Source organism: Acomys russatus, chromosome 16, assembly GCF_903995435.1.
Source record: "Acomys russatus chromosome 16, mAcoRus1.1, whole genome shotgun sequence".
In the NCBI taxonomy this organism is placed as follows: Eukaryota; Metazoa; Chordata; class Mammalia; order Rodentia; family Muridae; genus Acomys; species Acomys russatus.
The window spans coordinates 13289550-13350497 of NC_067152.1; the positions used below are offsets into that span (position 1 = coordinate 13289550).

General features: G+C 43.1%; 3 protein-coding genes across 12 annotated transcripts in view; 2 read left to right on the forward strand and 1 right to left on the reverse strand.

The window, feature by feature from the left end:
• Positions 1 to 699, forward strand: part of Rnft1 (ring finger protein, transmembrane 1) — a 13043-nt gene extending 12344 nt beyond the window's left edge. Inside the window, exon 9 of the mRNA XM_051158212.1 lies at positions 1 to 699. This exon is cut by the window's left edge and continues 46 nt beyond it. Coding sequence (XP_051014169.1) covers positions 1 to 89 — 89 coding nt within the window. The 3' untranslated portion in view covers positions 90 to 699.
• Positions 700 to 6354: 5655 nt separating this feature from the next.
• On the reverse strand, positions 6355 to 39384 carry Rps6kb1 (ribosomal protein S6 kinase B1). Of its 9 annotated transcripts, none has more exons than XM_051158204.1 (17): positions 39024 to 39376; positions 31057 to 31106; positions 29706 to 29826; positions 28314 to 28382; positions 24100 to 24247; positions 21362 to 21419; positions 21131 to 21173; positions 21014 to 21030; positions 19864 to 19964; positions 16132 to 16222; positions 15885 to 15975; positions 14724 to 14831; positions 13963 to 14025; positions 13719 to 13796; positions 10197 to 10304; positions 8197 to 8309; positions 6355 to 6751 (listed from the first exon to the last, which is right to left on the reverse strand). In XM_051158204.1, the coding sequence occupies exons 1-17, from the start codon at positions 39162 to 39164 to the stop codon at positions 6514 to 6516; spliced, it is 1638 nt and encodes a 545-aa protein (XP_051014161.1). In that variant the 5' UTR covers positions 39165 to 39376; the 3' UTR covers positions 6355 to 6513. The 9 variants fall into 9 exon arrangements, 7 of the variants coding, with proteins under 7 accessions (XP_051014161.1, XP_051014163.1, XP_051014162.1 ...); XM_051158206.1 differs by lacking the exon at positions 39024 to 39376 and adding an exon at positions 38394 to 38506; XM_051158207.1 differs by having other exon boundaries at positions 6622 to 6769; positions 39024 to 39380.
• A 3088-nt stretch (positions 39385 to 42472) lies between these two features.
• On the forward strand, positions 42473 to 60337 carry Tubd1 (tubulin delta 1). Of its 2 annotated transcripts, XM_051158213.1 has the most exons (10): positions 42473 to 42644; positions 43935 to 44082; positions 45476 to 45692; positions 48134 to 48380; positions 48413 to 48420; positions 49668 to 49737; positions 50646 to 50810; positions 55308 to 55448; positions 58712 to 58895; positions 59991 to 60337. In XM_051158213.1, the coding sequence occupies exons 1-10, from the start codon at positions 42473 to 42475 to the stop codon at positions 60091 to 60093; spliced, it is 1455 nt and encodes a 484-aa protein (XP_051014170.1). In that variant the 3' UTR covers positions 60094 to 60337. The 2 variants fall into 2 exon arrangements, with proteins under 2 accessions (XP_051014170.1, XP_051014171.1); XM_051158214.1 differs by lacking the exons at positions 48413 to 48420; positions 49668 to 49737 and having other exon boundaries at positions 48134 to 48365.
• The last annotated feature ends 611 nt before the right edge of the window (positions 60338 to 60948 follow it).

A 60948-nucleotide genomic window follows, 5' to 3' on the forward strand; every position in this document is an offset into this window, starting at 1 on the left:
AAACTTGTCCACTGTGCAGAACTGTGATCTCAGAACGTATAAACAAATGGAAAGATGGAGCCACTTCATCTCACCTTCAGATGTACTAAGTTGTACAAACTATCAAGGCCTCAAGACACTAGTTTTATCTGGTTTGGTAACTATTGATACAGGCATCACAAATGGTTCCCAGGAGTAGGATAATTTTTTTCAAGGTGATTTTAGGGTATCACAAGACATATATTTGTAGTTCAGTTTCTCAAAAGATTAAGTGCAAGGGCCCTGCACTTTTAACTATATGTTCAATTTAATAAATATGCAACTTTTATTCCACTTATTTGACAGATAATTGCAGTGTTAAATTGGAAATGTGTTTTCTTGTCAATAATACCCAAACAGCAATTAGAAACTAGAATTAGCCATTTAAAGGGGTGCAGGTACTGCTTCCTGACATGGTTTTCAGAATAAAGATTTTGCATAGTATTTTAAGATACATAGTATCTGAGATGAGACAATTTTCATCAGACTTTTATAATTCCCATTCTAAAAAGGCTTAAAATTTTCATAAAATTGTATTTTTAAATGAAAGTTCTAAATGCTATATTTTACCGATAACAATCACATTTTCTAAGTGAAGATTTACTGAGGATATATTTTAATACTGTATTATGCTCTATAATTAATGACTAGTAATCAGTGAGAATAAATGATTGAGATTCATTCACTTGTGGACCTCTTCTCTGCTCCTTGCATTACCTGTAGTGTGCAGTCCTGTGTTTTGTGCAGTGTCATGTAATAACCTTAAGTAACTATTTATTAAGAAGAATCGGGAATCCAACATGTCTAGAGGGCTGCTATTGCTAACTGACATAAATCAAAGAAGTGTCCTCCGATCTCCACATACCCAGAGGTGTTGGCACACCCCTCTAATCCCAGGACTTGGGAGGTAAAGGCAAGCAGATCTCTGAGTTTAAAGCTAGACTGGTCTACACAGTAAGTTCCAGACCATATACTAAGGCTACATAAAGAGATCTTATCTCAAAACAAAACCCAGAAAAATGTAATAAAGTTACAACACTCATTATCAGTAATGAACTGAGGCATTTCTCTTGCTTCTGTCTTCTCTGCTTTCATCTCAAGGTAGAAGATTAATTAATTCTGTGAATTCAATTCATACCCTCTAAACGATTACTGTACCAGCCTTAAGAAATGCTGCTAGGGGCTAGAGCAATGATGCAACAGTTAAGAGCACAAACTGTTCTTCCAGAGACCTGGGATTGAATTCCAGCATTCACAGGGCAACTCCCAACCATCTGAAACACAGTTCCAGGGGCTCTGAGAGCCTCTTTGAGCATTGCACACATGATACAGACATACACACAGGCAAAACACCTATACACATAAAAATAAATACCAAAGGAGAGGGGGGGGGGAATGCCACCCAGGGATTGAGACTGTGGCTCTGTGCTAGAGGCTTGTTTTGTTTTGGAGATGGGGTTTCTCTGTGTAGCCCTAGTTGTCCTGGAACTTGCTGTGTAGACCAGGCTGGCCTCAAACTCAAGAGTTCTGCCTGCCCCTGCCTCCCAAGTACAAGGACTAAGAGCATGTGCCACCACACCGGGCAAGATGAATGTTTTGTTTGTTTTGCTTTTTGAGACAAGGTTCCTTTGTACAGACTTAGCTGTCCTGGACTCACTTTGTAGACCAGGCTGACCTGTCTTTGCCTCCTGGGTGCTGGGATTACAGGTGTGTGCCACAACGCCTGGCAAGACAGATTTGTGTTTTAGATTTATTTTGCTATGGTTGTGAGGAACAGCTACCATGTCAATACTAGAAACTAAACCCATGTACTCTGCAAGGCACAGAAAGTACTCTTAACTGTGGGGCCACCTGTCCATTCCAACACTAGAGCTCACACCTACCACGCATGAAGCCCTGGTTTAGTCCCCAGCCGCCCAAGAGATAACACTATATTTTATAAAATGGTAACTTCTGGCCAGGAGGTGGTACTGCACACCTTTAATCCCAGCACTCAGGAGATAGGGGCAGGTGGATCTCTGTGAATTCCAGGATAACCAGGGCTACACAGAGAAACTCTGTCTCAACCAAAAACAAAAAAACAAAACAAAATCTCTGAGCTGGAGAGGTGGCTCAGCAGAAAGAGGTGATCACTACCAAGCCTGATAAACTGATTTCTATTTCTGGGACCCATACGGTAGGCAAGAACCTGCTGTCCTCTGACCTCTGCAAGATGCAGTGGCCTGTGGGAATCCATAAGCCTATGTGCAGTAATTTTTTTTTTAAAGGTAACTTCAGCTTGAGAATTTCTGTACACACGAACAAGTGTGGTATAAAGGCCTCAAGAGGTGGTAGTTACCATCCAAAATGGCCATCATACACTAGGTTTCTTTCTTTCTGTTTTTTGTTTTTGTTTTTTCGAGACAGGATCTCTGGTATCCTTGGCTGTCCTGGACTCACTTTGTAGACCAGGCTGGCCTCGAACTCACAGTGATCCACCTGCCTCTGCCTCACAAGTGCTGGGATTAAAGGCGTGCACCACCACGCCCAGCTCTGCATGGATATTTTTAAAAACAAACAATTCAAGTATATTAAAAATAACAACAACATGTAACATTTGTTATATATTTAAATAGCTCTAATTTCTCAGGAGAAAGTTTTATAACTGTCATTCATTCATACAAAAGTAGTTTATTAAACATGAGAACATGGACATATCTAATGCTAATGAAAAAACTGTACATCTGTTATGTATATTATGATAAATATGTATACTAAATTTTTTTCTCTCAGGTAATAAAAAAAATCACTTCTATTTTATGTTCATTCAAATTTGCATTTAATTTCTATTTACATTCATTCAATCTGAAATCAGATATCTTAATACAGTAAACTAAAATACAAGATGAAAAGCAGAAAAAGTGTTGCCCTCATGGAGCTCCTAATAAGGCAGCTGAAGAACTTATTTTATAGATGCAAAGCCAACGTGGGGTAGAAGAAACTGTAGTTTAAGGAGCAAGCACTGTCAGGACCCTGTCTTTTAGATGCTCCTCCAGAGATCCAGGGGATAATACTTGTGCTGCAGCGCTGAGTCACGTGAGAAAAGCACTGTGTTGATCAGCAACGGACCGCAGGCCCTGTGTGACACATGTTCTTTTGTCCAGCTATCTAATGTCTGCTCCTATGACAAAACCGCAGATGTTTGGATATTGACATCTTTTGAGATACTAACCATTTTCAATGCTTCAAAATCCTTTCTTCATAAATTCAACATTTCTCATGAGAATAACCTTAGATCTAGCCCTTGTAAGCTAGGAAATATACAACTAACTGAATATTTTTAGAACAGTCCTGTATTAAATGTGATAGCCAAGGCTCAGGGTATTAACGCTAAGATATGTTTTGTTTGTAGTTGTTACCTATAGTACAGAGTTGAATTTATGGAGTCTGACACATGCATCCTTCTCCCCTCAAATCTCAAACCATCTATCTCAAAAACAGTATGGGAAAAAAATCCTTGAAGTTAAGATCATAAAAGGTGAACAAATAACATAATTTTCCTAAAGGTCTGTTTAAGTTCAATAATTAATACATTGTTAATCACAGCTGGTTTATAAATCCCAGTTTAGTAATTCTGTAACACTACAAACTTTATAAAACAAATTTAGTAAACTTCAGTTCAGTGAGTACATATTAATTAAAAAACAGCATGTAGAAGATAAAAAAATATCCTATAATAGCTGATTTTAAAGAAAATAATCAAGTAATGAAAGAAAAAGCACTTAAACTTTTTTATACACTTACCTGGTACAAGCATGAACACCTCTTTTAGAAACTCAAACTAGTATTGAAATATACTTTAAATTATGCTTCAGTTTTTACAAATAAATACAGAGTAGGCCATATTGCATAGGCATGTGCTTTCTGTCTGTGACACTCACGTGACACTTGACATGTTTTCACAGTCAGAGTAGGGATATCCATTTATGAGACAGTTTTTCAATAAACTTGCCACAGCATGATAAATCAATTTCACTTAATAAATGTTGCGATAGAAAAGCTATATATTTGTGTAGATGGAAGATGTACAATTAATGCTTTCTATGCAAAAAAGTTGCAGTATTTGCCACTACTACTGGCAGTACTGATATGAAACAGCTTAGCTACAGGGTGGTCACAGTGCACACATTACTAGCAATAGGGCTGAAGAGGAATCATTTGGCGTAAAGTGTTACTGGAATTCGGCCAGGCAGTCAACGCTACAGTTAGTAAACACATTGGAAACAGATATCAGAGTAGCACAAGCCATCTGCAGTCTGAGTGATTCCTATATGCATTACCATAGTTTTTTTTTGGGGGGGGGGTTCTATTTTTAAAAGATACCACACACTGTCAAAGAACAAAGAACGTTACAATTTCTGCCCTTAATCATTACTGCAGCGCTTAATTTACTGCTGCAGTTATCAAGTTCTCAAAAGGCTGCTATAATCAGAGAATCAGGAGTGATCATTTAAATGATAAATTTCTCTGCCCCAAAATGGACTTTTATCAATTCTTTATTTACTGCCACAATTGAAAGGCAGTGTTTCCAATTCTGTCATGGCTTAAAAAAAAATTTTTTTTAAAGGATTTGTACACATGTGGATGTTTTGTCCTCTTGTATGTACACCAGAAGAGGGCATCTGATCCCATGGGACTGCAATTAGAGATGTGAGCCACCATAAGGGTGCTGGGAATTGAACTCGGGACATCTAGTAGAGCAGCCAGTGTTCTTAACCACTCCTCAAGGCTCTACTTTTGCTCACTGTTAAAATTTCCTCCTATCTCACTTCAACTGCAATTTAAATAAGCAAGGCCTGGCTCTCTCCTGACTAGTTCTGACATGCGTAAGGAATTGTATGGCTTGGATCCTATGAGGAACAGAGCAAGAGCATCTGTGTAAAGAAAGCTGAGGGCTGCAACTGTTACCAAGTGAGTTGCTTAGACTGAAGACATAAAAGACCAACAGGATGGAGTGACAAGACTCGCTGTGTGACCATCTACCTAGACCAGTATGTGCTGAAGAGTATAAAGCTCTGCAGACATTAAACCCTTTCACCAGCTAGTCATGGGAACGCTCCTTAAGGCAGGAAGTATTTAAGAAAGGTAACTTTACCTTTATTTTTATTCTTTGTACCTGTAAATCACTTGTGTAGATTTTGTTACAATTTCAAAAACAGGTTTTGTTAACATGTTTCCTAAATTAAGCCACTAAGTTTTCTTATTCACTATGGAAGACATTCATCAAAAGGCCATCAAATATTTTCACAATTAAAAAATGTAGCCCCAGTATAGGGGGGGGGGAACATTTTTCTTTTTTAAACGCTCAAGGGAAAAAATGTTAAGGTAAACAGTAAAAACAGTATGAAGTAAAACTGAAAACCTTACCAACATGCTGTGAAGAGATAGACAGCATAGCGGCCCCCTCTTCCCTGCAGGTCTCTCTGCCCTGTGACTGCCCTCATTAGCTCTTTAACCTGACTCTTCTGCCCTTCCAATCATGGGCTTGACTCGAATACTGGTGTAAGAACAGGTGGCACTACTTGTTCCAGGGTAGTACAGGCCCAGGACAGGATGCAATGCAGAACATACAACTTCTGCCTGTCCCAAGGCTCGTGATTAAGCCTAACACACAGCAGTACTGCAAGTAGAAATGATTAAACAGACTTTTTTTTTTCTCCTAGTATTATTGCAGCTAGGTTACTAAAACAAAAAACAAAAAAAAAACACCCCAGGTCCAACCCACTCCCTCAAACGAGCCACAGCTGTGGTTAACAATGATTCGTTTGCATTTTATTTCATCAAGAGAAGAAACAGAAGCTGGCTTTCTTCACACCAACCAATAATTTTGCATTTTAAAGTTTGGGATGTTTTTCATAATGAGCTGAATCAAAAATCTATTTGAAAAATATATATTTATATAAAAAAAAGACTCAGGTTGTTTGCACATAAAACATCAATCGATAAGTTTCTTTTGTCTTTGATTCCGTGTTGCTGGAAAAAGTTTGACAAAGCTTGCATGCTAATTGTCCTTAGTTGCAAGAATGACAGGCAATCTCAGACTTTGCCTATGACAATAACCCTTCTTTGACATCATCAGACTTCAACGATGATTCAGAAGCAGCATCCTACCCTTAATACTGTCAGTTTGGAGCCATCAGCATCAAAACCCCTGCTGATGCTGAGATGTCACTAGGATAGGAACCAGTCAATTGATGTGTCTGTGGGTTCCACAATACTATTTTGCTTGAGTTTTCTTTTTTTGTGTGTGTGGGTTTATTTTTTGCACCATTGATTGATTTTTTTAAAAAAAATCCATGTTTATTTTTTTCTTCCATCCAAAGCATTCTAGGCCGTGTTCGCCGACTCTCTGAGACTGCCATTTTGATTCTCACCTTTGATCTTGCAGGATGCTCCCACATGCCCTCCCCCAATTTGTTTCCTTTTTGCATTTGCATTAGTAAGAGCATTGTTTTGTCATAGGTTCATACGCAGGTGTTCTGGCCGTTTGGAGATCATAGGAAATGCTTGTTTTTTGTACGGCCCGGAGTTCGGCTGTCGGATGGGAAGTGGTGCTGATGCTTCCCCGCTCACTGTCACATCCATCTGCTCTACTCCACTTGTCTCCATTGGGTACTCCACAGGTGTCTGAGAATTGGCCGTGCCGGCTGAAGCACCTCGTCCCCAGAAATCCCCAGGAGAGAATTTGACTGGGCTTTAAGACAAGGAAGAGCTATCATTCATTTGTCTCCAGGATCATCTTAACAAGAAAAATTCCTCTCATGTTTAAAAGGAGAGGCTATGTGGGCAATGTGACCTTATTTTTCTAATTTTATTTTCCTGTGGACTGTCACAAAAGCAAAGGTTGAGCCATCTTTCCCCAGATCTCTGCACTTGACCCCTAACGCCCCTAGTGACATACTGTTAAGTCATTTTACTCTCCAATTTAAAAACAACTTCCTATGTACTTATAATAAATACTTCCCCAAACCGCTGGCCATTTTCCTCTTTACTACCAGGAACTCTGACCTCTTATTTCCAAGGAAAGGCATGTTTCCCTCCCCAGGGGGTTTTGTTCCAGCTGCTGTTCGGCCTGCAATGCTTTTGTAACTTCCTTTCTTTGCACAGCTAGCTTTCTCCTTATTCTTAGAAGTTACTTCACCAGAGACACCATGTGGACCATAGTTAATAGAAGCCTCCTCATTTTTCTCTGCTTTCTATTACCACCTTTTAAAAAATGTGTGTATTTGTATGCAGGTGCACTTGGTAGGTACAAAGACTTGTGTATATTTCTATCAGGAAGGAGCAATTCTGTATGATATATATTAAGCATATAATACGCAACATATATAAAATGTTGATAAATGCATAAAGAGGACAGTTGTTATGGGCAAACTATACAGAGAAAATGTTTCAGAAGATACAGATGTTGTGCTATAGTAGACAAAATGTGATAGACCTTTTATTTGTATAATGTACATGCATTGCTTAATCTATACTCTTCTACGCTTAAAAAAATGTTTTCCAGCCAGGCAGTGGTGGCAGACACCTGTAGTCCCAGCACTGGGGAGGCAGAAGCAGACAGATCTCTGTGAGTTTGAGGCCAGCATGGTCTACAAAGAGAGTCCAAGACAGCCAGTACCACAGAGAGGAACCCTGTATCAAAACAAAAACAAAAACAAAAGTTTTCCTGGACTGGAGAGATGGCTCAGAGGTTAAGAGCACTGACTGCTCTTCAGAGGTCATGAGTTCAATTCCCAGCAACAACATGGTGGCTCACAATCATCTGTGATGTGATCAGGTACCCTCTTCTGGCCTGCAGGTGTATATGCAGGCAGAACACTGTATACATAATAAATAAATCTTTAAAAAAATTTTTTTCCTGGCAAGCACAAAGACTTGAGTTAAATACCCAGAACCCATGTTAAAAAAAAAAAAAAGTGGGTATTGTTGCACATGGGTCTAAGTGCAGCACTGACAAACAAGTTTCTTGGCCGTCCCTAGCCAGCCAGTCTAGCATAATAGCCAAATCCCAGGCCAGTGAGAGAGGTGAAGAGTGCTAGAGGAGCAATACCCAGGCTGTCCTCAGTGTACACCTGCATCTGCATGCACATGAACAAGCACATGGACGCACACACAAAAGTACAAGAGCTGAAATACCTGACAGGCGTTCGTGGACTACCAATAAATCTTCGAGGTGATCGGATTTTTGGTTCAAAGGAAAACTTTTCTTTCACACTTTCAAGTACAGATGGAGCCACATATGTAAAACCCTGGAAAACAGCGACCCTTACTACAGGATGACATTTTGTCATACACATCAAGAAAATGGCTTTTTAGTTCTGACACACCAACACAATGATGTACAAGTTACCAATGTACATATTCTTTCATATTCCTGATCTCACTTTTGTACCCTTTGTTTTTTTTTTAATATTTATTTTTATTTTACATGCATTAGTATTTAGCCTGTATCTATGTCTGTGTGAGGGTGTCAGGTCTTGGAGTTACAGAGAGTTGTGACCTGCCATGTGGTTGCTGGGACTCGAACTCAGGTCCTTAGGAAGAGCAGACAGTACGCTTAACCACTGAGCCATCTCTCTATCCCGTACCTTCTGTTGTTTTTTGTTTTGTTTTTGTAAAACAGGGTCCCTTTATGTATCACTGGTTGGCCAGGAACTCACTCTGCAGACCAGGCTGGCCTCAAACTCAGATCCACCTGCCTCTGCCTCCCTAGTGCGGGAATTACAGTCATGCACCACCACTTCTGGCATTTTTATGCTTTTTAAAGCCTCATACGCTAGCTAACAAAATTTTATCCCAATGTTAGGATGAGGGGCAAAATACCCAACAGGAAAAACATAGCTTACACATTAAAATGTTGACTATAAACATAAATTGGTGATTGTCAGCCACACATTTATACAGACACGTGTATGTCTATGCATATCTATCTATATATAGACATATATGTATTTATAAATGAGCTAGGATTAACACTTACAAAGTAGTTGCTCATAACTAAGCCAAAATTAAAATTCTCTGACTTAGCATGTATGCCCTTTTCACATTCACACCAGTAATTGTATAGAATTACTATTACTGTTTCTGTTTTTTTCAAGACAAGGTTTCTCTGTGTAGCCCTGCTGTCCTGAAACTCACTCTGTAGACCAGGCTGGACTCAAACTCACATAGATCCACATGCCTCTGCCTCCCCAGTACTGGCATTAAAGGTATGTGCCATCATTGCCTGACTTTTTAAAAAAATTATTTTAATACTTTAATTTTGATATGCATACATGTCTGTATGTAGGTATGTGCATGTGAGTGCAGATGTCTAAAAGACATGAGGAATCAGATTCTTTTAAGTTGTATTCCATGCGTTTTGTCAACTGTCCAATACAGGTGCTGGAGCTAAATTCAGGTTCCTCTGCAAGAGGGCAGCACACTTATTAATCACTGAATCATATAATTTTGTGTGTGTGTATGAGATCAAGTGCCAAATTGATGAAAACTCCATTCTGCAGGCCACAAACACTGTTGTATTAATTGCAGTTGTGTCTTGAACCTTGCTACGAGGCTCCAGGCTCTGGGTTTCTCGCTGCATGTTTGTTCATTCATTCATTGGTTCAGCATCAGTCCAATTGCTTACACACTCTCACCAGGCACTATTAGCTGAGTGAGCATTGTGCATCACAGTAAGTAAGACTCTGGGTGGAGCCCCAAGAGGAAGGAGTAGTTCTGCATTGCATATTTGCGATTTCAGAAGCCATTTCTCTATGTTATAGGGAGCTAAAGACAAAGTTGAATTTTATTCATTTTTTTAAAAATGTCCAGCCGGGTGTGGCAGTGCATTCTTGTAATCCCAGCACTCAGGAGGCAGAGGCAGGTGGATCTCTGTGAGTTCGAGGCCAGCCTGGTCTACAAAGAGAGTCCAGGACAGTCAAGGCTACACAGAGAAACCCTGTCTTGAAAAACCAAAAAAGAAAAAAAAAGAAAGAAAGAAAGAAAGAAAGAAAGAAAATCAGGTTGTAGGTACCAGTAAATTATCAAGTAAATGGCTGGCTGAAAAGCAAAGTTATCCAGGTTTCCCACACACATAAGCTTCTCACTACATCTTATTTTATTTGCTGTGGCTACAAGGAAATCCCTTCACTTACCAGAAAGACCTGGTTGGCACTTTCACTGAGAGTTGAGTCATCGGGGCTGTCAACAGGTGTCTGACGTGTAAACTTTGAATCAAACTGACTCACATCCTCTTCAGATTGCTTCATAAGAACAAAATTATTAGAAAATGGTCAACAGTCTACATTATTCCTATCAATCAAAGGCACCACAAGCCTTATACTTTTTGCATAGGGTTTGACTGTAATAAAAATATCAAAATAATCTTAGAAGCCACAGACAAGAAAAAAAAAAAACACACAGAAAGAGTGTCATGGTCCATTTACATCACTGTCTTCTTTGTTTTGGTCTGGTTCTTGTTTTTTGCAGACAGGGTTTCAATGTGTAGCCCTGGCTGTACTGGAATCCCTTTGTAGACCAGGCTGGCCTCGAACTCACAGAGATCCGCTTGCCTCTGCCTCCTCAGTGCTGGAATTAAAGACGTGTGCCACCATGCCAGCTTTGTTTTGCTTTTTGAGACAGGGTTCTCTGTCACACAGAGCCCTGGCTGTCCTGGACTCTCTTTGTAGACCAGCCTGGCATCGAACTCACCGAGATCCACCTGTCTCTGCCTCTTGAGTACTGAGATTAAAGGTGCACACCTCCATGCTGGCTTCTTTTTTTAAATACTTATTTTATGTGTGTAGGTATTTTTATTGCCTGTATGTCTATGTACCATGTGTGTACACAGAGGCCAAAAGAGGACACTAGATTCCCCTTGAATTGCCGTTTCAGATGGCTGTGAACTACCATGTGGGTGCTAGGAATCTCTCCAGCCCCACAGCACCATCCTTTTGTGTATGTGTGGTGCTTGAGTTCAAACCCAGGGCTTCAAACTTGGTAGGCAGATGTTCTACCAGCTGCCCAAAACCTCCATCTTCAAGTTTTATATATGAATTAACGTAGATTTCAGTATATAATTGCCATCCTTATTAACACTCTAAATATCAATTCCCCCTTATAACTCTTTAGTAGATCTAGTCACTCAATAATTCCAGCAGTAATGTGCCCAGGGGCCACTGTATGTCTACTTTTAAGTCTGGTAAGTACAGAAGCAGAGCTCAAACAAGGCAGAGGTGAGGTGATGTAGCTCAGCCATGAAGCACCGCCTGGGCACGTGCGCTCTCCTTGTGCCAACAGCAGGCAGCAGACCAGACAGCACGCTGAGGCTCTTCTTGTACATTACTTCACCCCTACGGTTTTAAAGCAGCGCTGACGCTGAGTACATTTTGTCGTTAAAGAACAGTATCAGATATAAGTTCTACCCACCAAATTTCTTCTCTTTCATGATGTGTCTGGTCTGACTCATGGGCCAAATATAGGATATAAATATCAACTTAAACAAATGACTTATGCTAAACATGGTGGTATATGCCTGTAATCCCAGCACTTGGAGAAAGAGGCAGGAGAACTAACGCTATTCTTGACTAAAGAGTGAGCTTAAGACTAGACTGTGCTATGTGAGATCCTGGTCAAAAAAAAAAAAAGGCTGAGACTACACGCCTGTAATTCTAGTACTCAAGAGGCAAAGGAAAGAGGATCACTATAAGGCCCAGGCCAGCGAAAGCTACACAGTGAGACCTTGTAAGTAAGAAAGAGGAAAAGGAAGACGACAAAGAAAGGAAGGAGAAGGAGGAGGGAGGAGGTGGGAGGAGGAGGAAGAAGAGGAGGAAGAAGAGGAAGGAGGAGGAGGGAGGAGGAGGAAAAGGAGAAAAGAAAGAAAGAAAGAAGAAAGCCAGGGCTGGTGGATCTCTGTGAGTCCAACCTGATCTACAAAGCAAGTCCAAGATAGTCAGGGCTGTTAAACAGAGAAATCCTGTCTCAAAAATCCTTAAAAAAGAAAGAAAGAAAGAAAGAAAAATATCGGAAAATATTGCTAGAATTGAAATATTAATGTTAAACATCTGAATTCATAATGACACTAAAAATCATAATTTATTATTTACTTTTGGAGGATACTAAGGAACTACTTCCTTATTTTGAAGAATGGTAAAGATAAACACTCAGCCTATCATCCTGGTACCAACTAGGCCTTGGGTAACCAAACAACTGGTAAATTTGCTTTGTGGAAAAATTCTGGCTAACAAGGAATATAGACTGAGGCCATTGTGTAAGGCTTGAATGAGAACACAGATATGCACTAGAGTCTCTCACCTCAGTACTACTAACATTTTGGACTTGATAGTTCTGGGTTTTTTTTTTTTCTTTTAATTTTTTATTTTATGTGTCCATGTGTTTGCCTGCACATGTGTCTGTGCACCACATGCATGCCTGGTGCCTGTGAGGCCAGGTGTAGGATCCCCCAGAACTGGAGTACAGACAGCTGTGAACCACCACATTTGTGCTTGGAACTGAACGTAGGTCCTCTGAAAGAGCAACAAGTGCTAGTGTTAACTGGAGCCGTGTCTCTAGCGCCTCAATTTGATGACTGTTTAATGTAGAGTGTGTTGGTCCTGATGCTGTAGGTACTAGTAGCAGGCCCTCTTGCAATATAACCAAAATGCTTCTAGACTTTGATCCCAGGTAAGAGCGGCTGACTTTCAGGCATTCGTTAATGACTACTAACAGCGCTAAAAGAAATAAAGCTATACGGTAAGCAGGCCTCCTTGTCAAAGCTTAAAGCATCAAGAGTTCCATCTGTATCACAGGTTTCTTTAATTTGGAAATAAATGAACACAGAAAATGACACAATGGAGATAAAATTAGCAAATTAAAATGTAAGGAATTCGGGGATGGAAAAATGGGTCAGTCGTTAGGAGTACTTGCTGCTCTTCCAAAAGACCTGGGTTAGGTTCCTAGCATCCACGTGTGGCTCACCATAACTCCAGTCCCAGGGATGCGAGCCCCTCCTCTGACTTCACAAGTGTCAGGCACATACACATCTACTTCACATCACATACATGCAGCAAGACACTCATAAAGTATAATCTAAAAACAAACAAACAAAAACCTCACTTTTTTTAATCTGAGAAATTATACAGAACAGATGGACCAGTTTTTTCAATAAATCTCCAGAAGATATGAGAGGGGATATTTACATGTAATAAGAAAGAGAAGCTGGGGCGGTGGTGGTGCACACCTTTAATCCCAGCACTCGGGAGGCAGAGGCAGGCGGATCTCTGCAAGTTCAAGCCCAGACTACAAAGTGAGTCCAGGACAGCCAGGGCTATCAGAGAGAAACCCTGTCTTGAAAAACCAAACCAACCAAACAAAAAAGAAAAGACAGTACCCAAGCTATGAGTAAACTGCAATGGGACCCAGCGTGGTGGTGCACACCTGTAATCCTAGCACCCGGGGAGGCAGAGGCAGGCAGATCTCTGAGTCTGAGGTCAGCCTGGTCTACAAAGCGAGTCCAAGACAGCCCAAGGCTACACAGAGAAGAAACCTATCTGAAAAGCAGGAATGAGATGTCAAACAAAGAGCATTTGCCTGGCGTGTGTGAGGTCCCAGGTTCAATCCCCAGTACCAAAAAACAAGAGTTACGGACCCGCACATTACATGCTTCCACATCCACATACCAACAGAGGCTTAAAGGGAGGCTCCACCTTCCGAGCCAGCAGTTCTTCCCAGTTAATGTGTCTGAAAAAGGGATGAGCCTAGAAAAAGCCAAGGGGGAAAGGACTGAAATGATAAACCACCTTTCTGACGTTACAAATCACATAACAAGCTAAGCAGATAGGAATGCCCACATATAACTACCACAAATAAGCAAAATGAGCGTCATGGTCCCCCCAAACACCGAACGAACGTGTCACTTCCTACTTGGACTTCTGCAGCATCCCCAGGGCCAGCTCCAAGCCGAGAAGCAGCATTTCTTTTCAGCAGCTTCAGGGAAGAAAAGAAGCACTGATGAAAATCCATAATTAATCAATGACATTTCTTTTATAGGATGTCTCTATTTGTGCTCAAGAAATATAATTTATTATTATCAAATAGTGTTTCAGAACAAAAAAAAACCTTTTAAATATGAACTTTCCTTTAAAAAGTGTCTTTCCTGTTTAGTATCTATGTATGACTTTAATCAAAATCTATGATAAATTCTTGGATGAGGGCTTTAGTGAAGGCGCTATTGGGAGCTGACAGCTGCTGGGAAGGACAGTCCTGTTTCTCTGGGGTATGGCCACTGGTGTATTGCCATATAGATAACCCACACCCAGTCACACAGACTACACTAACTGGACTGCGCAGGCTATGAGAAAGGAAAGCACGGAGCTGGGAGAGGTAGGTGCTGTGAACATGAGAGGAAGTTGAAGCAGAAGGGTGGGGTAAAACTAGATACACACATAACTAACTCTGTGAATTGGTTGTAGGACTCAGGAGGAAGAAACACACAGATCTCTGTGAGTTTGAGTCCAGTCTGGTCTACAGAGTGAGACAGTGAGTCTCAACAAAACAAAACAAAAACCTCACACAAACAACAGGTGTGTGTGTGTATGTGTGCTTGCATGTGCATGCATGTGTACGTGTGTACCCAGTGCTATCTTGTTCAGCCTTATTGATGAGGCTGTTAGTTAAGAGCCCACCTTTTTAAGCAGATCTCGAGCTTCTTGTGTGAGGTAGGGAGGCAGATTAAGTTTACATTTGAGGATTTTGTCAATTGTTTTCTTTCTATTCTCCCCAGTGAATGGAGGCTAAGAGAAGAAAAGAACAAAATATTAGCATATAAAAACAAATTTTAAGAAACAAAATTATCTAGTTACTGAATGGATGGTTATACACTGAGTAAAGAAAGCGTGTTTGAGGCCGGGCGTGGTGGCGCACGCCTTTAATCCCAGCACTTGGGAGGCAGAGGCAGGCGGATCGCTGTGAGTTCGAAGCCAGCCTGGTCTACAAAGCGAGTCCAGGACAGCCAAGGCTACACAGAGAAACCCTGTCCCCCCCCACCCCACCCCAAAAAAAGAAAGAAAGCGTGTTTGGGGGGCTGGAAAGATGGCTAAGCAGTTAAGAGCACCGACTGCTCTTCCAGAGGTTCTGAGTTCAATTCCCAGCAACCACATGGTGGCTCACAACCATCTATAATGCAATCTGAAGCCGTCTTTTGGTGTGCAGGTGTAAAGTACTCTCATATACAAGACAAAAATAAATAATAAACTTTAAAAAAAAAATAAAGAAAAAATCATGTTTGGAAATAATTAACTCAGAGACCTGTGGCTTTGAGCAATGACACCTAAAGAGCAACAACACCCTGAAGGACTTGTGTGGTCAGTGAGGAGTCTCATTCGGTGCTTCCAGTTCTCCACTGCATTAGATTGCCACGACAAAGGTCAGTTTAAATTGTCTTTTAAAGTTTTAAATTATGTGCACACATGGTATGTAGGTTTGTGCACATGTATGTAGGTGCCCATTAAGACCAGAGCCATCAGATCCCCAAGAACTACAGGTACAGGAGGCTGTGAGCCACCTGATGTGATGCTGGGAACTGAAGTAGGGCAGACTTCATTCTTGAACCAGTGAGCCATCTCTCCAGCCCCTAAAAGGGTCATTTAAATAAAAATATCTTTAAAAGTATAGAACCCCATAAAATCATAAGCTACCACAAATGGTAAACTACTAATACAAAGTTTAAGCTTTGAAAATAACTCCAATAGGAACATGTTCTGAGAGCACCATAAAGTTCTCTTACTAAACGGCTTCCTAACTATTCAGCCCAGACTATAACACATGCAGCTGTAACGTGCACCTACTGCTCCAGTCAGCATGTCATACATTAATGCTCCCAAACTCCACCAATCCACAGCACGATTATGGCCACTTCTCATCAAGATTTCGGGGGCCCTACGACAAGAAAAACAGCACGCCTTAAAATGTACCCACTTTCATATAATCTGAATAAAATTATTAAAACTAAGAAAACTAAGACTATTTTAAACCAGGTAAAAGTTAGATATTACCCCCAAACCAGTTATATTTCTTTTAACATGCAGCTCTCACATGTATTCTATTGTTCCACAAAATGTGTGTGTGACTGTTCCATCATGAATAGATTCTTTGCATAGTCCAAAGTCTGTTAGTTTCACATGACCTACAAATGAAAGATTACAGTATGACTGCTCTGAGAATTCAGGTGTATGCAGCACTTGAACATAGCACACAGATAATTCTTTCTCCCATTTAACTTTCCCTTTTAAAAACTTTTCTTGAAGATGCCAAGAACTAGATGCCACATCTTCTGTGGGGTAATAACTACGTAAAGGCCGGGCAGTGTCGGTAACACCGTCAGTGCAGTAAGGAGAGAGCACAGAGAGTAATGAAGCTGGTTAAAGCTCCAGCTTTACCTACATACAGAATTCTGTTCCATTCTGAAAGAGCCTCTGAAAAATCCAGATTAAGTAATATATGTCCCTAATAAATATCATGTACTTAAACAAAAACCACAGCACATTTCAACTGTATTGTTTCTTCACAGTGTACTTAAGAGTTCTTACAATAGTCTCTGAAAGTCACCATATAGCATACTATGCCAAATGCTATCAGTTAGCAGAAACAAATTAAATTATTTACTGCTGAAAGCTGCCAGTGAAGGGAAAAAAACTAAAATTTGCATAGGATAATCATTTCCTTTCCAGAAGGTAGAATTCCACCTCGCACAAAGATCATTTCAGATAAGTCACTCTTGGTTGTCATTAATTAATCAGTGGCACAACAGCAAGGGCCTATTATTCAAGGTTCCTCTCAGACAAAAGGCAATGGCTCATTTATTCACATTTATTCAACTGTGAACATTTACTACATTTTGATACAAAAGAAGAAATGGGGCTATATTTGTCTTTTATTTTCTTAATTTTTGTTTTGTTTTGTTTTCGAGACAGGGTTTCTCTGTGTAGCCTTGGCCATCCTGGACTCACTTTGTAGACCAGGCTGTCCTCGAACTCACAGCGATCCACCTGCCTCTGCCTCCCGAGTGCTGGGATTAAAGGCGTGCGCCACCACGCCCGGCTATTTTCTTAATTTTAAGAAATCTATTTTACATGTATAAGTAATTTTGCCTGTGTGTACATAAAATGCAACATATGTGCTTGGTGCCGAAGTAAGCTGTGAGAGGGTTCGAGAACCCTGAAACTAGGGTTATTGGTGGTTGTGAGGCAGTAGGCAGCGCTGAGCACTGGGCCAGCTCTCCAGCCCCTCGGGAGCCCTGGAGACGGGACCTGGGGTTATCAGTGGCTGTGAGGCAGTATGCAGCGCTAAGCAGTGCATGCTCTTAAGCACTGGGCCAGCTCTCCAGCTCCTCGGGAGCCCTGGAGACGGGACCTGGCCGGAACTCCGCTACTACTCAGGTTCCTGTGACTCTGAGTCTCCTCATTGAGACTCTGCAGTACTAGAATGATACATGTGTGCTACTATACCTGTCATAGCTTTTATTCTTTCTTTCTTTCTTTCTTTTTTAAAAGATTTACTTATTTACTATGCAGTGTCTCTTGCCTGCATGTAACTCCTGCATGCCAGAAAGGGACACCAGATCTCATTACAGATGGTTGTGAGCCACCATGTGGTTGCTGGGAATCAAACTCAGGACCTTTTGGAAGAACATGCAGTGTTCTTAACCTCTGAGCCATCTCTCCAGCCCATAGCTTTTATTCTTATAGAACTATACAATATATCCAAGTTTATGGATTTAAAAAGTTATTTTACTAGACAGAAGCAGAAGGATCTCTGTGAGTTCAAGGCCAGCCTGGTCTACAAAGTGAGTCCAGGACAGCCAAGGCTAACACAGAGACCCTGTCACAAAAAGCAAAAACAAAAACAAAGTTATTTTACAGCACATGCCTTTACAGGTACTAGTGGCACATGCCTTTAATCCCAGCACTTGGGAGATAGAGGCAGGTGGCTCTCTGTGACTTAAAGGCCAGCCTGGTCTGCAATGCGCGTCCAGACAGCCAGGGCTATTAAACAGAGAAATGTTGTCTTGGAAAGGGGAAAAAAAAAAAAAAAAATCAAAAAACAAAGTTATTTTATTATTCCACCTTCTCTTGTTCTATCCTTTGCCTTAGAACTCAGAATCAGAAGGGATAGGGCCATAGCTTGTAGCTTGTAGCTTGTACAAAGAACAGGGTTTAGTTCTCAAAACAAAGAAAATAAACAATAACAAAACCAAAAAAACAAAATAGCTTTAAAGGAATACCTCAAAGTCAGAATTCAGAATCAAACCAGGTGCGGTGGCGCACGCCTTTAATCCCAGCACTCGGGAACAGAGGCAGGCGGATCACTGTGAGTTCGAGGCCAGCCTGGTCTGTAAATCCAGTGCAGGACAGCCAAGGCTACACAGAGAAACCCTGTCTTGGAAAAAAAACAAAAAAAACAAAAAAACGAAAGAAAAAGAAATCCAAGTTGGGATGGGAAATGAGGAATACAGATATGGTTCCACACAATGCACTTTTTCAATCCTATCATTTTTTCTACTAAAAAACAAGTTTTATAGGCCAGATGGTGGTGGTGCACGCCTTTAATCCCAGCACTTGGGAGGCAGAGGCAGGATCTCTATGATTTTGAGGCCAGCCTGGTCTACAAACTGAGTCCAAGACAGTCAAGGCTACACAGAGAAATCCTGTCTCGGGGAAAAAAACAAAAAACAAGTTTTTTAAATTTAATTTCATATGTATGAGGGTTTTCCTTCATGTATGTATGTACACTACATGTGTGCCTGGTGCCAGCAAAAATACCAGTTCTAGATTCTCTGGAACTAAAGTTACAGATGTTCTAAGCCATCATGTGGGTACTGGGAACTAAACCCAGGTCCTCTGCATAAGTAGCAAATGTTTTTAAGCACTGAGCCCCTCACAATTTTTTAAAAAGAACCTTTTTTATACAGGCCTCACCATTTTCTGTCCAAGAGTTTACATTGGTTAGCTATCTCATAAATCATCCTATGGAAACCTAAGGATCAGCTACGGCTCACAGCCTTGTGGATGCCTTGGTCTGTTAGTTTGTTCCTTGAGTAAACTACACAGTCTTCCAAGTTCAGACTACATCAGCAGAAATAGAGCTGTAGGAGCTGCAGCCAGCACTGGCACTGCTATACCCATAGCTGTACAGAACGTTTATCTCTCTAATTATCTATGCCTAGTATTTTATTACTGGGGCTATACAAAATATTTGGCACAATTTCAGTCTTTTTTTTTTTCTTCAAACATTAGTTAAAATTTATTATAAAAAGGTTTGCTCTTTTTAGCTGGGTGGTGGTGGTGCATACATGTAATCCTACACTAGGGAAACTGAGGCAGGAAGACTCTAAGTTCAATGACAGCTGGCTATACAGAAAAACCACGTCTAAGAAAACAAAAACAAAACAAGTTTTGCTTCTACTATTTATAAGAAAACAAAAAACAAACAAGTTTTGCTTCTACTATTTATGCATTTTTGTCATTAAAACTCAATGGCATAAATCAAAATAACATTTGAATTGTCTTTGGAGCCACAATATTTTATATAAGAATTTTTTTATAAGTTGTAAAGAATGGCTAATATCTTCAACTCTATTTAAGTTCAATCAAAAATAATAAATACTTCAAGTACCAGAAAGTATCATGAATGCTATATATTCTGCAGGGGTGCGGGGGAATATGTAACAAGAGAGAGATAAACACGGAAGCCTTGGGAACGGCCTGATCTGAGTGGCAGAGCTGCGCGCTGACTGTTACTACAGAACTGTGCATGACATATCTCCACCTTGGTGATTAAGCATGATGTTCTCCGGCTTCAGGTCTCTGTAGATGATCCCCTTTTGATGTAAATGCCCCAAAGCCATGGAGATTTCAGCCAAGTAAAAGCTGGAAACAAAAGTGATTTAATAAAAATTTAAAAAGAAATCTACCCAAAGCAGTTATGTATGGAACAAAATTCCTTGAAAGAAACAGACATGCACCAAAGACCAAATTAGTGGGAGTGGAAGAACGTACTAGGAAAAAGAGGTGGCATAGGATGATGCCACACTGCAGGGGGACATTTGTCACTCATTTTAGTCAAACTATACCATGTCTTATTTTTCCTTTAGCAAATAGTGCTAAAAATGCAAAGATGTACAGCCTATTCTAACTATTACTGATTAGATTCTATTCTCTCTATGTAGGAATTAGGTCAACAGTCATTCAGATCAAACAAATTCCTCCCCCCCTCCCCCAACTTTTAAGTTTCCACAGGAAACAGGGACTTTTGTTATCCTCAGAGATCAAGTCTTGGTCCTTACAGCCTGACCTGTGGAAGCCCACTCACCCTTTACATAATACAGCTGTGCAGTAACAACAGACAGCCATGCCCACAGTCTGTGCCCGCCCTCTTGTCAGCCAGCCCACAACTATAAACTGTGTGACACTCAAATTTATCTACCTCAAAAGAATAAAGGGCTGCATCAACCCTGTCTGGATTCGAAAAGCACAAAGCACTGCAATACTGGCTGCATAACAATGTTGCAATCCTGCAGATTACTCCAGGATGGAGAGGGTGTGTCCTGGAGGACTGAGGCAGTTTCACAGCCAGCAGGACCACAGCCTCCAACAGGGCTCAGAGAGCCTCCTCCAAAAAGGGGCACTTCATCCCTAAGGCTCTTAAATGCAGCTTCTGTGTTAGAAAAGGCCTGAAATTAAACAATGGAATGCAGTTTGGTAATTAAGATAGAAAAAACATTTAAGTGTTTTCTATTCAATTAATGTGTAGGTCAAACTGATTTACTGTTACCCAATACAGTCACTTCACAAAAGGTTGTTTGTATTTTTTAATTTGAAGCAGATGCCGTCTTACGAATAGGAGGGCAGATCCCATCCTGGCTATAAAATCAATCCACAGATGTATGTTCAGGCTTATCACCTCCCTAAGACTGCACCTTGGGAACTGGAAAGTCTAAAAAAAAGAGGAGATGATTTCTGATACTTTCCATTGCTCCACATACAAAATTTCACTGGAAAACCACACTCACCCACAACCAAGGCAGGCAGCTTACCAATTCAAGGAAATTCTGCAGTGAAGAGCGGTCCACCCAAGGCCTGGGGGCAAAGGAATCATGTGACCTCCAATAGCTGCCCAGTCCCGAAGTTCCCCCTTGACTTCTGAGTGACTGGCTGGCTCCAGATCAATTTACTGATCGTGTGGCTGCCCACAGTGGGAATGTTCTTTTGTTCTTAATTAAGTGAATCATTACCTGAATCCACACAACCACAAAAACTTCACTTACCAAGCTGTGTCTTCCATGAATATTCCCTCTCTTTCTAACTGCATAAACAGTTCTCCTCCTACAAAGAAAAAATGTATTAGGAATAAGTATCTTGACTTCCAACCCTCTTCTAATGAGTTTGTACTTTCTTGTGTCTATAATATTGAGTCCTTAAAAGTAAGAAAAAAACTCCTAAAAACTGAGGTTTTAAAGTCTCTAGGAAGCTATTTTGGCAGCACTCTTATTCTCTAAGAACTAAAATTGGCTTGGAATTACAGCTTTACACCTGCAAACTTCTAAATATATACAGAGTTCAGGCCTGAATTTTTAAAAAGTCTTGATTACAGCCTCTCCCAAACTCTTCCCATATGTAAAAAATGTTAGCACACAATTAATTTTAGTTAATATGACATTCTTCTTTTTCAGAACCCTTATATAAACTTGACAGTGGCATAATTTGAGTATCAAAGTAAATAGTAATAAATGGTTATACTGTTCTGAGTAATCTGAAAAACCAGGAACCCATAACGATGTAAATCAATGAACAGATAAAGTTTTCAATGGAGAAAGGAAAGCTCTGTATTGCAGCAGAATGCCAAGTAATAAATGAAAGTGACATGATGGAGTAAGAAGAGTCACTTGGCAAACACCAAGGTTAACTGCTACAGTCAAGAATCAATGGATGGGCTGGGCATTGGTGGCACACGCCTTTAATCCCAGCACTCAGAGGCAGAGACAGGTGGACTGCTATGAGTTCGAGGCCAGCCTGGTCTACAAATCGAGTCTAGAACAGCCAAGGCTACACAGGGAAAACCCTGTCTTGAAAAACAAAAAAAATAAAATAAAATCAAGGGATGCCAAAACTGGACCTGAAAGCCTGATGACATGAGGTTCTGAGTGGTCCCAAAGTATCCCCACAAGAGACACTTATTAACTCCAAAGGGGGAAACCGGCAGATACCATGTGACCAAAATGACATCAATAGCAGTGGGACAAAGATCTAAATACCATACACCTCCTGTCCTGAACTGCTGAGAAGAACACAATGTCACTTGGACAGTTCTGTTAAAAATGTGTAAGTTAAATCTATTCATAAAGAAATATCAGATAAACCGGGCGGTGGTGGCGCACGCCTTTAATCCCAGCACTTGGGAGGCAGAGGCAGGCGGATCGCTCTGAGTTCGAGGCCAAAGTGAGTCCAGGATAGTCCAGGCTTCACAGAGAAATCCTGTCTCGAAAAACCAACCAACCAACCAAACAAACAAAAGAAACATCAGATAAACCCAAACTGATGGCATTCTATAGAAACTATAATCTTTTTTAAAAATGTCAACATTATAAATGAAAAGACTAAGGAATTGTTCCAAATTAAAGAAAACAAAAAATATTATTATGTTAATGCTAATTTCCTAAGTATTTTATAACTGTAGTTACATAAGAAAATGTCCTCGACTTTAGAGAATGCTGGAGTTCTAGTTATAAAATCCTTAAATAACACAAAAAAAATGTTGACTGTATATGCTTGCATGTACACATCACGCGCATGCATAAAGGGGAGGCAAGCAAATGCACTGGCCTAAAGGACTGGGAAGGTCAAGGTGAGGGGCACAGGAATGCCGGGCTACCTGCAGGACCTAGATGAGGAATCTCTGTACTACTCATAAAATCTATATACATTTGAAATTACAAAGTAAAGTAACAAAATAAATAGCATTAAGAAAAAAGGTGGGGGGGGGGGGCTAGAGAGATGGCTGAGAGGTTAAGAGCACTGGCTGTTCTTCCAAAGGTCCTGAGTTCAATTCCCAGCAACTACATGGTGGCTCACAACCATCTATAACGAGATCCTGTGCCCTCTTCTGGTGTGCTGGTATACATGCATACAGAGCACTGTATACATAATAAAAATAAATAAAATCTAAAAAAAAATTTTTAAATAAATAAATAAATCTTTAAAAAAAAAAAGAAAGGGCTGAAGAGATGGCTCAGAGGTTAAGAAAAGCACTGACTGCTTTTCCAGAGGACCTGGGTTCAATTCCCAGCACCCACGTGGCAGCTCAGAACTGTCTGTGACTGAAAGATCTGATACTCAGAGACATACATGCAAACAAAATAGTAATGCACATAAAAATAAATAAATAAATAAATAAGTAAAAGAAATAAATAAAAGAAAAGAAAAGAAAAAGAAAAAAGGTATGAAGCCAGGCACGGTGGTATAAGCCTTTAATCCCATCACTCGGAAGGCAGAGACAGGCAGATCAATGTGAGTTCGAGGTCAGCCTGGTCTACAAAGTCAGTCCAGGACAGCCAAGGCTACACACAGAAATCCAGTCTCCAAAAACCATAAAAAGAAAGAAAGAAAGAAGGACGGTGTGAAATTCTGCAACTGTTTCTTAGAAATTGCAGGTGCGCTGGCCTGGTGGCACATGTCAGCCTGGTCTACACAGTACTCTCAGGAGGCTCCTACATCTTGATTTAGAAAGGACTATTTAGTAGACTATGGGAATTATAGCTACTACTCCAGCTTATTATTGTGTAAATACTTGATTACAAAGAGATTTAAATAAAATTTTACAGACAGGAAAACCTTTCAAGTTTCTTTCATATTTGTCAGTAAATATTAGAACCATTTGTTCACATGTGAATTTCTTTCTTCAACTGTCTTCATCAATTTTAAGGCTTGTTCACAATGAGAAAAACCATTTTTCACTGTTTGAACCCCGTCTGTGGAGCAAAGGGCACAGCTGCATGCGTGTACTAACCACTGAGATACTCGAGGATGAGGTAGAGCTTTCCACCGGTCTGAAAGGCATAAATTAAATCCACAATGAAGGGATGCTTTACTTCCTCCAGAATATTCCGCTCTGCTTTTGTATGAGCTGTATCTTTAGCATTTCTCACTATCATTGCCTAAAGGAAAAGAGATGATCTATAAGAACAAAATAGTGAACATTTTTATCCTATGGTAACTGGGAAAACGTATTTCATGCTTTTCTAGCCAATACAGAAACTGATATGGGGTAATGGAAGCTACTCACTGCTTCTCAATATCTCAACTTGCTGGGGCATTACAGTACACACGTACGTGAAAACAGATCAAGTTTATGCACACATGCACTGTCAGTTGAGGCCTTAGTGAGCTCCCAACTTTAGACAAAGAGGGCAGAACTAACCTAAGGAACCCCATCCCTGGGGCCCAGAGTAGCAGGAGAAAAGAAGCCATGGAGGCAGGAACAGAACACTGTGGGTACGCAGGGGAACTACACTCAACCTGGCAAGAAGTCTTCCTGGAGATGATGAGAGCAAAACTGTAAAGTTAATGTGAAATGTGGAAGGTTAGAAAGCACTCCCATGAAAAAGAGGTATAACAAAATGGATGTGTCCAGGAACCCACAAGGTCGGTATGCTACTGAGCGACTAGAGACTGGACAGAGGCAGGGGATGAAGGCTGGAAATCCAGGCAACGGCACTGAAAGCTCAGAGGCAAAGAAGAAATGCTGAGGTGAGTGTTATGAGTAACCTAGGCATTAGTGGAACTGTGGGGTTTAGGGAAGAAGTGAGACAAAGCAAGTGGTCAGTACAAGACCCTACGGAAAGTGCCTCACAACCAAGAGGATAAAGATAAGAAATAAAATTAGAAAGGCTAAAGTTTTGTCATTTGTGCTTGTAGCCTTATTAGTTTTAAGAAACAATGAAAGATGGGTGTGAAGGCATATTCCTGTAATTTCAGCACTTGGGAGAGACAGAGGCAGGAAGACCAGGAGTTGAGGACCAGTTACGGTTATTAGTAAGTTTGAGGACTAAACTACGTAAGATCTTGTCTCTACTACTACTACTGATAATAATAAATAATATTAATAACTACAACAACAGTAAAAGCATTTTGGAAAAATTATGTAGTTTTGGACACACTAAGCATAAGTTCTAGGAAATTATTCCAATGATAAACCCCAGTATTATGACACTCAAACATACATATTAGTTGTAACAGTATCTACAAACTGAATGCCCATATGTATGATATTGGCTGAAAGCCTAAAGAAGCTACATACGCAGAGTCATAAAAAGAGTAAGGAGCATTTCTATGAAGGTGAGGTGAAAAGAACATATAAAGCACGATAAAAATAAATTAATTCATTTTAAAAAAGCACGATATTGTTTACAATACACAGTGTATGCTACGTTTTGTGAAAGAAGGAGGAAAGAGGAAACATAAGCTGGGCATGACGGCAAAGGCCTAGAACTCCAGTGCGTGAAGGCAGAGGTAGGAGAGCGTAAGTTTGAGGTCAGCCTACATGGAGCCAGCCAGAACACCACCAGAAGACCTGACTCAGGAAGTCTCAGAAAACATACATCTGTTTCTAGCTATCAAATTAAACACAACTAAGAAAGCCTCAAAGCTAACAGTAAAAAAAAAAAAAGAATGGTAAGAGAATAAGACTTGAGCTGGGCAGTTGTGGCGCACACCTTTAATCCCAGCACTGAGGAGGCAGAGGCAGGCGGATCGCTCTGAGTTCAAGGCCAGCCTGGTCTAGAGTGACTCTAGGACAGCCAAGACTACACAGAGAAAGCCTGTCTCAAAAAACAAAACAAAATAAAACAAAAAGTAGCAGGATTCTATGTGCTTATTTCTACCCTTTATCTTAGTGTTGTGTCAGATTCTGACAACAAATCAACATCACTAAAATGGCAAGTTATTAAAAGGGATAGACACAATGGATGACAATATTCTTTGATAAAAATTATGGCGTTTCAGGACTGGTAGGGCTACATAGGGAGACCATGTTTCAAAAAAATAAAGGACCCTATTGGAGAGAAATACTGAACTCTAGCTTTGGACCTTGACAGGACATGATAAACTTTATGGGGAAGGGGGTAAGCAGCTGGAGAGACGGCTCAGCAGTTTAGATCACTGCTCTTTCAGAGAACCCAAGTTCAACTCCAGCACCCACATGGTAGCTCACAGCTGTCTGTAACTCCAGTTACAGGGGTCTAACTTTACCCAGACATACATGAAGGTAAAACACCAAGGCACATAAAAGAGAGAGAGAGAGAGAGAGAGAGAGAGAGAGAGAGAGCGAGAGAGAGCGCAAACAAAAAACAAAACTCTTCAGAAAATTTGCTGTGCATGGGAAGAAACTATACTAGCATGGAGGTTTAGGATGGAGTAATTACTGCGCAGCATTGTGCTATAGGCTAATTAAATAGAAAAACTTTGTTTGCTGGGGCTGGAGACGGGTCTCAGTGGCTCAGTGGCTAACAGCACTTGCTGTTGCTGCAGAGGAGCTCACATCCATCTCTGGACCCAGTGCCAGGGGACCCAGTGCCTTCTTCTGACCCCCACAGACCACGGTTCATGTATGTATATGCAGCAAAACGCTCATACACATAAAATAGACATATCTTGAAAACGGTTTTAAAGCCGGGCGTGGTGGCGCACACTCGCCTTTAATCCCAGCACTCAGGAGGCAGAGGCAGGCAGATCTCTGTGAGTTCAAGGCCAGCCTGGTCTACAAAGGGAGTCCAAGACAGGCAAGGCTACACAAAGAAACCTTGTCTCAAAAACCAAATAAATAAATAAATAAATAAAAACTGTTTTAAATTATCGACTTTTAAAACAAAAATTAAAACTATGGTGCAAGCCTTTAATTCCATCACTCAGGAGGCAGAGGCAGATGGATCTCTGTTCTAGGCTAGCCAGGGCTACATAGAGAGACCTGTCTCAAACAAACAAAGTAATTAAAAATAGTAATAAAAGTCAAAGCAAGACACACCACTATACAAATTTGAAACAAAAACATTAGAAGTAAGAGAAAAGAGCTAGAGAGGTGGCAGTTAAGAGACTCTTCCAGAGCACCCAGGCTTGATTCCTCGCACCCCCACGGTGGTTCACAAAGTGCTGCTCCAGTGCCAGGGGAACCAGACGCCCTCTTCTGGACCTACAGCACACAGGAGGCTCAGACAGGAAGACTGGAAATTTGAGGCCTGGCTAAGTTACACAGCAAGACTGCCTCAAAAATACAATTTCAAAAATAAGAATCTAAAAGGCATAGTGGTACAAGCTTTTAATTCCGGAACTTGGGAAGCTGAGGCAGGCACATCTCTATGAGTTAGAAGCCAGCCTGGTCTACAGAGTGAGTTCAGGACAGTCAAGGCGTCAACAAGAAACCTGTCTTTGGGGGGGTGGGGTGTAAATTGAGAGTGAAAGAAATTAAAATTCTTTTATTTTTATTGTATGTGCATTGGTGTTTTGACTGCATATGCCTGTGTAAGGATGTCAGATACTCGGGGGCTGGAGTTATAGACACTTGTGAACTGCCATGTGGGTGCTGGGAATTGAACCTGGGTCTTCTGAAAGAACAACCAGTGCTCTTAACTGCTGAGCCATTCTCCAAGCCTGATTCTTAACTATCTTAATAGGAAATTAACACATAATCTAGAATTGCTGTGTTAAGAGCAGTAATAATATGCTTACTACTTAGAAATATGGAGACCAGAAGCTGAAAGTTCGGAGAACAATGGAAAGTGCTCTCCTTTATACCTTTACCAGAAATAAACAAAATACACCTCACAATACACTTCCCATTCTACAAGGAGAATTTTTATAATATTATAATATACTTTTTCCTTTGTGCGGGGAGGGGTGCTGCAGACTAAACCCAGGGCCTTACATGTACTGAACATGCACTCTACCACTGAGTTAAAAGCACTATTGCCTGGAGCCGGGTGTGGTGGCGCATGCCTTTAAACCCAGCACTCAGGGAGGCAGAGGCAGGAGGATCTCTGAGTTCGAGGCCAGCCTGGTCTACAAAGTGAGTCCAGGACAGTCAAGGCTACACAGAGAAACCCTGTCTCAAAAAACAAACAAACAAACAAACAAACAAAAAGCACTATGCCTACAGACACATTTATCTGATTGAAAACTTTATAGAAATTAAGATAGAGTGTAGGCAGTGAAAAGGGGAAAAGGAGTCACCTTTTTAAGCACTTTCATGGCAAATATTTTCCCAGTATTGGCTCCTGTTACTTTTCGAACTTGGAAAACCTGGACAAGAAATGAATATGAGCACTTTATCCAAAGCAAACCACGCAAGCCATCTTCTCTAATAAGAAACAAGTGACGCTGTTGTTTATGCTATAAAAGTGCGTCACAAACGGCTGTGCACAAAAATGATCTATTAGAAGAGGCCACGTTTTAGGATTTACTATGGACCTCGGTGACGCGCGGGACTCTGCTTTGCTGCCACCTGATGGCAGTGTTGGCAAATACCCAACTAAACAGCACTAACAAAATCCTAGCTCACTCTGCACAAACTATCAGTGTTCCCAAACCTGAAAAGCAAGTTTGTTTCCTACATCAACTTATCCCAGGGATACAACTGCTATTATTTCATATAACACTGACAACAACTGACGGACTTTTCACTCACTCCATTAAAATAGCTTCTTACCCAGCACTTTTAATTAATGACAAACACGTGTAAGATTAAAAGTGCTACATATTCAGGATGATTAGAACATGTTTGAGTGTGCCTTTAACCTTAAGCATAAGCTCCAAATGTCACACTTCTGAGCACTGACATTAGAACAGTATAGGCAGTTCTTGGTCTACTTAAGTTGTTAAACTGTCTCTTAGCGTTGTCTTGAGCAGAACACATAAAACTGAGATCTTAAATTAGAAAGCCCAGCTGGAGAGATGGCTCAGAGGTTAAGAGCACTGACTGCTCTTCCAGAGGTCCTGGGTTCCATTCCCAGCAACCACATGGTGGCTCACAACCATCTATAATGTGATCTGATGCCCTTTTCTGGCCTGCAGGTGTACATGCAGGCAGGGCAACCAAACTAGTGACGAGGATATCTCTGATGCCCTCTTCTGGCCTGTGGGTGTATATGCAGGCAGAGCACTGTATACATAATAATAAATAAATAAATCTTTTTTAAAAAATTAGAAAGCCTAGGGGAAAACTGTAAAACCCCTTTCTTACAGTCTTTCAACTTCTGTTTCTTATATACTACAAGTCAAAGAAAATCCATTCAGGTTCAATTCTCAGTAACACGTAATTTAAAATGCCTCAAGAGAGGCGTGCTCTGCCCATGTTTAAAGGGGAATCCTACATAAGGTATCATTGGGGCAAAGAAAAGAAGCACTCCTCGAATACCAGGGCTGACCTGGCACATTGCCTGTTTACTTATTCAACAAATACTGAGGCCTATGTTATGCTTATGTGTAGGGTAGAAGGGAAGGAACCTGAACTTATACCCCCCTCAAATCATAGGAGTCGTTGTCAGATCCTATGCTTATGACTGGAACCAGTGTGAGAAGCCAAATGACCCAGGTCAAAGACAGCTATTTCAGAACATTTCCTACCTTTCCATAGCCCCCTTTACCAAGTACCCGAAGTAGCTCAAAACATTCTGGTCTGATTTTTTCTGGCCCTCTGTTCACACTAGTTTCTGAAATTTCAAATTTCTCACAATGTTCCATGCCACTGGGAAGAAAAGCAAAACCAGAAATAAATTTGCAAAAAGTTCAGTTATATCCAGCACATTGTTAGAAAGACGATAATTAGTTAAAAGAAAACAAGTACATGACAGTAAATTTAGTATCTGTGATTTAAGTTAACTGATGATCCATTCAACAACACGGTGTGGGCCTGGGTGTGGGTCTGGGTGTGGGTGTGGGTGTGAATATGGGCCTGGGTGTGGGTGTGGGTCTGGGTGTGGGTGTGGGCCTGGGTGTGGGTGTGGGCCTGGGTGTGGGTGTGGGCCTGGGTGTGGGTGTGGGCCTGGGCAGACCGATGACTGTTTATCTGCTCACAGAACATGCTATGACTATTACTTTCTTAAATATTAAGCACCCCAAACTAGAAAATTGTTTACTAAGCAGACAAAGTAAATAAGCCTTCTAGTTACTGAAACTGAGTTCATTTAAAATGTTCATGATTTTAAAAAATCTGTTGGCTCTATTAAAATATACATTTAATAATAAAAAAAGAAACGCTCACGAGACCACTCATTACCCAACATCACTTTAGCAGGAAGGCTAAGTCTCTCAGCAGTGACGCCCTTAGTTGTTAAACAGCCGAGGCCTGCCTCAAACGACTTAGGAAGCCCATGCTGGCCTCAAAGTCATCCTCCTGCCTCAGCCTCATGAGCGCAAGAACTCCAGGCACTCACTACCACACCCAGGAGTATAATAAAATACGTCTGTATTTCTTCCTGTGTCTGACTTTTCCCAGCACTAGCGTGCAGACTATGAAGCAGGAGTGGCAGCTGTGTCAGGCATGTGCTTCCCATGTGGGCAGTCTGGCTTCTTCATCTTGTCATGCTCTTGACGGCAGGGTGGGGTAAGGAGCAGATTAATCACATGCTCACCTAACAGAACCTGCTCAATGTGATTTAGAAGTGCATTAATCTTTCTGTCTGAATGGTGTACTAAAGTATTTGGGGGGAACTGCCACAAATTTTTCAATAAGAAAAAGTTACAAATACAGTTTTCTGTATCAAGTGAATAAACATTCCTAACAGTTTGAACTCATATTCAGAGTATTTGGAATTTTCATCTTTTCTACACACAGAATATTAAAACTCTCATGTTATATTCAGCAACACAATAAACAACTTTGTAAATATTAGTGCTGTTTAAAAACAGATTATTAGATAGAACCCTTTGGGGCTTGAAAGAAACAGCATAGTGGAAGGTCTTCATATACACTTACAGTTCATATGGTCCAACTCCCCCATGGTCCATGCTTTCATTTAACTGACCCTGAAAAATATTTAAGTTTTAGAAATAAGTAACATCAGAAACTCAAAGTTTAAGAAGTTCAAGGCTTTATTTCATAATTCAGAGAGAATGAATGAAATAAATCAGTTTAAAATTTCTACTTCATTACCAAGCAAACATGGTGGAAGTGAACAAAATACAGCACAGGGACACACTATATTGAGACTGCACAGGGACAGCACTATATTGAGACTGCACAGGGACAGCACTATATTGAGACTGCACTCTCAAAGCTTCTCATTTACACAGCTACAGCAGCTAGCCGTCCATCACCTAAAACAAAGCCAAGTGGGTTTTCCTTCAGCAAGTATACTTATTACTTATTAAACATATAATTCTTTATTATGAAGCTAAAGGCGCCAGGCATGGTGGCGCACACTTGTAAATACCAGCACTCTGGGAGGCAGAAGCGAGCCTCTGTGAGTTCAAGGCCAGCCTGGTCTACAAAGCAAGTCCGGGACAGCCAAGGCTACACAGAGAAACCCTGTCTCAAAAACAACAGCAACAACAATGAAGCTAAAGGCATACATTCTGATACTAAATTAAACCATGCTTCTGTTGAGTAGACTAACCTTATAAACTAAGCCTAAAATAACCACAACTATTCCAAGATATACAATGTACAATGTGTCTGCCTCCCTAATTGCTGGGATTAGCTTGCCCACTGCTTCCCAGTAACTTCTATGAGGGGCTGGGATAGGATAATATACTGCTCCCGTAAGGGCCCAAAACCAGTCCCCAGGCCCTACAAGACAGCTCACACAGTTTGTAGCTGAAGCATGGGCAGGGCTGGGGGAGAATTTGGAACCCTTTGTCTTCCTCAGGTACCTCCAGTTTTGTGCACAGACATGTTTTTAAACAGCACTCATATTTACAAAGTTGTTTAAAAGAAAATAAAATTTACCTTTTTTTTTTTTTTTTTTTAAGTATGGCTTAGATGTTGGATGTGGTACTGCGTGCCTGTAGTACCAGATCACGGCAGAAAACATGGAAGGTTTGAGGCTAGCCTAGCTTAAACAGTGAGTTCCAGGCCAACTAGGGCAAAACAGTAAGAATCTATCTAAGAATGAATGAATAATTTTTTTTTTAAAGAAAATAGGGGGTGATGGAAAGCCAAGCCTGGTGTAGTAGGGCTATAATCAATTCTAACTACTTGATTAAGAGACTGAGTTCATAAATTCAAGACCTGTCACAGTAGATTCACAGTCATCCTGAACTGGACAAGACCTCATAGAGAAAACAAAAAGTCTTGAGATACATCTCAAGGTTAGCGCACTGGGCTGACATGTGTGAAGTCCTGGGCCTGATCGCCAGCATGTCTAGTCCTTCCACTCCCCCATAGAAAAGGTGGAAAGAAAACCCACAGATAAAGAATAAAAAGATAACATGTTTGAAAAGCAACTTAGCATCTAAATAGGTGTTTTCCAAAGACATAAAGTGTACACAGAAAAATATTCAGCATTAATACTAGGCAGGAATGTAGAACGTATAAAGACATCAGAAAATAGTTTGGCAATGTCTTAAAAAGTTCACATAGCCTGATTGGACAGATAGCTAGGCAGTTAAGAGCACTGGGTGCTTGTCCAGAAGACCTAGGTTAAATTTCTGGCATCCACATAGTGGTTCAGGAAATCTGATATCTTCTGGCCTCTGAGGTCCACATACAACATGCAAGTGGCACACAGACATACATGCAGACAAAGCATACCTACACATAAAATATCTTTTAGGGCCGAGCATGGTGGTGCCTGCCTTTTATCCCAGCACTCAAGAGCAGAGGCACGCGGATTGCTGTGAGTTTCAGGCCAGCCTGGTCTACAAAGCAAGTCCAGGACAGCCAAGGCTAGCACAGAGAGACCTTGTCTCCAAGAACAAAAACAAACAAACAAAAAATCTTTTAAAAGTTAAACACAGGCTGGGCATCTTTAATCCCAGCATTCTGGAAGCAGAGGCAGGAGGATATCTGTAAGTTCAAGGCCAGCTTGGTCTACATAGGGAGTACTGGGACAGCCAGTACTAAATAGGGAAACCCTATCTCAAACAAACAAACAAACAAACAAAAAGGCTAAACACAGCTGGGCAGGGCTGGAGGGATGGCTCAGTGACTGAGAGCACTGGCTGCTCTTCCAAAGGACTAGGGTTCAATTCCCAGCACCCACATGGTGGGTGTATAAGGATCAATAATTCCAGTCCCAGAGAACACAACACTCTTTTCTAGCCTCCACTATATACTTGTTGTGTGCAGGCAAAACACAAAAATGCATAAAATAAATATTTTTTAAAAGTTGGGCACAGTATAAAAACACCTTTAATCCCAACACTTGGAAGGCAGAGACGGCAGATCTCTGTGATTTCCAGGCTAGCCTGTTCTACATAAAAAGTTCCAGGCCAGGCTAGCCAGGGCTACATAGTAAGACCCTGTATTCAAAAGCATACAAACCAACCAATGAACCAGGTTCTTTAGTTTCTGTCCTCCACTAACTCAGGGCTGCACTTTAAAGACAAAAGATGAACTTCCCTCAGACGTGATAAAACTGGTGTTGCATAATTGTTTTGTTTTTTTTTCTTTAATGTAGGTTTTACTTAATTCTAAATTAAAGAGCACATCATAGTTAACAGGGAGGCTCCTTTGAAGCCACCTCAGCAGCCATGCCCTCAGGCTGTGCTCATTTCCGGAGCCTGCCCTACCAACTGCACCTGCAACGCTGACTCCTCCCGTTACTTTACAGGACAGGGACATCTGAGGCACAGGCCCTGTTGCCACTCACTGCACCTTTACAAAACCTCCACGCGTCACCTGCGTGAAGCAGGACCCTGCTAAGGCAAACATTACACAAGGCAGACAGTGTCAAGCAAGCCTATCACAGTCGTTACTTGCAAAGTATGTAAAGAAACGTATATGTGTATCCAAACATACATGCAATAACAAGTAATGAAAAAGGTCATGAATTGGAAGGAGAGCAGGGAGGAACATATGAGAGAGTTAGAGGGAGAAAAAGAAAGAAATGTTGTAGTTATATTCTCAAAAAAAACTTTTTAAAAAATCTGTCTAAACTCTTATAAGCATGAAATCTTTTTGTTGTTGTTGTTTGGGGTTTTTTGTTGTTGTTGTTTTTGTTTTTCAGACAGGGTATCTCTGTGTAGCCTTGGCTGCCCTGGACTCACTTTGTACACCAGGCTGGCCTCGAACTCACAGCGATCCACCTACCTCTGCCTCCCAAGTGCTGGGATTAAAGGAGTGCACCACCACACCTGGCTTAAGCATGAAATCTTAATGAAAGTTGAGCACTTTATAAAAATTAAAGTGAATTATTCCCCAATAGAAAAAATATCCTTAATCCATACATGAACTAAAGCAAATATTCAAGTCATATTGGTGGCACCTGCAACTCCTAGGGCAACCTGGACGGCACACACAGCAGGGAGGAGGGGCATACTGTGAGCATGGGAGGGCACATCTATATTCCTAGCACTTGAGGTGAAGGGAGGGCAGGCTTACTACCCTATATCAAAAATAATAAATAGGCTAAGTGTGCTGGTTCACAGCTTGGGAGACAGAAGCAGATGGATCTTTTGTGAGTTCCAACCAGCTAGGGCTATATAATGAGACCTTGTCTTTAAAATAAATAAATAGGAGCTGGAGAGATGGCTCAGAGGTTAAGAGCACTGACTGCTCTTTTAGAGGTCCTGAGTTCAATTCCCAGCAACCACATGGTGGCTCACAACCATCTATAATGAGATCTAATGCCCTCTTCTGTCATTCATGCTGGCAGAGCACTGTATACATAATAAATAAATAAATCTTAATTTTTTTGAAAAAATAAAGAAACAAACAAACAAACAAATATTATTATTATTATTGGGGGGGTTGGAGACAGGGTTTCTCTGTGTAGCCTTGGCTGCCTTGGACTTGCTTTGTAGACCAGGCTGCCCTCGAACTCACAGCTATCAGCTTGCCTCTGCCTCCCGAGTGCTGGGACTAAAGGTGTGCGCCACCACACCCAGCTAAAAAAAATTGTTTTTAATCAAAAGAATTATGAGAGAGAGACAGAGAAGAGTGATCTAAAGCTCATGTCTTGGTATACTCGTGGGAGTCAGAGGACGACAACTCAACTGTGAAAATCAGTTTTCTCTTTCCATGTGGGTTCCAGGAATCAAACATCAAACTCAGGTACTCAGACTTGGCAGCAAGCTCCTTTACCCACCAAACCATCTAGCTGAGCCCTTTTATATATATATATATATATATTTGAGACAGGGTCATTCTATGTAGCCTTGGCTATAACCTGCTATAAGACCAGGCTGGCCTTGAACTCTGAGCTCCACCTGACTACTGAGATATGCATGCGCTACCACATCTGGCAATATGCCCTAACATTTTGTCAAACTAAAATTTACTATCGCACTCTAAAAGTTGTATAATATGTCTCTCAAATTATTTCAAATTTTTAACTGGCAGAAAAAGTAAAGGAAGATCCAACATTTTCATAATCTAACAAAATTCTCCAAAGGAAAACTTTGCCTTAGTTTCAACTTATAACCAGAGGAATATAGACAAACATTATTCCCTATTTTTCTTTTTACTGTGTTTAATTTGACATACAAATAGGCACACTGTGAACGAGACTAATAAACGCAATCAAGAGCCTATGCAGGACAGTGAGATGGTTGTGCTGACAAAGGACCTCGTCACCAACTCTGATAGCCTCAGTTTGTGCTTCCAGACCTCCAATGTTATACTATGGCATGCTGCAAGCACATATGTATGCACACCCATGTAGTGTGTGTACACACACACATGCTCACAAATAAAGAAATGAAGTAGTAATTTCAAAAAAGATTGTATGCAGGAGCAAACAAAGTGGCTCGGCTGGTAAAGGCTCCTGTGATCCTCAGACTCCTCACATGACCTTCCCAGGGTGTCCTCGGACCCACACACATTGCTACTACACAGGTTTTCCATCAAAATAAATGTACGTGAAAGAAAATCTGTGTGCAAGCTGCCTTCAGAGATGCAAACCCACATCCCAGCACTCAGGAGACAGAGGTAGGAGGATAAGGGAAACGCAAGCTGAAGGCCAATATGAGCAACACAGCAGGCCCATGTCAATCAAATGACCAAACTCAAGTCTCCAGGCTCTCAACTTCCAGGAGCAAGTGTCCTTGCGCCATCTCTCTGGTTTAAGATCTATACAATATGATCCGCTGAATTAATTCAGAAGACACTAACTGTGCTCAATCATTCCTCTGCCTCATGCCTCAGTTTCCTTACAAGAAAAAAGTGGAGCTACTCTCACATAAACCAATGGCAAAGAAAGGTTTACATAACAAACTAAAAATTGTACATTCACCATAAGTAAATATAAGATTTTCTAAGAACCTAACCTGTTCCCATGCTTCAAGTTAAAAAAACCAATCCCCCCAGAGTGATCTAGACTGATTTTCTTTAGGCAGCAGACCCAATCCCATCCCAACTCTTTCCCTTTATCCGCCAGAGACATGAAGACAGCTCAAGCCAGGCATGGTGGCGCACGCCGTTAATCCCAGAACTTGGGAGGCAGAGGCAGGTGGATCTCTGTGCATTTGAGGCCAGCCTGGTCTACTAAGAGAATTCAGGACAGCCAGGACTGTTAAACTGAGAAACCCTGTCTCAAAAAACCGATGGGGGGGGGGGGCCGTGGGGAGACATCTCTTAGTAACCCAATCAAAGCCTGGCGGTGCACACTACCTATATTCTTGGCACTCAGGAACCTGCTACAGGAAAATCTGCAAACTCAAAATCACATTCAAGTTTGAAGCCACCTGGCTGCACAGAGACACAACGTTTTTTTTTTTTGGTTTGTTTTTCCTCCAAAACAGGGTTGGGCAGGTGGATCTCTCTGAGTTCTAGGCCAGCCTGTACTACAAAGAGTGTACAGGACAGTCAATGCTATGCAGAGAAACCTTGTCTCAAAAAACCAAAAGAGAAAAAGAATGCGTTCAAGAGAAACATTTCAACTCAGAAAGCATCTTCTTCAAAATCCTCTTTAACTACTTCTGCTTCTTCTCCTAAAGTCCTTTCCCTAAGGATGTGGTCACATGTCACTCTCTGATCCACTTTTCCTGTCTCCTCCTCTGCACCCTTTCAGAATCCTTCCTGCAAAACAAGAGCCCAAGAGCAGGCCAAAGCGCCAGCACCTACTGTTCCCGAAGCGCATTAAGGAGAAAAAAAAAAAACAAACAAGAAAAAAAAAAAAAAAAAACAAGACCCTAGTACATACTAAGAATCATAATACTGTACTCTCAAAAGATCATGAACCCAGAGACTGAAAATTCCACCAGGAACTAACGTCAGTATTCACGTACGGCAACCCCTTACCAGTACACTCTCTGGCCCTACTCCAAAACCACTGCCATATGGAACCAATATAACTCAACAGTGTATCATATTTATAATTAAAGAAATCCTGTATGTGTTTCAAATTTAGAACTCAGCACGTTTGATTAAAAGGCTAAGTGGAATTCCACATGAAAACATGATCTAAAAAAGGGCGTGTAATAGCCACATTTGGAACTGTGTAATTCTGACTGAGAGTCGCTTGATTAGGAAAAGAACAGTACTATGTCCGCCCACTTAAGTTCATAAAGTGTTCAAAGTCCTTTATACACAACATTTCAATCTTTGCCAGAAGGGCACAATTTATTCACTGAAGAAGGGAAAACTGGGATATAAAAACAGAAGGGAGGGGCCCTAGGCAAACACGGCAAATATCTAACGTCAGCCATAAATATATATGACATTTAAGATCTAAACCACCTTGAGGTTATTACTGATGACATTTGATCAGAAGCGGTTCTTTAGTTTGAAATATCATTTAAAAAAAAAAACAACCTTCAGTGTAATATATTTATGTTTCAACGAATATCACTGTAGAAAAAGTGATATTCCACAAATAATAAACTACTAGGACAGCAAAGGTAAAACCAAGATGTGCATTAGAAAAGCGATTCTAAATTTAAGCTTCAGCTAGGAAAAGCCCTCACCACTATTCACAAGTCTCTGTTCAAGCAATTTATTTTTGGCGAGACAAATCACAGCTGTCAACACTGGGTTTTCCCCCACCCTACAATTACATAAATTATTCTGGGGAAAAAAAAAATACAGACAACTTCAACTTGAGGGAAATTAACTTACAAATGCCGTGTGTCGTTATGAATGTATTTTTCTTTTTCCTTTAAAAAAAGGCACACGGAAGGAGGGGGTTAAAAATAAAAGGCGAACAAACAAACCCTGGAAGATGCAGCAGAGCCCCCTTGCTCCCGAAATAAAACTCCTGGTGGCTGTAACAGCAGCGGCAGCGCTACTCCCGACAGAAGTTTTCAGCTGTCACTTCTAACAGCTGAGCGCTTCCTAGGAGACAAGCGACAAGCCGAGAAGAGAGGTGGTTGTGGGGAAGTCTGAAGATTTAAGACTGGCAATCTTACACTCCAAAGGGAAACCCTTCCGCGCCTCACCTGCACATAGGGGACACCCAGCAAGATCAACCGCCCGCGGCCCCCCTCCCCACCCCGCAAAAAGCACACGCTCACAACCACCCGGGCCACATTCAAGACCCACAGCTCCAGAAGCCGACCGCGCGCGCCTTTTCTCCTCCAGAAACACATCGCTCGGGGCTGCACTCATCTAGGGATGAGGGCGAGACCTGCACCTGCGCGCCCCGCAGAGGCCTCACACCTAAGGGCCAGGTCCGCCCCGCCCGCTCCCTCGCTCGGCCGCGCGGCGCCTCGGCTTCTCCCGGAGATCGCTCGGGTCCCCCCGGGTCTCCGCGCCCTAGGACACGCCAGGCTTCCCGGGCCCACGCCGCCACCCCGCCCTGTCACCTCGCCTGCACCCCCATCCCCCGGGACCCCGGGCCTCACCCCCTCCTCCAGCTCATCCTCAGAGCCCGCGTCCTCTGGCTGGTCCAGGTCTATGTCAAACACTCCTGCCATGTCCTCAGCTTCCCTGTCTCGGAAGTCAGGCGCTGGGTAAAAGCCGTCCCGCCTCCGCCGTCGCCTCATGGGCCCGGACCCGCCGCAGACTCCACTGCTGCCGCCGCCATCACCGGCTGCTTAAAGCTCAATGCGTCTGCGCCTAGGCCCCAGACTGGCTCCTCAAGTTCAGCTCTGGAGCATGCGTACGAGGTCCCGTGAAGCCAAACAGTGGGCAGCGGACGTGCGTAGCACCATCTCCCGGTGCCAGGTACTGGCAGGAACATGCGCAGAACACCAATCGAAGCCAAGCCCGCAAAGTAGAGCATGCGCGTCACCGTCTAAGGCGTATGCTGGACACGGAGCGTGCGTGCCATATCTGAAGTTGATAAATTGAAATTGAACATGCGTGATTAACCCTCCTAAAGAGAAGAGAGGAGAGGGCAAACAAAAACAAAAACAAATAAGCAAAACCCTCAGCAGAGCTCTTCGTATAAGGAATATACGCATTTATTCGTCCTAGGCAGTTTTTTTTAAAAAAGTATTGAAAGTGAGCATGCGCATAGTGAGAGGGTTGGTCTTCCGAAGTTTGAACCGAACTGAAACTGCGGGTCCGAGAGCTGTCAGTGAGTGTGGGGTTAATGGGGAGCTGATAGGGCAGAAATGCAAAGCGAGTGCCTTGGTTTTGCTATTTGCTAATCCAGTGGCTTGGGGAAGTTACATAACCGTTCGGTAACTCAATTTCCTTGTCTGTAAAGTGAGAATAGTATTACCTACTATGCCGGCTTAGACGTTAAGATGAAAGTCGGGTTCGCAAGCCTCTGCTCATTTCCGGGGCTTCGTGGAATTGATGTGAGGCATTTATCAAAAATACTCTTTTTCTGCCGGGCATAGTGGGCATGCCTATAATCCCTGTTCTCCGGGAGGTTGAGGCAGAAGCCAAGCGCAGACTAGCTATTTTGTCTCAAAACAAAGAACCCTCTTTTTGTTGTTTACAAATAATGAAGATTTACTTTTATATTTTATCTGAGTTTTCTCTAAGCTCCAACTTTGTTTTCCTTTCTTTTTTTATTTCTGAGACAGGGTCTCACTATGTAATCCTGGCTGTCCTGGAATTCACTGTGTAGACCAGGCTGGCCTCAAACTCACAGAGATCCGACTGCCTCTTGCCTCCCAAGTGCTGGTATAAAAGTCGTGCGCCACTATGCCCGGTTCCTACTTTTTATTTGTTTGTTTGTTTGTCTTTTGGTTTTCCGAGGCAGGGGGTTTCTCTGTGTAGCCCTGGCTGTCTTGGAATTCACTCTGTTGGCTAGGCTGGCCTCAAACTCACAGGAACCTGCCTGCCTCTGCCTCCCTGAGTGCTGGGATCAAAGGCGTGTGCCACCATGCCTGGCTGCCACCCTACTTAGTGATCTTAATTGTACTTACTCAGGCGGAAGGTGGTGGGTGAGAAAATAATAAATAAGCCATTGTCTTGGAAAACAGAAAAGTAATGTTAGATGAATGTTTTGTTTTTGAGCTAACTTCTGATGTCAGTGTCGTGTGAGATGCAGACAAAGAATTCCTTCCATCAACGTTTTATTTCCTTTTGTAATTTATTTCTGTGCGTGGACGTGAGCACTTATGCAAATGCAGAGGTTATCACTTTTTTTTTATCTCTCTTCATTTATTCCTTTGAGGCACAGTCTCTCCCCACCCCCACCCCACCCCCCCTCTCTCTCGGCCCTGGGGTTGATTTTTGTCAACCAAGCCGGAAGCCATCCCCAGTGATCCTTCTGTCTGTGGCCACTGGCCTGCACAGAACACCTGGCTTGTTATGTGGGTGCTGGCACCTAAACTCTGACTCTCATGATCACACAGCCCCCTCAGCTAGCTTATTTGTTATGCTTTGTTTTGTTTTCTTTTAAAAGCATACTGGGGGAGGGGGGCTAGAGCGATGGTTCAGAGGTTAAGAGCAGCGACGGCTCTTCCAGAATTCCCAGCAACCACACTGTGGCTCACAACCATCTATAATGTGATCTGATGCCCTCTTCTGGCCTGTGGGTGTATATGCAGGCAGAGCACTGTATACATAATAAATAAATATTCTTTTTAAAAAAAGGCATACTTGGGAAAACAGTATTAATCATGTTTTAGAAATGATTGAATTGTGTGTAAATAAATTTGAGTACAGTAAACCCTAAATCCCCCCAAATTATAGAATGAGAAAATTTCTTTCTTTTTCCTTGGTTTTTTTTTTTTTTTCCAACAAGATTTCTCTGTGTAGCCTTGACTGTCCTAGACTCCCTTTGTAGACCTGGCTGGCCTCGAACTCACAGAGATCCACCTGTCTCTGCCTCCTCAGTGCTGGGATTAAAGGCATGCACCATCATGCCCAGCATGTACATATATTTTTAGTTTTCTAAAATTTCTATGTATTTACTGGAAGGACACTGCTGCTCGAGCTTGCAGTCCTGCTGGTCTAGATAGCCACTGTGAGCTCGCCATTAGGTGAAGGACTCCTTCTCCCCAGCAGGGCCTCTTACTCTGTGCCTGGCCTCATCTGGAGGATGTCTTTAGACACAGATGCCTCTAACCATATTTAATATATGGCCCTTGACACAGCTCCCTGCTAGCTTTCCCTTCCCTACGCCCTGTAGGATAGTCAGATACTGTGTTCCTGTTCATATGCTGGTAGGTGTTGCCAACTGCAAACCAAGCATCCTTAAAGTGCCTGGTTCCAACCAATCATGCACCCCTATCCTGGAAGGCCCTACCCACTCCGCAAGGACTACACAGCCTTTGTTTTCCCTGACTAAAGTTGAACTAGCTCCTGAAGTGGTTCTCTGAATATTTGGTCTCTGTCATGCTTGCAGCCTTCCAAGGTCTGCTCCTCCTGCCTTTGTGGGCTGACGGCCAACAACCCTCCAGGGGAAAGAACACATTTATTTTTATGTTGTGCGTGAATACCTGCGTGTCTGTATGTACACCATATGCGTGCAGTGGCTGGAAAGTCCACAGGAGGGCACTGGATACCCTGGAACTGAAGTTACAGGCAGCAATGGGTCTCTGCAAAAGGATCCGGTGCTTTAGCCGTCGAGCCCTCACCCACCGCCTTCTGATAATATAATGAACACGTAGCTGGCTCTTTTTTTTTTTTTTTTTTGGTTTTTCGAGACAGGGTTTCTCTGTGTAGCCTTGGCCATCCTGGACTCACTTTGTAGACCAGGCTGGCTTTGAACTCACAGCGATCCGCCTGCCTCTGCCTCCCGAGTGCTGGGATTAAAGGCGTGCGCCACCACGCCCGGCACGTAGCTGGCTCTTAATAGTATTGTGGTGGTTTCTCACATCCACGTCTTTTTCTTTTACAGGTTACCCACTCCCTTGTCTTCTGAACAAGACGTAGTTTGTGGCTCAGCATGTCAATAGTAACCGTGCAGCTTGGACAGTGTGGCAACCAGACTGGCTTTGAGGTGTTTGACACTTTATTTAGAGACTCACACTGTTCCCAAGGACTCTGCTCCAAGAGAGAAAATGAAGCTTATCAAGCGTCCTGCACAGAAAGGTTTTTCAGAGAGGAAGAGAATGGAGGTGGGCATGGCCAACAATCCCCTCCTCGCTCTGACGTCAGCATCTTCAGTATCTGAACCCCATCCCTTCCGTTTCACCAGGGAAGGCTTTTGCTTTTCTCCCCTATGCCATGCTGGGCTTTGAACTCACGGCCTCAGCAGGCTGTACAAATACTCTACCTCCAACCCCTGGATTTAAACATACAGAGCAAACAAACAAAAAAGGAGCGATATGGTTCAGTGACTTGTCTATGCTTGGGCTGGAGAGACGGCTCAGAGGTTAAGAGCACTGTCTATTCTTCCAGAGGTCCTGAGTTCAATTCCCAGCAACCACATGGTGGCTCACAACCATCTGTAATGTGATCTGATGCCCTCATCTGGCTGGCAAGCAGAACACTGTATATATAATAAATAAATATTTTCCCCTAGTTATTAGGCTTTATTTTCTTTCAACAATATTTGACATTTGTGGGTCCAAGTATTTTTATCTCCTTGGTTAAAATGTTAATTATTCAGAGTAAAGTTGCGGGGGAGGCAGAGGGGGGCAGAGAGCATTCCACATTCAAGAAGGAATATCTTTAATTTCATGTTACTACTTAAGAGTTGTAAATTTTTAGGGGCTGGAGAGATGGCTCAGCAGTTAAGAGCACTGACTGCTCTTCCAGGGGTCATAAGTTCAATTCCCATCAACCACATGGTGGCTCACAACCATCTATAATGTGATCTGATATGCTCCTCTGGCGGCAGGTGTACATGCAGGCAGAGCACTGTAAACATAATAATAAATAAATAAATCTTTAAAAAAAAAAAAAGGAAGAGTTGTAAGTTTTTAGCCGGGTATGGTGGCGCATGCCTTTAATCCTAGCACTCCGAAGGCAGAGGCAGGTGGATCACTTCGAGTTCGAGTTCGAGGCCAGCCTGGTCTACAAAGTGAGTCCAGGACAGTAACGGCTACACAGAGAAACCTTGTCTTGAAAAACCAAAATAAAAGGAGAGTTGTAAATTTTCAAGAGTTGTAAGGTCTCCATGTCTGACCAACCAGCTAAGTAACTACTGAATAAATAAATCTTTATAGTATGTATATAGTAATCTGCCTGTACGTACACGTACACACCAGAAGAGGGCACCAGATCTCATTACACATGGTTGTGAGCCACCATGTGGTTGCTGGGAATTGAACTCAGGAAGAGCAGCCAGTGCTCTTAATCTCTGAGCCATCTCTCCAGCCCCGAATAAATAAATCTTAAAAAGTCTGCGCTCTGTGGTACCCACATAAGATATATGATTTGTTTGTTTGCTTCTTTTATTCTAGTTCCAGTTGCCCGGGCTGTTCTTGTTGACATGGAACCGAAAGTTATCAATCAAACACTAGCAAAAGCTACCCAGTCTGGCCGGTGGAAATACGGTCAGCACACATGCTTCTGTCAGAAACAAGGATCTGGGAACAACTGGGCATATGGGTAAGAACAGAGCCCCTCATGACTTGCAGTGAAGGTACAGCAACAGAGTTAGGTGCTCATACCCTTGTCACTGCACAGCTGATAAAGCATGGAGTCTGGTGTGGCGGCACACGCAGGAGGCAGAGGCATGTGCGTTCATGCCAGTCTGGCCTGCATAGTGAGTTCCAGGCTGTCCTAGTCATTGTTCTAATGCTGTGAAGAGACACCATGACTAAAGCAGCTCTCTTTTTTTTTTTTTTTTTTAATGTATTTATTGTTTATACAGTATTCTGCCCGCATGTGCGCCTGCCTGCCAGATCTCATTACAGGTGGTCATGAGCCACCATGTGGTTGCTGGGAATTGAACTCGGGACCATTGGAAGAGCAAACAGTGCTCTTAACCTCTGAGCCATCTCTCCAGCCCCCTAACACAACTCTTATAAAAGAAAGCCTTTAATAGGGCCTGCTTACAGTTGTGCAGGTTCACTTTATCATCGTGGCCGGAGCACTGAGACCTGTACACCGACATGGGCAAGTAGCTGAGAGCTCTACATTTGGATCTGCAGCCAGCAGTCAGAGAGAGAGAGAGACACTGGGCCTGACTCGTGCTTTTGAAACCTCAAAACCACCCCCAGTGACACCCTTTCTCCCACAGAGTAACAAGGCCCCACCTTTTAATCGTTCCCAAATAATGCTGCTCCCGGATCACTAAGCGTTCAAATATATGAGCCTATGGGGGCCACTCTTCCTCAGATCACTACATAGGCATCCAGAGAAGGCTACCTAGCCAAGTCTTATCTCAAAGCAAAAATAAAAGAAAATTAAGAATTGGGAGCTGCTCTGTGAGTTTGAAGCCAGCCTGGTCTACAAAGTGAGTCTAGGACAGACAAGGTTACACAGAGAGACCCTGGGGGGGGGAGGATTTGGAGCTCGGTGATGGTGGCACATGTCTTTAATTCCAGCACCCGGGAGGCAGAGGCAGGCAGATCTCTGTGAGTTGGAGACCAGCCTGGTCTACAAAGTGAGTTCCAGGCCAGTCAGGGTAGTTATACAGAGAAACCTGTCTCAAAAAATAAAAATAAAATATTGCCACGGTGCATGGAGGTGCACGCCTGTAACCCCAGCATTCGGGTGGCAGAGGCAGGCGGATCACTGTGAGTTCGAGGCCAGCCTGGTCTACAAAGCAAGTCCAGGACAGCCAAGATAACATAAAGAAATCCTGTCTCGAAAAACAAAAACAAACAAACAACCAAAAAAAACCCCCAAAATATTGTCAATCAGGGAACCGTAACTTTACATGAAACACTACCATAGCTTTGAAAAAACAATCCGTCTCCTAAATGTCCTTGCTCTGTACCGAGTCCCTCTGGATAAACTGACAGGTGCTGTGTTTGTTCCTTTTGCCATGGCAAAGTTACTCTGTGCATGGACCGAAGCATGAAGAATCTGTAATGAACTTAATCCAAAAGGAGGTGGAGAAATGTGACTCCCTGAGTGGATTTTTCATCACGATGAGTATGGCCGGGGGAACAGGGTCAGGGCTGGGAGCCTTCGTTACACAGAAGTTACAGGACCAGTACTCCAGCGCCCTGAAAATAAATCAGATCGTATGGCCTTATGGAACTGGCGAGGTATGACCATGTTAATTAAAGTTATGTTTATGAGTGTTTTGCTTGCCTGTGCGTATGTGTGTGCACACATGCATGCCCAAGGAGCATAGAAGACGGCATCGGATTTCTGGTGCTGGGTCATAAGGTTGTGAGTCATCATGTATAGGCCGGGAAGCAAACCTAGGGCCTCTGCAAGACCAGCAAGTGCTCTTAACCAGTGAGCTGTCTCTCTAGCCCCCGATCAAAAGGCTCATATATTCTTTTTTTTTTTTTTTTTTTTTTGGTTTTTCGAGACAGGGTTTCTCTGTGTAGCCTTGGCCATCCTGGACTCACTTTGTAGACCAGGGCTGGCCTCGAACTCACAGCGATCCGCCTGCCTCTGCCTCCGGAGTGCTGGGATTAAAGGCATGCGCCACCACGCCCGGCGGCTCATATATTCTTTGTTCATTCTATTTAGGCACAGGTAGGAGCCTGGAATGGTCACATGGTCATATGGTCATTTCTCTTTGGAAATACTCACTAGAGACTAATTAGATCATAGTATGCCGGGCGTGGTGGCGCATGCCTTTAATCCCAGTACTCGGGAGGCAGAGGCAGGCGGATCGCTGTGAGTTCGAGGCCAGCCTGGTCTACAACGTGAGTCCAGGATGGCCAAGACTACACAGAGAAACCCTGTCTCGAAAAACCAAAAAAAAAAAAAAAGATCATAGTATGTTTTCTTTCTTTTAAAATTTTTTATTTACTTTTATTTTATGTTTATGACTTTTACCTGAATGTATGTCTATGCACCATGTGGCGTCAGAGCCCTGGGGACTGGAATTAGACAGTTGTGAGCTGCCATGTGTGTGCTAGAAATCGAACCCTGGTCCTCTGGAAGAGAACCCAGTGCTCTTAACCACTGAGCCATCTCTGTAGCCTCTATATTCTTTGTTCTTAAAGTGAACATTAATAAGTAATGGGTCTCACTTTTTTTTTTTTTTTTTTTGGTTTTTCGAGACATAGATTCACTTTGTAGACCAGGTTGGCCTCAAACTCACAGCGATCTGCCTACCTCTGCTTCCCTAGTGCTGGGATTAAAGGTGTGCGCCACCATGCCCGGCCTGATTGTGATATTTATGTGAACAATTAATTTAATTTTGCTTACATTTTTCCAAACATAAGGAGTATGATTTGTTTTGGGGGGGTTAGGTTTTGTTTGGGGGGGTTGTTTGTTTGTTTTTAGTTTAGTTTTTTTCATTTTTCAAGACAAGGTTTCTCTGTAGTCTTTGCTGTCCTGGATGGACTCGAACTCACAGAGATCCGCCTGCTACACAAAGAAACCCTGTCTCAAACAAACCGAAGAAAGGAAGGAAGGAAGGAAAGAAGGAAGGAAGAAAAAGGAAATTAAGCCCTAGCTGGAAAGATGGCTCATTGGTTAAGAGCATTGACTGTTCTTCCACAGGACCTTGGTTCAATTCCCTGCACCAACATGGCAGCGCACAATTGTCTGTAATTCCGATTCCAGGGGCTCTGATACCCTCATACAGACATATATGCAGGCAAAACATCAACCAATATTCTAAAAGAAATAATTTTTTGTTAAAAAAGAAAATTAAGCCAATCATGTGGCATACCAAAAAGTACCAAAAATAAATACATACATACATACATACATACATACCAAAAAATACCAAATACGATATACCAAATGCTGTTACTTTCAAGCAGCATGGCTTTGAGGTTATTTAACTTCTCTATGTATTACTTTTCTCATGTGTAAAATGGGACAGAAATACCTGCCTCCTAAAGATGAAAGCTCTGGTGAAAGTAAAGCATACAGTAAAGCCAGTCATGGCAGCAGAGCCTTTAATCCCAGCACTCTGAGTTTGAGGCCAACCTGGTCTACATAGCAAGTTCCAGGCCAGCTAGGGCTACACAATCTCAAAATTAAAACAAAAACAAAATGCCATTGCTCCCATACTTCTTTCCTGAATCATTTCTTACATTTGGTTTTCCTATTAGGAAGATAAAAAGAGAATTGGTACGCATAAAAATGTCTTTCAATAGAAAGAAACTAAGATCATTTGGAGGCTAGCCACAATACCGAGGACCAGAAGGACCAACCCAAAACAGGCTCCGGATAGCCGGGCATGGTGGCGCTCGCCTTTAATCCCAGCACTCGGGAGGCAGAGGCAGGCAGATCGCTGTGAGTTCGAGGCCAGCCTGGTCTACAAAGTGAGTCCAGGACAGCCAAGGCTACACAGAGAAACCCTGTGTTGAAAAAAAACAGGCTCCGGAGAGATGCACAATTGTCTTTGGAATTCATTGTTGTTACTCTTATTTTATTTTATTTTATTTTATCCGCCTGCCTCTGCCTCCCGAGTGCTGGGTTTAAAGGCGTGCGCCACCGCCGCAGGGTTAGCTGGACTCCACAGTGTTCACCTCTTCCCCTCCTTTCCCGTCTTTGACCTTTTTCTCCTCAGGTTAGTGTGCAGAACTACAACTCCGTCTTGACTCTCTCTCACTTGTACCGGTCGTCAGATGCCCTCCTCGTCCATGAGAATGACGCCGTCCATAAGATCTGCGCCACTCGGATGAACATCAAGCAGATCTCCTTCAGAGATCTGAATCAGGTTCTTGCCCATCAGCTGGGGAGCGTGTTCCAGCCTACATACTCTGAGGACGGCGTGTTTCACTACCGCAGGAATCCACTGGGTAACGGACCCCTCTGTTATTTGTAGGGGAGCCATATGTTCTGAAAGCCCCAAAGGTATTTTCCCCTGTCACCTCCCCTCTGCCTGGAGATACATCCAAGATAGACCCCAAAACCTGCCTTCACACCCACCTTCTTCCTCAAACTGTCTTACTGGAAATCTTACCAAATTTCTGGGTATCTAAATGCTCCCCACTGACTACACCATTTGTGGGGCCGCTGTGCTCCTAGGACCCAAAACAGCGCATGGCAAATAACAAGCACTTGCTAAAATTCACTGGGTGGGAAATGTGTGTGTTTTGTACAGCTGGGGATAAAACCTAGGGTCTTACACACACTAAGCAGGTGTTACACTGCTGATCTATGCCCAAGACATAAAAGGTATATAGATGCAGAGTTCACAGAAATAATGGGGTTGAGCTGGAGAGACAGCTTAGCGGTTAAGAGCACCTGTTCTTGCAGAGGACCCAGGTTCTGTTCGCGCGCGCACCCCTGGTGGTTCACAACCATCCGCCACTCCAGGTCATGATCTGACTCCCTCTGCTGACCTCTGGGGGTACCAGGCACACACACAGTGCACACACATACATGCAGGCAAAACATCCATACACATAAAATAAGAAAACCAGGAGGAGGAGGAAAAGGAGGGGGTGGGAAGTGATGTGGGATTCTAATGTGGATCAGCACTGCCGTTATGGACAGAAGAGGGTTTACTGTCACTTGTGTGGCCTGCTGGCACTCTTGACAGAGAATTCTCTAACCTATATAAACTGTCTATTGTTTTGCTTTGCAGTAATGGGGGCGGGGTTTATAGGGGGGAGGAGGAAGAGCGGGAGGATGAGGAAGAGAAGAAAAGAAAATTCAGAGACTCCAGGCTGCCATGTGGTGCCACGCCCTACGGTTCTGCTCTGATAGGAAAAGCGAAGAGTAGGGCTGGTCCAAGGTTCAGAGTTTGTCAGAAAGAGGAAGGCAGATGGTCTAAGGGAGGACGTCAGTGGATAAGGGTCTCAGTCAGGCTCAGGAATTGCTAGGTGGAATCAGAGAGACTCAGGGAAGTGACCTAAGGGCAGGGCATGGCTGAGCATGTAGGCCCACCTGGTGGGGGAGGGCACTTCCCCACCCAGGGGTAAATTACAGGCTGTTGCAACCTGTCATCTCTTCTTCTGGCTTTTTATTTATTTGTTTATTTATTTATTTATTTATTTTATTATGGGTCTCACTCTGTTGCCTAGGTTGGCCTTGACCTCTTAGCCTCACAAGGTCCTCTTGGTCTCTTGCCTCAACCTCTGGGGCTGATGGATTAGGCCTGCCTCATGCTAGGACACTTTGTTTGGTGGCTCTCTACCACAGAACTATGCTTCTTCCCAAATCAGGGCAGATTATCATTTAGCCAGATAAACAGAAGATCTGGAACATTTTCTAAGGAACATTTAGTGACTATAGAATGACAGAAAAAGCATATGAATTATCTTTTATACTTAGTTTTCTTGGAGTTTAGTGACTTAGTCACCCGTATTTCTACTCATGTTTCTCTTGGCAAAGTGTAAGGTGTTTGTTTTGTTTTGTCTGTTCCTCTCTTCTTTCTTTCATTCTTCCTTTTTTCTTTTCTTCCTTCCATCTTCTTTGTTTGAGACAGGGTCTCACTATGTAGCCCTGGTTGTCCTGGAACTCACTCTGTAGACCAGGCTGGCCTTGAACTCACAGAGATCTGCCTGCCTCTGCCTCCCGAGTGCTGGGATTAAAGTTGTGCACAACTATATCTGGATATCTGTTTCTTTTTTGAGATAGGGTCTTACTATGGAATTCCCTGGGTTGGCCTGGAATTTTGGGTAATCCTCCTGCCTCTGCCTCCTAAGTGCTTGGGTTGCAAGCGTGAGAACCATAGCCATTACAAGTATGATTTCCAGGCACTCTAAAATAAAGGACAGATCTAAACATGGTGGCGCACGCCTTTAATCCCAGCACTCGGGAGGCAGAGGCAGGCAGATCTCTGTAAGCTCAAGACCACCTTGGTCTACAAAGAAATTTCCAGGTCAGTCAGGTCTACACAATGAAGTCCTATGTCAAAAATAATAGATAAATAAAATGAAGCAAAAATGTAGCTGTGGCAGACACTGTCTCTGAAAATTCACTATTTTAACGGTTAAGCAGTTCTAAAGATGGAGGAAGCACATTTGGCTCAGAACATCAAGTCACAGTTGTGTAAAAGCCAATGGCACCATTGTGGATTAAGTCACAGCAGTTCACAATGTGTGTTTTTTTGTTTGTTTTTTTCCTTACAGGAGACTTAGTGGAACATTTGGTTCCCCACCCTGAATTTAAGATGCTGGGTGTCCGAAACATTCCTCAGATGTCTGCAAACTCCCTGGCGTACAGCACGTTTACCTGGGCTGGCCTGCTCAAGCATTTAAGACAGATGCTTATTTCCAGTGCAAAAATGGAAGAAGGTAAAAGGATATTTAAAAATAGACAACCCACATACTGGGGACGGAACTGTGCTGGAGCCAAGCGTACACCGGCTCAGTCTGACTGCAATAAAGGCGCCTTCTTCTGTCAAGGAGCCGCCCACAGAAACTCGCTGGGACGCTGCAAAGGGCCTCTTGATGCCTTTGCCACTTCAGTTCAGACAAGTGCCATGTTATTTAAAATCGTTACTCTGTTTTGATCAAAGCAATATAAAAATCAAGTGCTATGGGCTGGGCCATAGCTCAGTTGGAAGAGTGTTTGCCTAGCCTTTGTAAAGCCCTGTGCTCAGCCCTCAGCCCCACACAAACCAGGGGTGGAAGTACATGTCCGTCACCCCAACATTCCAGAGGTAGAAGCAAAAGATGAGCAACTACACAGCAAGTTTCAGGTCAGCCTAGGTATTAGACCCTGCCTCAAAAGAGATGGCTTTGTGGGTACATGCTTAGTCCAAGCTGATGACCTGAGTGCCGTCCTGGAACCCCCATGGGGAACGAAGGAGTCAACTCCTCCAAGCTGTCCCTGACTTTCACACATGCACTGTGGCACACATGAGCACATGTCTACACACACACATAGACTACATGCAAAGAAATACATTAAAACAATATTTTTCAGGGGCTAAAGAGATGGCTCAGTGGGGCCAGGTGTGGTGGCGCACGCCTTTAATCCCAGCACTTGGGAGGCAGAGGCAGGTGGATCACTGTGAGTTCGAGGCCAGCCTGGTCTACAAAGTGAGTCTAGGACAGCCAGAGCTATTACAGAGAAACCTTGTCTCAAAAAACAAACAAAAAACAAAACAAAACAAAAGAGATGGCTCAGTGGTTAAGAGCACTGACTACTTTTCCAAAGGTTCTGAGTTCAATTCCCAGCAACCAAATGGCAGCTCACAACCATCTATAGTGGGATTTGATGGTTTCTTCTGTCATACATGGCAAATAGAGTGCTTGTATACATAAATAAATAAATTTGGGGGGGTTGTTTTTTTTTAATAAATAAATGTTTAAAAATTGATTTTTTGGCAGCCAGGTGGTGGTGGCACACACCTTTAATCCCAGCACTTGGGAGGCAGAGGTAGGCAGCTCTCTGAGTTCGAAACCAGCCTGGTCTACAAAGTGAGTCTAGATAGCCAAGGCTACACAGAGAAACCTTGTCTCAAAAAACTAAAAAAAAAAAAAAAAAAAAAAAAAAAAAACCAAAAAAAAAAGGGGGAGAGAGAAAAAAACATTTTTTCCCCCAAAGTTTCTTTGTGTAGGCCTGGAATTCACTCTATAGACCAGGCTGGCCTCGAACTCAGATCCTCCTGCCTCTGCCTTTGAAGTGCTGGGATTAAAAACTTGTACTACCACTGCCTGGCCAATTAATTTTTTAAAAAAACAAGTAACCAAGCAGTTAAAATTCACTTAAGGGAGCCAAGCGTAGTGGTGCATGCCTTTAATCCTAGCACTCGGGAGGCAGAGGCAGGCGGATCGCTGTGAGTTCAAGGCCAGCCTGGTCTACAAAGTGAGTCCAGGATGGCCAAGGCTACACAGAGAAACCCTGTCTCGAAAAACCAAAAAATAAAAAATTTAAAAAAAAATTCACTTAAGGACTAGGTGTGCAGCTCAGTGGTAGCTTATACAATTTTTTAAATTTTTTTTGGTTTTTCGAGACAGGGTTTCTCTGTGTAGCCTTGGCCATCCTGGACTCACTTTGTAGACCAGGCTGGCCTCAAACTCACAGCGATCCGCCTGCCTCTGCCTCCCGAGTGCTGGGATTAAAGGCGTGCGCCACCACGCCCGGCTAATTTTTTAAATATTTATTTATTTTATATGTATGGGTGTTTCATCTGCATGTATGCCTGCACCACATGCATCCTTGGTACCTGTGGAGACCAGAAGAGGGCCTCAGACTCCCTATTCCATAGTTAGACACAGTTGCGAGGCACCATACGGATGCTGGGAATAGAACCTAGGTCCTCGGGAAGAGTGGCCAGTGGGCCCTCTCTCCAGCCTCTGGACAGACTCGGGTGTGTATGAGTAGTCCTGTGGCAGGGTAGGCGGCTATGTAGTAGATGCGGCAGCTGTGAGGAGAACAGCAGGCAGATTTCTGAGAGTTCAAGGTCAGCCTGGCCTACAAAGATAGCCCAGAACAGCCAAGGCTACACAGACAAATCCTGTCTCAGAAAAACAAAAACAAACCAAAAACACGTCCTTTGTTGTCTTAGTGGGAGTGGGAGAGAGACAGCACGGCAGGGTGTGTGTGGTCTTTTCCTTTAACTAGCAATCACTGCGTGTTGTTTAGTAGCAGGCGTTATAGGAAAATGTGAAGTAACAGTGGGTCCCCTCCCTCGGCTGGGAACTGCCTTTGTGTTTTGGAGGGCAGGGCAGAGCTGGGAAAGGGAAGAAAGTGCGCATCTTCAAGTAATGCTCTCCAACTCTCGTGGCCCCAGCACTTGCTCTTCTCGAAATACCTGCTAATGTCTCATGGAACGCAGTGGTCTTCAAGGCAGAGTGAGGCTCACTGCTCACCGCACCAGGCTGTTAGCTTACCCGGTTTTCCTGTCTGGAACTGTAGGGTGGCAATGTTTTTTGGTTTGGTTTGGTTTGGTTTTTAGTCTTTGGCTTTTTGAGACAGGGTTTCTCTGTGTAGTCATCGCTGTACTTTGTAGACCAGGCTGTCCTCGAACTCACAGTGGTCTGCCTGCCTCTGCCTACCAAATGGTCAATGTTTTTGTTTGTTTGTTTTGTTTTCCGAGACAGGGTTTCTTTGTGTAGCCTTGCCTGTCCTGGACTTACTTTATAGACCAGGCTGGCTTCGAACTCAAAGTGATCGCCAACCTCTGCCTCCAAAGTGCTGAAATTAAAGACATGTACCATCACTGCCCGACTTTTTTTTTAAGATTTACTTATTTATTTATTACATGTACAGTGTTCTGCTTATATGTATATCTGCACACCAGAAGAGGGCATTATATCTCATTATAGATGGTTGTGAGCCACCATGTGGTTGCTGGGAATTGAACTCAGGACCTCTGGAAGAGCAGACAGTGCTCTTACCTGCTGAGCCATCTCTCCAGCCCATCAATGTTTTGTTTATAATTAATTATAGATAGAGTTTAAGCATGTAAAAAAATTTTTTTTGTAGTGCAGGGATTGAATTTAGCTTCACATAGACTAGGGTAGTGTGCTACCACTGAGCTCTGAATGTTTTTAGTTTTTCTTTTGTTTTGTTTTTTGAGTCAGAGTTTCTCTGGGTAGCCTTGGCTGTCCTGGAACTCGCTCTGTAGACCAGGCTGGCCTCGAAATCAATGTTTTCAGGTTTTTTTTGGTTTGGTTTGGTTTGGTTTGGTTTGGAGCTTAGTTATTTTGAGACAGGGTTTCTCTGTGTAGCCTTGGCTGTCCTGGACTTGCTTTGTAGACCAGGCTGGCCTCAAACTCACAGTGATCCACCTGCCTCTGCCTACCGAGTGCTAGGATTAAAGGTGTGTGCCACCACGCCCGGCTGTTTTCAGTTTTTGAATATATGACTAAGCATATGGGTAAACATATTTATGGCACAAACCAAGGCGAAGGATCTAGTTTTATAACTATTCAAATATTATCAGGCTGCTCTGTATAAACGTTGGCCCTACTTTTGTCACCATTACTATCTGTCCCCACATGTCCCGGTAACAGAGCAACAGGGAAATGAGCGATAACACATGCCTTCAATCCCAGCTCTCGGGAGGAGAGGCAGGGGAACTCCAGTGCAAGGCCCGTCTGCTCTGTATAGCCAGTTCCAGGATAGCCAGGTATGCTTAACAGATAGACCTTAGGGGGTAGAAAGAGAAAGACAGACAGACACAGAGAGAGGTTACAGTGTCAATAGAATACCCAGCTTCGAAGCTGAGCATGGTCGTGTATGCTCGTAATCCCAGCACTTTGAGGCAGGAGGGTTGTGAGTTTGAGGTTACCGTAGAGCTACATAGCAAGACAACATTAAAAAGAAAAGAAGCCGGGTGTGGTGGCGCACAGCTTTATCCCAGCTCTAAGGAGGCAGAGGCAGGAGATCACTGTGAGTTCGAGGCCAGCCTGGTCTACAAAGCGAGTCCAGGACAGCCAAGGCTAACAGGGAAAAACCTTGTCTTGGGGGAAAAAAAAAAAAAAAAAAAAAAAAAAGAAATAGAAAAAGAAAAAGAAAAGAGAAACAACAATAACAAGTGGATGTGGTGGCAACTACCTGTAACCCTGCAACCTTGGCACTTCCAGACCAGCCTGGGCTACAATGTGAGTTCTAGGTCACATAGTGGCCCTGACTCAAAAACAAACAGGCCAACAAATACATCTCTCAATGTGGGATGGATTCTCCAAAGGCCTTAAACTGCCGACTGGTGACTCCCTCATTCCCTCCCGAGGGCTGGGACTACAGTCATGTGCCACCACACCCAGCCTGAAGCATCCACACTTTCTCTTGTTGTTCAAAGCTGTAAGCTAAGTTCTCTTGCTTTTCCTTTGTGCTAGGTGTGGACTGGCAGGTGCGGCCTCCCATATCAGGCCTTCCACCTCTGGGCAAAATGGCAGTCCACAAAGGACCTCATTTTAACACTTCTATTGCTAACTTGGTCATCCTCCGTGGGAAAGACGTGCAAAGTGCAGATGTGGGTAAGCACACGTTCAGGTAAAAATTGAGGTATATATTTTGGAGCATGTGAGTGTTTTAAAAATAACTTCTGGGACTGTCAGGATGGTGCAGTGGGGAGAGGCACCTGCCTCACAAACTTGACAAACCTGAATGTGGTCCCCGGAACTCATGCAAAGATGGACGAAGGAGCATACGCCACAGAGATGCCCAATACCTTACACACACATATTTAATATAAATAATGCTTTTTAGCTAGGCATTTAACCTCCTTTAATCCCAAGTCTGGAGACGAAAGCAGGCATAGCTTTGTAAGTTTGAGGGCAGCCTGGTCTACATAGTGAGCTCCAGGATAGCCTGGGCTATATTATGAGACCCTGTCTCAGAAAACAAACAAGCCAGCTGTGGGGGTGCACACCTTTAATCCCAGCACTCAGGAGGAAGAACAGGTGGATCTCTGAGTTTGAGGCCAGCCTGGTCTCAACCAGTGCTACAAAGAAAAACCCTGTCTCAAAAAGAAAAAAAAAAAAAACAAAAAACTACCCATCCCAAAACCAAACAAAACAAGCAAACAACCCCAAATCTAATTTAGGAGTTGGAGAAGGTGACCCCTGAGACTTCTTTCCAGCCAAGCCATTATTCTTAGCTCTGGGATTTAAGTGTGTGTGTGTGTGTGTGTGTGTGTGTGTGTGTGTGTGTGTGTGTGTGTGTGTGCGCGCGCAATGGGCACATGTGTGTGTCAGTGGAGGCCAGAGGCCAGTGTGTGTCTCTCATGTATCCCCAAACTTGCTATCTTACAGTGGCTGGCTTTGAACTCCTGATCCTCCTGCCTCAACTTTCCAGGTACTAAGATTACAGGTGTGTACCCCCATCCCCATCTCCTCTTACTTTTGAGACCGCTAACCTGTCACTTGCTGAGTAACTTGGATTTGGCTGGTCAGTGGCCGCAGCCTGCACTTCCCAGTGCTGGGATTACACGCATGCACCACCATGATGCCCAGCTTTCATGACTGGCACTCTGCAGATGAGATGAGATTGATCGCCCTGCAGACTGAGCCACATGCTCTCCCCTTAGGGAGAGAAGTTTAATACACTTATCTGAAAGGATAAAACACACACAAGTGCGAGTATGAGCTAATGTCTTTATAATAGCCATATGTACAACTTTAAGTGTTTATTTCTAAGTGTGCATGTGTGTGTGTGTGTGTGTGTGTGTGTGTGGCATGCACATGAGTGTATAGGTGCATATGCCTGTACATTTACATGCAGAGCCCAGAGGAAGACATGGGTGTCTTCGTCTGTTGCAGCTCTCTACTTTAGGCCTTGGAGCCAGGGTCTCTCACTGAAACTGAGGCCTACCCTCTCAGCTCCACAGGCTGACTCGTAGGGTTTGCCCGTCCCTGCCCTCGCTTACACACCAAGCACTCATACCCACTGAGCATGCTTAGCCCCCTGATGTGGACAATTTGGCTGGCTTCTAATGGTTTGTCTAGGGGCCTGAACAAACACATAGGGTGGGTTCATGTACACATGACACAGCTGACAAAGTGACATGAGGCAGGTGAGAAGAGGGGAATCTTGGGACTTAGGAAGGAAAAAGGACCTCTCACCACCCCAAAACTGACAGTTCTGGCACAATTAGCATTTGCTGTGAAGGTTGCCAGCATAGACGTGATATTTCATACAGAAATATCTTCAAAGGAGAATGTTAAACAAACAGTGACCTAGGCTTAGGGCCCGGGTGTACAGGGCCCGGGTGTACAGGGCCCGGGTGTACAGGGCCCTGGTGTATAGGGCCCGGGTATATAGGACCCTGGGTGTACAGGGCTCTGGGCGTGGCCTCTCTCCTCTTGCAGATGTTTTTCCGGGTATCTCACAAACAAGATTAACATCCTGTTTCCAGTGAGGACAGCAGAGCCTCCTTCATCCCTATAATCTGAGGTTTACCCCTTCATTGTGATCATGCTGTCCCTGTCAGGAGCGGCAGCAGCGCGCTGCACTGGGACCTCACTAAGACTCCTTAAAGGCAGCCTTAAAGGCAGCACTGTAGGACAGGGGGGCCCATACTTGGGGGGGCGGGGCTGGGGTGCTTGCTCTCCACCCCAGAGCCCCTCTCTTACTTTCTGTACTTAAGTGAAGCGTCATATTAAAAAAAAACTTTCAATAGCCCCGCTCTGCCTCCTGCTGGTCGCTCTGAAATTCTTTTCTCCCACAAAACCAAGGGATTCCCTCAATCTGAGTCTCTGACAAAATCTCTGTGAGATTCCCAGATCGTAGGTTCACATGTGAGAAAGCAATAAGGAAGGTCAGAGACACTTTGGCCTCAAACATGCTTCACTGCTAGTTTAACATTCTTTTTTTTTTTGAGACAGGGTTTCTCTGTTTTAGCTATGGCTGTCTTGGACTCACTTAGTAGACCAGGCTGGCCTCAAACTCACAGAGATCTCTCTTTGCAGGCAATCTTTGCAGCATTTTCCCCCTGTGGCGAGGGCGCATATAACCCTGGCTGCCCTGCAACTCGCTCTAGAGACCAGTCTGGCCTTGAACTCAGAGGTCCTTCTGCATCTGCCTCCCAAGTGCTAGGATTCAAGGTGTGAGCTAGCACTTTGTGGCAGCAAAGTTTGTTTACTGTACTATAATTCTTCTTTTTTATTTATTTTATGTGTATGGTTGCTTGTATCTATCCCTATATACCACATGCTTGTCTGGTGCCCTCAGACGCTAAAAGAATGTGTCAGATCCTCTGGAACTCGAGTTACAGACAGTTGTGAATGCCTCTGTGGATGCCAGGAAACTGAACCTGGGTCCTCTGGAAGAGCCAGAGTTCCTAATTTCTTAAGTATTGGACCATCTTTCCAGCCCAGAGACTTTATCTGGAGTCCAAAGTAAAGGGCTCCTTGTCTTATTCTTTCTCCTTAATAATTTTCCACATCTTTCTATCTTTCCTCATAATTACTAGCTGCTTTCCTTTTTGTTTTTAAATGTGTGTGTGTGCGTGCGCGGGTGTGCACGCGTGTGCGTGCATGCACTCATGCATACCTGCCTGTCTGTCTGCCATGGCATGTAGCACAGCACACATGTGGAGATGAGAGGACAGCTTGTGGTGCAGTCCGTTCTCGCCTTCCACCATGTGGGGCCCAGGAATTGAACTCATGTCAGCAGGCTTGGCAACAAGCACTTTTACTCCCTGAGCCATCTTGCCAGCCCTCGTTATAACATGTTCACACATGTATAGAAGGGACTTTGCTCATATGTACAATGTTTTTTTTATTTTTTTAAACTCCAGAAGGATTTAAGGACCCAGCTCTCTACACTTCCTGGTTGGAGCCAGTTCATGCTTTCAGCATGTGGAAAACCCAGCGAGCTTTTGACAAGTATGAGAAGTCTGCGGCACTGGTCAGCAATAGCCAGCTCTTAGTAAAGCCACTTGATACAATTGTGGGCAAGGCATGGAATATGTTTGCATCCAAGTAAGTAAATCTTAAGTCTCCAGCGCAGTGGCACACACCTTCAATCTGAGCTCTTGGGAGGCAGAGGCAGGAGGATCATTGTGAGTTTGAGGCCAGCCTGGTCTACAAAGCAAGTCCAAGACAGCCAAGGCTACACAGAGAAACCCTGTCTTGAAAAACAAAACAACAAAAGGCTCCAAACTGCCTCACCGTAGCCACATAATGTCAAGGTAAAGCATGAAGTGTGCTGTGGAGCAAGCTTTGCTGTCACCACGTAGCTGTGAAGCCTTGGACATGTGACTTGGAGGTTCCTCCTCATCTGTGCAGGGAGGATTCAATGATGCAGACCATCTATACCCCACATGGCTAGGAAGTGCTCGATGACTGTTCTGTACTGCTGTTTTTATTTTTATTCTATGTGTTGGGGTTATTTTGCCTGCATGCATGCCTGTGCACCATAGGCAAGCCTAGAGATCTTGGAAGCCAACAGATGGGACTAGAGTGCCATGTGCATGCTGGGAAGATGACCCAGGTCCTCTTAAAGAACACACAGTGGTCTGAGCCACCTAGCTCTCTCTCCCGCTCAGCCCCCATCCTACTATTACAAGATGGGATTTGTTTACTAAATGAATGGGTTCTAAGCAAAATTCAACATCTCATAGTGAGAGAGTTTTCCAAAGATCTTTGGGACTAGGGCCTCTTTTCCCCTGTGCCCCCTTAGACACTAAAAGCAACGGGGGGTGGGGGGGAGGGGTGATGATAGGCTAAAAGTGTGCTAATGTCATTTATTAAGTATACAGTGCTCTGCCTACATGTACACCTGCACACCAGAAGAGGGCACCAGATCTCATTATAGATGGTTGTGAGCCACCATGTGGTTGCTGGGGATTGAACTCAGGACCCTTGGAAGAACAGGCAGTGTTCTTAACCTCTGAGCCATCTCTCCAGCCCCCTTCTAATGTTATTTATTGATTCTGAGTAAATGAGCGACCTACACATTTGTGAGGTCCCTAAGAGGCTTTACAAACTTTGACTGCCCATGAGTTCATTTACTGTTGACGTTTGTTTCTCATTTGCCTGGAATTGTTGATTTGACATCTTCTGCTTTCTCACCAGAGCCTATATCCACCAGTACACAAAATTTGGAATGGAGGAAGAAGACTTTTTGGACAGCTTTACATTGTTAGAACAAGTTGTTGCCAGCTATGGTAATCTCTGACCCTAAGCCAAGAAGATTTTTGGACTAAAATTTTCAAAATTGAGCCGTGCTCAGTGGTGCTTGCCTGTGATCCCAGCACTCTTGGATTAGAAGCAGGAGGTTCAGGAGTTCAAGGTCATCCTGAGGTTACATTGAGAGTTCCAGGCCAGAGGGCTGGAAAGATGGCTCAGAGGCTAAGAGCACTGACTGCTCTTCCAAAGGTCCTGAGTTCAGTTCCCAGCAACCGCATGGTGGCTCACAGCCATCTGTAGTGAGATCTGGTGCCCTCTGTTTTACATGCAGATACAACATTGTATTCGTAATAAATAAATCTTAAAAAAAAAAAAAAAAAAAAAGAAGAAGCCGGGTGGTGGTGGCGCACGCCTTTAATCCCAGCACTTGGGAGGCAGAGGCAGGTGGATCGCTGTGAGTTCGAGGCCAGCCTGGTCTACAAAGTGAGTCCAGGACGGCCAAGGCTACACAGAGAAACCCTGTCTCGAAAAACCAAAAAAAAAGAAGAAGAAGAAGAAGAAGAAGAAGAAGAGAGGTCTAGGCCAACCTGGGCTATATGAGACTCTGTCTCAGAATAGATAAATAAATACAAATACTTGCTTTCAAGGTCAATCTGTTAAAGTAATAAAATAGAATTTGTATTCTACTTTATGTACTCTGTCCACAGACATGAAGAAAACACTTTTGGATTGTAGCATATTTTCAGTGAGAAGATGTATTTGGAATTTCATTTGCAAGAAAAAAAAAAAAAAAAAAAGCAATGCTTGCCCAGCGTGGTGGTGTGCACGCCTTTAATCCCAGCACTTGGGAGGCAGAGGCAGGTGGATCTCTGTGAGTTCGAGGCCAGCCTGGTCCACAAAGTGA

Excerpts from the sequence above, each read along its gene's own strand:
- Rps6kb1 (XM_051158204.1), bottom strand. The coding sequence starts at position 39,164 with ATGAGGCGACGGCGGAGGCGGGACGGCTTTTACCCAGCGCCTGACTTC. Across the intron at positions 21,174-21,361 it reads TTCATGGAAGACACAGCTTG|GCCTTGGGTGGACCGCTCTT; the intron begins GTAAGTGAAGTT and ends CTTTGCCCCCAG. Across the intron at positions 13,797-13,962 it reads GGGATGCTGCAGAAGTCCAA|GCTCATCCCTTTTTCAGACA; the intron begins GTAGGAAGTGAC and ends GGCTTTTTCTAG.
- Tubd1 (XM_051158213.1), top strand. The coding sequence starts at position 42,473 with ATGTCAATAGTAACCGTGCAGCTTGGACAGTGTGGCAACCAGACTGGC. Across the intron at positions 50,811-55,307 it reads CAGTGCAAAAATGGAAGAAG|GTGTGGACTGGCAGGTGCGG; the intron begins GTAAAAGGATAT and ends CCTTTGTGCTAG. Across the intron at positions 58,896-59,990 it reads TGGAATATGTTTGCATCCAA|AGCCTATATCCACCAGTACA; the intron begins GTAAGTAAATCT and ends CTTTCTCACCAG.